This window comes from Miscanthus floridulus, chromosome 9 (genome assembly GCF_019320115.1).
Source record: "Miscanthus floridulus cultivar M001 chromosome 9, ASM1932011v1, whole genome shotgun sequence".
In the NCBI taxonomy this organism is placed as follows: Eukaryota; Viridiplantae; Streptophyta; class Magnoliopsida; order Poales; family Poaceae; genus Miscanthus; species Miscanthus floridulus.
Window position 1 is genome coordinate 18532151 of NC_089588.1, and position 71704 is coordinate 18603854.

Below are 71704 nucleotides of genomic sequence, written 5' to 3' on the forward strand. Positions count from 1 at the left end.
ACAAGAATGGCGTCAAGTTTGATGGCAAGAAGAAGAAATTCTTCACTAGTAGCAGAAGGAAGCCCATCTCCAAAATGGATTGCTTCAATTATGGAGATCTTGGTCATCTAGCTCATCAATGCCCCAAACCTAAGAAAGACAAGTATAAGAAGAAGTACAAGGGCAAGAAAAATGACTCAAGTGATGATGATGTTGAGAAGAAGAAAAACAAGTCATACAAGAAGAAGGATGGCAAGAAGAAGGAATTTCACAAGAAGAAGAAGAATGACAAGGCCTATATTGTTGGTGATTGGCTCACGGACATTGAATCATCAAGCGGCTCATCTGATGATGAAAGTGAAAATAAGAAGGAGAAGATGGCCGCTCTTGTGATTGGGTCTTCACTACCTTCACCAACATCGTCGTCATCATCTTCTACACACATATGCCTCATGGCCAAGGGTGAATGAAAGGTACAAAATGATGATGGTAGTGGTGGTGATGACAATTCTAGTGATGATGAGAATGGTAGTGATAGTGATAAAGAATTTGAATCACCTTCTTATGATGATCTTGTGAAATTGTTAAACCAATACACTAAAATCATTAGAAAGACAAGAGCTAAAAATGAGAAGCTAGAACTTGTGAATGACTCACTCTTAGCAAAGTATGACATAGCCAAAAAAGCTAATGATGGGCTTAGAGAAGAGAACAAAATCGTGTCATCCAAACTCAAGGAACTCAAAACCTCTAAAAGGGAGCTTAGAGAAAAACATGATAAACTTGAGGAGATACACAATGAGCTCACCACTAGCTACAACTTGCTAAAAGAAGAGTACACTAATCTCAAGGTTAATAATGATAATCTTGTTCTTTCTCATGAGTTATTGCCAAATGAGCCACATGATGCTACTAACAATGTTGTTAAGATTGATATAGTCACATCATGTGATGACTTGATTGTTGAGAGCATTGAGCATGGTTCTAGTAGCAAAGGCAAGAAAGTGATTGAATCTGACAACTATGATGATTATGTCAAGCTCAAGAATGAAAATGAAAAGCTCAAGAAGGATCTTGAAAAACTATCAACCATCAACACAATTGTGATAGAGAATCTTGACAATAATCATGATATGGCACTTGAGAATGAGATGCTTAGAGAAGAGAACAAGAAACTCAAGATGGAGAAGAACCATGATGAACTTAGAGAAGAAAACAAGAAACTTAAGTTGGAGAAAGAGCATCTCAAGACCGGTTTGAGCAAGTTTACAAGAGGCTAATATCTCCAAAGTGAGATACTTATAAACACCGTGATGAAGATGGATAGAAGTGGCATTGGATTCTTGGCAAATCAAGAGAAGAAAGCTCAAGTTCAATATCAACAACAATACAAGTCAAAGCCTACGCCAAAGAGATGCTTTGAGTGTAGACAAGAAGGTCACTTTGCTCATGAGTGTGAAACTCCACCACCATAACCTTTGCCCAAGTATGCTAGACCCTTTGCCTTCAATGCTCACTACATGCTTAGAAAAGATTCTAGTGGAAAGATGAAAGTCATGTTCTTGGGTCCATCCAACAAGAATATGCCTAAGCAAATTTGGGTTGCTAAGTCACTAGTTGAGAAAGTCAAGGGCCCTCATCAAGTTTGGGTCCCTAAATAATAAGTTTGATCTCTTGTGTGTGTACATGAACTACAAGACCGATGGAAGTCATTGGGTTATTGATAGTGGTTGTACTCAACATATGACCGGTGATCCTCATATGTTCACCTCACTAGATGAAGAAGTAGATGGTCAAGAAAGGATTACATTTGGTGACAATTCAAAGGGCAAAGTACAAGGTTGGGCAAAGTTGCAATATTAAATGATCACTCAATATCAAATGTGCTATATGTTGCTTCATTGAGCTTCAACTTGCTATCTGTTGGTCAATTGTGTGATCTTGGTTTTCAATGTTTGTTCATCAAGAAGAAAGTGGTTGTGTCAAAGAAAGATAATGATCAAGTTATATTCAAGGGCTTTAGATACAACAACCTATATCTAGTGGATTTCACCTCCAAAGATGCAAACTTGAAGACATGCTTATTCACTAAAAATCACTTGGGTGGCTTTGGCATAGAAGACTTGCACATGTTGGGATGAGCTCACTCAAGACATTAATGAAAAATGAGTTGGTGAGAGGTTTGGAGGATGTGAAATTTGAAAAGGACAAGCTTTGTAGTGCATGTCAAGCTGGCAAGCAAGTTGCAAACACTCATCCAACCAAATCTTACATGTCAACAACAAGAATGCTAGAGCTTCTCCACATGGATCTATTTGGACCAACAACTTACAAGAGTTTGGAAGGCAATCTCTATTATCTTGTGATAGTTGATGATTACTCTAGATACACTTGGATGTTCTTCCTTCATGACAAGACCAAAGTGGTCGTATGTTTCAAGAAGTTTTCCAAGAGAGCACAAAATGAATTTGAAGTGAAGCTCAAGAAGATAAGAAGTGACAACAGGAAAGAGTTTGACAACACAAACATTGAAGCATATTGTGATGAAGTTGGGATTAAGCATGAGGTCTCTGCAACCTACACTCCTCAACAAAATAGTGTAGTAGAGAGAAAGAACCAGACACTAATCACCCTCACAAGAACAATGCTTGATGAGTACAATACACCTCAAGATCTATGGGCAGAAGCTATAAACACCGCATGCTATGCATCCAACCGCCTATTTCTCCAAAAGTTTCTTAGCAAGACCCCTTATGAGTTGCTCAATGGGAAGAATCCGGATGTCTTATTCTTCCAGGTGTTTGGTTGCAAATGCTACATCTACAAGAAGCGGCAACACCTAGGGAAGTTCTAAAGACATTGTGATATTGGTTTTCTTGTTGGTTACTCATCAAAGTCCAAAGCATATTAAGTATTTAATCATGCCACCAGCTTGGTTGAAGAAACATATGATGTGGAATTTGATGAATCTAACGGCTCCCAAGGAGCACATGAGAATCTTGATGATGTAGGTGATGAACCATTGAGGGAGGCTATGAAGAACATTCTGGTTGGAGACATCAAGCCCAAAGATGATGAAGATGATGTACAAGTGATTGATCCACCCTATTCATCAAATGTGCCATAAGATGATGATAAAGATGAGAGAGTAGAAAATGAAGATACTCACATCTCCTATGATCAAATGGTAGCACAAGCTCAAGATGTTGATGCTCCACAACCTCTTCCTCAAGTGGTTGATAGAAGAAATTCACCCCTACTAAAAGCACATTTGGAGGGTGTCATTTGCTTGGTAGATCACTAGTGTCTTGGATCTCTAAGAAGCAAAACAGTGTGGCCTTGTCCACCACATAGGTGGAATACATTACCGCAAGTGCTTGTTGTGCACAAATTCTTTACATGAAGCAAACTCTTCTAGACTATGGTGTAGTTCTAGAAAGAGTACCCCTCTTATGTGACAATGAAAGCATGATAAAACTTGCTAATAACCCGGTTCAACACTCTCACACCAAGCACATAGATATCCATCATCACTTTCTTAGAGATCATGTTACTAAAAATGATATATCACTAGAAGGTGTAAGGACCGAGGATCAATTGGCAGATATCTTTACAAAACCGCTAGATGAGGCTACGTTTTGTCAGTTAAGGAATGAGCTCAATGTGCTTGATCTAAGTAACTTCATAAAAAATTAAGCTTGTGCTGTCCCTTGCATTGCATTATAATATAAAACATGTTTAATTTTTAGTAATGCACTTAGGGTTTGTCTAACATGGTTAAGATAACCACCGAAAAGCATGTGAAGAAGCTTAACTTTGGATCAAAATTGACGAGCAACTTGTTTTTCTTTCAAGCATTGCATTGCATACACGTGTGTGTTGCTTTGTCATTTCTTTTTGGTTATTTTTTGAGCATCTGCTGTGTTCATCCACAAATAGGGAGAGCATTTGAAGCTCCTATTGGTTATAAACCCTATTGGGTGGCCACATGTTGCTCCTCGCCTCTTTTGTTGCTTTTTTCTAAAATGAATTATAGCCAAAGGCAAATTATTTTGAAATTTTTGAGGGTTTGAGAGAGCTCCCCCATATCTGTCCCAATTTCTAGTTATTTTGGTCATATCGAAGTTAGGACTTGATTGGGAGAAAGCATCGCGTAGAAAGGAGAAGAAACTACTGTGGAAGATGGACCGGACGTAGGGACCGGACTCACCCATGGCAGCATCCGGTCAGTACATCAAGAGGAGATGCAAGTGCTGAAGAAGACCAAATGATCAACAGTGTTCCGTCCACGTTTGGTGACAAGTTGAATCCATGTCCAGTCAGGGCAAGTTGGAACACAGAGTGACCGGACTCTAGGTTGTGTCTGGTCCGAGGTAATCGAACATGTTCGGTCATGTTTTAAGGCTCTCTGGACCTCTCTGTACTCAACTGGACTTCGAGGGGCAGCGTTAGGTCATTTTCACCTATGCGTCTGGTCACAACTGTCAAAGCAAAATAGATCTATATTCTCTCTATCTGATGCTAGGGCCTACACATCCTTTTCTTCCTCTCCCTCACGCACCCACATCCTCGCGCCACCATGCCTGTGACCTCACGCCGCATCCACACCGTGCACGCGCCCTCACATCGCCGCGCCCATGCCGCACCACCCCATCCACGTTGTGCTCATGCCCTTGAGACGCCATGCCCATGCCCATGAGATATTGTGCCTGTGCCCTCTCGTGCCGCACCACCGTACCCATGCCACAACATTCGCCTGAACCCTAGTGCCGCTATCGCTTAACTCCTATCGCCCTTCCACATGCCCACGCGTAGCGTAGCCACCGCAGCCACCGCTCTACCCACGCTCGTGCCCCTCCATCGCCGCCATGGTGCCCTAACCTTAGCCGGCATGGGTCATCACCACCACCGTCGTGGTCCTTCCATCGACCTCATCGTTTATTCTCTAGACTCTAGTGAACACGTACGCCCATCCTTAGCGTTCCCTTGGCCGATTGATATAATTCCTTAGGTGAGTTCCCTTGTCACCTGCCAGGTGTTCGTTATAATGCCTGAACCACATCTAGTTCACTGCTTGATCCTTTTAGTTGGCCATATGTCTATGCAGTGACATTGTTGATTCCTATGTGGTGCCCCCCATGCTCGGTGTCTCATCATTTCATAGGTCCCGGACTTGATCTAAGATAGCAAGCCATTCCATCTATTCACTTACCTAATTGCCTACTTCTTCTAAGGACCATCACAACTCTAGTATATAATGTTGCTTATGTATACTTTCTACTCTATCTTGTGCAGCGAGTTTGGGTAGTGAGTTTGCTTGTCAGTGTTTTAGTGGCAGATAAACTCGGGGCCAAGCCCACGAGTATGGAATAGAGGCCAAGCCTCTTGAGTGATAGACGGTAGTGATCTAGGGGGAGTGTCAGTGGTCAGCAGCAGTTGTATCTTTTGGCAGTGAGTTCTCTTAGGTTCAGTGGTTCCTTTCAGTGTTAGATATGGCTCGTCGCAAGAACGTCAGGGGTGGTCCCGGCGATGATGATGAGAGGCATCCTCCTTGCCAGATAGCATAGGAAAAGGGGAAGGGGCCAAAGAAGACCACTACAAAGAAGAAGCGCAAGAGAGGTGATATAGAGACAGATAGAGTAGCAGCAGTGCCATTACCATAGAGCATGCTAAAAGAGGTGGCAGAGGCAGTGGTTTTTGTATTGGCGATTAGTTGTCACCAGCTCAGAGGACCATAGTTGAGTAGCTTGAGGCTAGTCTTGGTAGTCCTCTTGGTACTATCTTGCTTGGAGGTTGACATATTGCTCTAGAGGATGCACCATAGGGCACTCGAGTGGAGGAGGTTGAGCCTCCGAAGGAGACCGAGCAGCAGGTAGAGGAGGCAGAGTGGGCGGAGCAACCATTTCTTTGACGCTCTAGTCACACTCGCACCTAGGTGTCACCAAGGCCTCAGACACAGAGACGTGGCTTTCCTCCACCTCCTAGACCACAAGGTCCACCTCTAGTGGTACACTTGGACCTGAGGGCAGCCATAGCTAGGTAGGTGCAATAGCTCTATTTTATGGAGTTTAAGGAGTGGTTTTTGCTGAGGCAGAATGAGCGTGCTTCATAGTAGTTCTACACAGTGCTGTAGGAGGATTTCTACAATGCCTACCTCAATAGTGGTGTGGCATTCAGATCATAGAGAGTTTGCTCATTAGAGGCTATAGTTGCTGTTGTAGGAGAGCAGATCCATCCCCACCTCAGCTACTTGCTAGGTCTAGCAGATCTTCTAGGATGGACTAGTTGGTATGTTTCGTCAAGGGTTAGAGAGTTTTATCCCTCCTTGTGGATTGACCTAAGGCACATGTTCATTCACTTTGCCTTTAGAGGCCATGACTATAGGCTATAGAGCCAGAGGGCTAGAGAGATATTAAGGATTCTAGAGTCTCCTATTCGGATTCATGAGATCTGTTATGGAGAGATAGAGCCACTGAGACACCCTCATGGTGGACTAGTACCACCTACAGACTTGGTTAGGGCTTGCTTCATTGAGCCGTTTGGAGACAAATCGAGCTAGACACCGCATGACCTTACACCTATAGCTCGTATCCTTGATACAGTCATGAGGAGGTCTTTGCTCCCAAGGAGTGTCTACTAAGAGGGGTTGACCCATATTTAGTTTTGGCTAGTCCACCACTTGGTCTCCGATATAGTGTTTGACATTTGGGATGTGATGCTTTCAGAGATGGACGATACCTTACCAGAGGGTTTTAGAGGCCATTGTCAGTTGCCATATGCTCACTGGATCATATTTCTTATCGAGTTGAGTGGTGCTACTATAGAGTTCCCACAGTATGATATGAGCCAGCTATTATGTCATAGTCATGGGAGGACTCCTAGCTAGCCAAACCATAGACCAGAGGTGCCAAAGACTATAGCTGAGCAGGACAAAGCTGATAGGTACTAAACTATTTTAGTACAGGGATTGGCCCGATCTTCATGACAGTAGGTCACGTTCAAGATAACTTGCAACAAGGCAGCAGGAATAAAAGGGTAACTTGCTGAAGAATAGTGGAGTAACTAGCTTTATACCTAACCAAGGTTGGATGTGACCAAGCGATAGGGAGAGAGACACCAAAACCACGAAGACTTCGACTTGATCTCCGAACGACCGTAGAACCACAACCGGAGCTAATCCACACAAGGCGGGGTAGCCATACTGGAACCCACAGAGCATGATCTAGTGGACTCCAGAGGAATCTCTTCACAAGTCCAGGAAAAACAAGAAAGAACAAGGGTTTGAGTAAACACTCGGTAGCTCGGTTGCAATATCACTGGGATTATCAAATCATCAAAAAGTCCTTTTCTAGTAGCCTAGTGGTGGTATTTATACTATGAGAAGTTTCTAAGATAGATGTGAACTAAAGAAACCACATTGGAAGGTGGAAGGTCAACTGGCTAGAGCTTTTATGAGGTGATCTTTAGTTCCTGCACGTCTTCTGGGCTTCTGTGTAATCTTTAATATTTTGGTCATAACTCCTTCCTTCATAGCTTTGGGAGACAAAAGGTTTGACTGTTTCATCTGGATGGTTCTGTCATGCTGGGTTGACTCAAACGTAGCTCTTCTTTCTGATCCATCCTTGATGTATCCTTGTCTTCCTTCTCGGAGAACCTGAGTAATAACAACATACATGACTTAGGTAGCTCGAAATTACCATCAATGTTTAATTGAAATTCACAAAGTAGCGTGTGCACCTCTTACTGTATCTTTTGGGCGCAGCTACGGGTGATTGGTCTAGTAGGGACTTGGAGTGGTGTATCAGCTAGAGAGGTGGTCGGAGAGGTCATTGAGGTTGGTGAAGTGGTGAAGAGGTCACCGAGGTGGTCTGAGAGCTCACCGAGGTGGTCGGAGAGCTCGCCGAGGTGGTCGGAGAGATCACCAAGGTGGTTGGAGAGATCACCGAGGTGGTTAGGGAGATCACCGAGGTGGTCGGAGGGCTCGCCAAGGTGGTTAGAGAGATCCCCGACGCTGGTGTGGTCACATCAAAAGCCATTAGGGCCATTGCCGAGACAGAGCTCGAGTAGCTAGAGGCACAACAGGAGGACATGGTCGAGAGCGACTCGACTGACAGCTTAGATGAGGACTACCAGCCTATCCCGCATATGCCACCACATGCACATGATAGAGAGGTCGGTGACTCCAGCTCAGCTCCACCATAGCCATAGCCATCGTAGATAGACCCTGCCTTGCTAGCTATACTTGAGCGCATGTGGTAGGACCAGACTCGTCAGGCACAGGAGACAATAGCTGCCATTGCTCAGGTGTAGGCATGCTAGGATTAGTTTCAGCAGCAGCAGCAGGCCATGCAACAGTAGTAGTTAGTCATTTAGCAGTAGCTTCCTGGGTTCATGTAGCATGTCTTTTCTGCCATAGGGATTGCTCCTCACCAGCCCGCATTGCAGCTCGGTCAGCCTGCTACTACTACCCTAGTGACTCTAGTTGTATAGCTCAGTGGGTTTCAGAGTTAGGGACAACCGGCTGCATAGTTTGCCTCACCTACCGAGCAAGTGTCTTAGTGGATTACTTCACCAGGGATAGAGCAGGCTCAGCACTTCACTCCTATAGTCACGGGCTTCACTCCTACTTAGTCCAGGGCAATGCTAGTGATGGACATCCCTGTCTTTAGGAGTTTGGGTGCTACTTTCAGTGAGCTCATAGGACAGCCTACACCGCCTGAGTTTCAAGTCCTTGCTCCTACCATAGCCGCTCTAGTCACAGGGACTACTGAGATGATCCCATCCTCTGTTGCTTCGTCTGAGCTGCCTCTGACAATCACTCCCACCCCTGAGGTTTCAACGCTAGCGCCAGCAGCCGTTGTGGCTCCACTTCCTCTAGTGACACCTTTTGAGCCATAGGGCCAGGCTGCTACCACAGATTTAGCGTTACCATAGGCCACCCCAGCTATCGAGTCCACTGAGCAAACCTATACCGCTTCACCTCCACTTCTAGTGATAGAGGGTCCGATCGCTCCGAGTTAAGGGTCCGAGGATGATGTAGCTCAGTTTTAGATTTCTCACCACACCTCAGTGTCTGACACGTCTGTTGCTACCCCGTCTTCTAACCCTTAGGTTTTGGTGCTTGACGCCAAAGGGAGAGAGGGAGCGAGTATGTTATAATTTAGGGGGAGCGCATGAGATGGACTTGTTCTTTTGTGTGATACTTCATGCATTCACGTTTACTCTCATGCATTATGTTATATGTAAAATATGTGTGATTGTGAGACTTATGTGACATGTGTGCTCTTTACCTTGATATATATGTCATGTCACTTGATTATGCCCAATTGCTTTGTTTTCGTGTTTCACTCCGATACAAATGAGTTTTACTTTGTGTACTTATGCTTATTTCATACCTCGTGAGTACATTGTGTTGGCTTGGATCATATAAGCATGCCTAACCCTCCTTTGTTCTTATTGTCAATTGCTTATATTAGCCAAGCATGTTGAGAACCTCAGATATCTTTTATACATACTCGAGGTTGTGTTGTCATCAATCACCAAAAAAGGGGAGATTGAAAGCATCTAGGGTACTAGTTTGGTTTTAGTGATTAATGACGACACAAGATTACTATGACTAATTTGTGTTTTGCAGAGGACACTTGAGTTAGGTCATGGTAATGGTGATTGATTGGGAAATTATGGTTTACATGCCCCTATCGATGGAAATCATTTTGTTTTCAAAGGATGGATGGCAAGGTTAAGGATGAATTAGTTCTAAGTGTCATTTGACGTTGGAGAGACACTTAGAGTAGTTTAGGACTTTGTTTTTCCTTTGGTTGTACTATTAAGGGGGGTATTAACTAGTAGTTTGACCTAGGTGAAACTAATGTTTAGGTGTGGTGCACACTTGTCAAACTTAGCACTAGGTAGGTCAAGGACAGCCCATAGATCAGTTGAAGTCGATGACGTTCACAAAGTTGGTAGAATTTGAGGTGAATGGAGACTTGGATGATGACCGAACGCTGGACTAGACGCACAGGTGTCGTGTCCAGTTAGCATTAGCTTGCGCAATTAGGGCTTGCTCATCGACCAGACGTAGGCTCCTAGTTAGGATCGGACACACAGGTGTGCGCAACTGTAGAGCAAGCAACACTCACAAAGGACTAGACGCTTTGACCTGACACACTAGAGGTCGCGTCTGGTCAACAACAGTAAGCATCTAGAGAAGGAAATTGCTGACCGGACATGTCAGATGAGTGGTGATCGGATGTTGGTCAAAGTTTGGTCTCTGATTACTGTGCTAGCGCCATGTAGCCATTGGCTACTGACTGGACGCGTCTAGTCACTTTGGGCTGAGCGTCCGATTACCTCGAAATGTGCTGAGTTGGACCCCAACGGGTATGTTTTGAAGTGGGGATTATAAATACTTTCCCCACTCATTCAACTTAGCCCTCTTGCCCATTTGTTCTGTTGAGAAACACCTTTGGATTACAAGGGAGAGCAAGAGCCTAGTGGGGTGATTGAGATTTGATAATCCAAGATTAAGAACCTCATTAGTGCATAGGGAGTCGCAAGTGTGTATCCACCTTTCTCAATAGGCTTGTCTTGGTCAAGTGAGAGTTTGTGCTTGTTACTCTTGGTGATCGCCATCACCTAGATGGCTCGATAGTGATTGAAAACTTGGTGATCATCCGGCAAAGCTTGTGGATGACCCAAATCATGCTGTGAGTGGTTGTGGGTGATTCACCATGATGGAGTATTGAAGAATCAGCCCATAGAGATGTAGGATCTCTGGTATGCCTAGAGGGGGGTGAATAGGCCTATAAAAATTCAACTCAAACCGAATTCAAATTCACCCGTGGCATTGCCGCTCTATGAGCGCAGCACTGCTGCCCCTACAGGAGAGATTAGTTCACAGTTCAAAATCTACTCAATGAAATTTAGATCGGGTATATTTCTTAGCTTCCTGTAGGGTAGTAGATCACAGATCGACAACTGAAAATGATGGGAACACCACACACAAGTAGATTGGCCTCAATCCTAGAAATCACCTCAACAACAACAAAAACACAAGCACAAGCACAAGATGACACAAGGATTTATCCTATGGTTTAGCTCACCACCAAGGCTTGCCTAAGTCCACGTTGTTGAGGTATACCACTAAGGCTTAGGGATTTGCATCCCTACCTCATTCTCAAGTCAAGAGAGTGAACTCTTGAGATGAGGGGTGATTTTACTCGCTGCAAGAGGTGGTTACAAACCTCACGGGTCTGCCACACAAGTTGGCAAGCTCCACAGGCAACGCTCTAGCCGGCTAGGAGCCAAGCTCCAAGAGTAACAAACACAACCGCCGACTAAAATGTGAACTAAGTGCTCTTTAGAGTTTTAGAATCAATGGAGATGCTCTCTAATCAAGTTTTGGATCCTTTTCCCTCAAGGATTGATGGGGAAATCAATAGATTTGCTTGGGGCTTGAGGTCAACAATGGAGTGAGAGAGAGAGAGCTCCTGCTCTATTTTGGGCATGCTAAAGTGAGAAGAAGAGAGTAGGGTTACCATTGGGGTGGAAGGGGAAGGTATATATATATCCCCCAGCACCCAACGGTCACTTAAATTATAAATAGTTGTTGGGGAGGAAATGGAAAGGTATATATACCCCCAGCCCTCAATGGACACCGCACCCAAGGGGTCGAGCGAGACGAAGCCCGTGGCCTCAAGGTCGGGTGAGACAGAGCCCACAACCTTGGGGTTGGGCGAGACGAATCCCATGACCTTAGGGTTGGGTGATATGGAGCCTACGATCAAGGGGTCAATCGAGCTAAAGCCCGTGACCAAGGGGTCGAGCGAGCCAGATCCTACGACCAAGGGGTTGGTAGAGCTAGAGCCCATGACCAAGGGGTCAGTTGAGCCAGAGCCCACGACCAAGGGGTCGAGCGAGATGGATCCTATGACCAAGGGGTCAGGCGAGCCTCTCTTCAAGTGCGGCAGTGCCACACCACGTAAGACAGCAAGGATAATAGTGAAGTGTAGACTATCTTGGTTGTGAATCTGAGGATGCATGTGGTTGTTTGAGCACTAGGTAGCACATATTAGCTTTAAGCATCATGTCCCCTTTATAGTATGGTTTTTCCTATACTCAAATTCAATATATAAAAGAATTTAAACCTCCTTTGAGTTTGAAGTCATCTACATTTATAATTGGGGGCTCCTCCATTTCATGTAGCATCCTCGAATATAGATTCCCTGCTTGTTATCTTGATAAATCTCATTAGTTCTCCAATTGCATGGTCATTATCACCAAAACCCATAATTAAGGCTCGACTGCACTTTCAATCTCCCCCTTTTTGGTGATTGATGACAACCCAATTAGAGCTTAAAAAGATATTGAATAAATACCGAGACTTTTGAGCCATGGGTGTAGAGCCTCCCCCTAAGTATGTGAATAGAGAATTGAATTCTTAAATTAGCATAAGGCCAAGATTCACATTTTAGTGAAAGTGATGGGGCTCCCCCTACATCCATGCTCCTATGGGGTGCTGCATACTGTGTCGGGTATGTAAAACATGATGCAAATGATAGTTTGTTGTTGTAGCTAGGTGCGGTACTGCCGCACCAGAGTGCGGCACTACTGCACTAGCTATAACAACATAGATCAGAATAAACACCACACAACACGTGACACATATAATGAGGCTTTTGTTTCTTGTTCCTTCTTTCTTGCTTCTCTTCTTTTTCTTCTAGCTTCTCTCTTGAGTCTTCTTTCTTCTTTTCTTGCTTTCTTCTCTTCTAACCGTTGTGCTCCTTCTTCTCTCTTGCTACTCTTTTCTCTTTTCTAGCTGCCCTTCTTCTTTTCTTCTTCATTTTGAGCTTTTTCGGCATTGGTTGCCTCTAGCTACGGGAGCATGGAGTTGCTTGTTGGAGAGGCGCTAAGCTCACTGCTGTCGGTGTCATGTAGCCCAATGTCCTCTAGATCGATGTTGATGGGCTTCACAATACCGGATCCTCCCCCAAGCTTCATACCTCACGCGGTGAAGCTCACACAAGGTAACCTAGCTTAGATACCACTTGTAGGATCTCTGGTATGCCAAGAGGGCATGAATAGGCCTATAAAAATTCAACTCAAACTAAAGTCAAATTCACCCATAGTACTGCCGCTCTGTGAGCGTGGCACTGCCACACCTGCAGGAGAGATTAGTTCATAGTTCAAAATCTACCCAACAAAATTTAGATCGGGTATATTTCTTAGCTTCTTGTAGGGTAGTAGATCATAGATCGACAGCTAAAAGCGGTGGGAACACCACACATAAGTAGATTGGCCTCAATCCTAGAAATCACCTCAACAATAACAAGAACACAATCACAAGCACAAGATGACACAAGGATTTATCCCGTGGTTCAGCTCACCACCAAGGCTTGCCTATGTCCATGTTGTTAAGGTATACCACTAAGGCTTAGGGATTTGCAACCCTACCTCGTTCTCAAGTCAAGAGAATGAACTCTTGAGATGAGGGGTGATTTTACTCGCTACAAGAGGTGGTTACAAACCTCTCAGGGCTACCACACAAGTTGACAAGCTCCATAGGCGACGCTCTAACTGGCTAGGAGCCAAGCTCCAAGAGTAACAAACACAACCACTAACTAAAACGTGAACCAAGTGCTCTTTAGAGTTTTGGAATCAATGGAGATGCTCTCTAATCAAGTTTTGGACCCTTTTCCCTCAAAGATTGATGTGGAAATCAATAGATTTGCTTGGGGGCTTGAGATCAACAATGGAGTGAGAAAGAGAGAGCTCCTGCTCTATTTTGGGCATGCTGAAGTGAGAAGAAGAGAGCAGGGTTATCATTGGGGAGGAAAGGGAAAGGTATATATATCCCCCAGCCCCCAACGGTCACTTAAATCATAGATAGCCGTTGGGGAGAAAAGGGAAAGGTATATCTACCCCCAGCCCTCAATGGACACCGTACCCAAGGGATCAGGTGAGACGAAGCCCGTGGCCTTGAGGTCGGGTGAGACGGAGCCCCCAACCTTGGGGTTAGGCGAGACGGATCCCATGACCTTAGGGTCCGGCAGGATGGAGCCCGTGACCAAGGGGTCGGTTGAGCCAAAGCCCATGACCAAGGGGTCAGGCGAGCCGGATCTCGCGACCAAGGGGTCGGTCGAGCCAGATCCTGTGACCAAGGGGTCGGTGGAGCCGGAGCCCACGACCAAGGGGTCGAGCGAGATGAATCCTGTGACCAAGGGGTCAGGCGAGCCTCTCTTCAAGTGCGGCAGTGCCATACCATGCAAGACAACAAGGATAATAGTGAAGTGTAGACTATCCTGGCTATAAATATGAGGATGCATGTGGTTGTTTGAGCACTTGGTAGCACATATTAGCTTTTAAGCATTGTGCCCTGTTTATAGTATGGCTTTTCCTATATTCAAATTCAATATATAAAAGAATTTAAACCTTCTTTGAGTTTGAAGCCATCTACATTTATAATTGGGGGCTCCTCCATTTTGTGTAGCATCCTTGAATATAGATTCCCTTCTTGTTATCTTGATAAATCTCATTAGTTCTCCAATTACGTGGTCATTATCACCAAAACCCATAATTAAGGCTTGATTGCACTTTCAAGAGAGCACTTGATCCTTGCGCAGATCAAGAGGGAGCTACACCCCTGTGCGGGTGCTCCAACGAGGACTAGTGGGGAGTGGCGACTCTTCGATACCTCAGAAAAACATCACCGCGTTCCTCTCCTTCTCTTTACTTTGAGCATTTATATTTGAGCAATTCAATTCATATCTTTACATTCTTAGAATTGCCAAGCTAGAGTAGAATTGGAATCTAGTGTGCAAAACTTTTGTGTGGTAGAACAATAGAAACACTTCTAGACACAAGAGGGTGAAATGGGCTAAGTGTAGGGCTTAATTATTGTAAACAAATTAGAATAAGCCCAATTCACCCCCTCTTGGGCATCTTGATCCTTTCAGCTACTAACCTCAGCGACATCAACTTCATCATCGCCAATATTTTAGCTTTGTATCACCGTCTTTGTCCTAAAAATAGCAGTAGAGCTAAGCCTACGTATACTTTGATAGGGCTTTGCCATCGACTTTGGCGCCATCGACTTGCATACACCAATATTTTGGCGAGGGGCATTGCCATTAGCATTAGCATCAAACCCAGCTTCACCCATGACCTTTGACCCGAGCGACTTGCCCTCAACTTCAACAACCTCTACAAGATCAAAGAACCTCCCCCAAGCCCCATCACTAACATGTTCGTCGACTAGGCACTAGACCTTTGCCTGCTTATAAGCACCAACCAAGAGGGCCTAAGGAGGGTGTGATTGAAGAACAAATGCAACCTGGAGGCATGTCTTGCTCGTCGCTCATGAGCCGAAGGAGGTAAGCCCTATCGACTGTGACAACTACTCCATCTACGTCTGCTCGACAAAAGCGTTTTCATCGACCTTCGGCAACATTGATTTCACATATGCCAATCTACCTTCGATGATTATTTTCGATAAATATTTTCGCTTGCTCTCCAAAGTGCACTAGGCCTAAATGCAATGCATGAAGTTCAACACCTAGTGGCACTAGATGATCGAATTGTCTAGTTAAGAACCACTCTTAATAGTATGGCCATCTATCCTAAATGTGATCACACTCTTTATAGTGTCTTGATCACTAAAACAAAATACCTATTTATACCTTTGCCTTGATCTCCATAGGGTTTTGTTTTTCTCTTTCTTCTTTTCCAAGTTAAGCACTTGACCATCATCACATGTGGTCATCTTCATCATTTCATGTGATCAACATCACCATTTGAGTGCCACCATGCTCCTCACTTGGATTGCACCAACCTAGCTCATATCACAACTCATGACAAAGGTTAGTGCATAGGTTTCATCAATTATCCAAAATCAAACTAGGGCTTTCACTAAGGAGGCTGTAATTGAAGAACCAATGCAACCTAGAGGCATGCCTTGCTCATTGCTCATGAGCGGAGGGAGGTAAGCCCCATCGATTGTGACAACTACTATGTCTACGTCCACCTCAACAAAAAGCATCATCATTGACCTTCGACAACATTGACTTCACCTTTGCCAATCTACCTTCGATGACTATGACAACCTATATGACTACTTCGGCTACAGAGAGCTACACCTAGAGTGGTGAAGACCCACATAGTGGATAGAAACAAGAGGGGAGTGAGATCATTGACATATGCAAACAAAATGTCATCATCATTAGATCGTGGCCTACTGGCCTATGAGCTCCACCACTGAAGCATTTCCACTTCGAGTATGCATAGCGAAGCCCAAGAGAGACATAGAATCTAAGTTTAGGTTTTGTGTGGTTATCTTTGTGTTGTGTGTGTGCTCCTTTCTTGATGCCCTTTTTGTCCCACTGGGTTTTTGGAACGGAGTCCTTAGTGAGGCGCACATGGTGCACACGGTCGTGAGGGGGTCCATCATGGCTAGAGAATTGTATTCTTGGGCCTTTTCCGATGTTGTAGCCACTAGGTTTTGTTGTACCTACTGAGACCTAGTGGCTAAGGGGCTACTATTGGGGGTGTGGGTGGTTGCGCCTACCCATTCTTTGTAATAAAATAGCCCAAGAGGGTCATGGACGTCCATGTAATTTGTAACCTAAAGGGACTAATGAGTAAGATTGCCTCCTCCCACCTCTCCTATAAATATAGACCAAGTGGCAAGAGTGGGGGTGGTTTCCCCACTCATAACAAAAATTTTCTCGTTCCCCACACTCTCTCTTGTTTGGGTATGTCCCAACAGGTACATACCTACCTGCTTTCAAAGGTTCTTACATACCTCATCATGAATTGGTAGTTCAACACCATTTGCGCACTATAATAATCATTTACATATTCAAATGCCAAAGATAGAATTCTATAGGTTATAATACCAGAGTTGACAGTTAATTAGCTCGTCATGAATTGGTAGTTCAACACCATTTGCGCACTATAATAGTCATTTACATATTCAAATGCCAAAGATAGAATTCTATAGGTTATAATATCAGAGTCGATAGTTAATTAGCATACCTTAATGATTCACAACTTGCTTAGTAAAAAACCATACTTGTGAACAATTTCTAGGTTAGTGTCAAAATTTTGGCCTATGCCTTAGAGCAACCGCAATGAAGTCTACCATGATTGGATAGCCCTTGGGTCCAATAAACACATACCTTTAACACGTGTTATTCGCTGAGTAGCTTTGGAATTAGCGAAATGTCTTGCTTTACAATGTGACTTAGTGCTTCCACTTACTCCACTACAATCTGATATCAAGCATATGTGGATAATCCCCTTTCTCATTTTTGAAACCTGCAACTACAAAGATTTAAATTATATAAAACATTTATGCTAGGACATTCAAATAAAGTCCTCTATAGATATAAATATCAATTTTTAAATTAGAATTACCAAGTAGGACTATCAGATGCAACATCAGAATCAGACAAACCTTAGAAAAAAATTAGAGAATGGCAAAAAAGTGAAAACAAGCGTACTCTTGAGTTGATCTCCCAAGTAGACTTCAAATTTCATGTGTGACCTTGAGGAACTAAAACGCCTCAAAACACTTCCATTTTATTCCTCAAACTTCTCTTGCACTTTATCATAGACTATGATAAGAGATTAAAAATATTTTTGCATAAACAAGAAAAGATAGTAGGTAGATAGCATTGAGACACAGCTGTGAGCTATCATCACCCTTTGGATGCTCTGGTGCTCTAGAAACAATGTCAATGCAGGAGAAGATGTGAAACAACCGGGGGTATGTAGCGGGGAGAATACGTCAGCATTATACCCATTTCAGTGACATAGAACATATTCATAAAAGGAAGGAACCACAAGTCGAACCATGGTGCACCATGGTGCTGGTCTGCTCCTGATTTTACGAAGATTAACATCATTGATGTTCTTTTTGGGAGGACAAAGGAGAGGGTGGATGGGGTTTCATTATCAGGAATGAACATGGTCAAGTGCTTGGTTTGAGATCGGGGAAAATTGATCTTTGAATGGATGCCCTCCAAGCCAAGACGACACCAGCTCTTCATGCTTTGTCGTTCGCTGCAGATGCAAGCATGACATGAATAGAAATGGAGACAGATGCAATAAACTTGAAGACGATGCTAACATTGTCATTGTTGGACTTATCATCAAATGGAGTCATGTTTCAAAAAATAAAAATCTTTATGATCATTAAATTTGTGTGTGTGCTGGTTTTGTATAATCCAAGAATATGTAATTCAGTAGCAGACAAACGTGCTAAAATAGGTGTGGAGTTAGGGCCAAGCGGTGTCTTGCTTTGGCCTAATGAAGTTTCTGCTATTGTTTCTGATTTGGTGGCTGCCGATTTGAGCTCAGCCAACCGTTAATAGAATTCATTTTCCTTCTCAAAAAATATAGTGAACACAAAATACAATAAGTGTACAGTAAGTAGATAGTGCCAAATGAAGAGAACACAGAAGACAATAAGTGTACATTGCCAAATATAGAAAACAACATTAGACACCAAAATAGTAGCTAACCGTCCCCACGGAACAGAGCTAGCATTGATAAGCAGAGGGCCTAAATTGTGGCATTATGTTTTTCTCATTGAAAATTCTTGTAGCAGAATACAATTCGTTATAGGTAAAAGATTGACATCATGTCATTTTGAACACAAATGATGATTCTGTGGGCCATCATTGTTGGATCCGCAAGCCCCAATCCAGCGCACCTCTGCTAGAGGTACTGGCCTCACATGTCGCTGCCGGAGGAGGGGGTCGGTCCCTGTGCGCCGGGCCGGAGGAGGGGGCCGCTCCCACTCCCCACGGTCAGATACTTTTTGAAAAATATCTCTACAACTTTTTTCTGAAGTCTAGTTGACCTCCTTGTGAAAGTCCAATTTACCTCCCTCGTGGCTAACGTGGCGCCATGTCAACGAAAATCGCTTTCAAAATGGCTCAAGGGGGTAAATCAATATCAATAGTTTGAGGAGCACAAACATCTGGTTTGTAGTTGAAGGAGGTAAATCGGATTATCCCAATAGTTAAGGGAGGTTAGGAGGACTTTTTCCATAGCCTTGTGACGACCTACATACAGATTTTCAATTTGAAAGGAATTGACCTTTTTCTTAGTCTGGTCCATGAAATACTTGCCTCAATTCCAACTCCCAAGGGGGGCGAGGCACAAGCTTTGTAGCAAATGACACAATTAAGAGCAAGAATATGATTCAAGTAGAGAATCAAACTTTATGCTTGCCATTTATATTTTAAATTTAAGTTATAAAATGCATGGATGGTCCCTGAGCTTTGTCAAGGGATGCCACTTATGTCTACAAGATTTGAAACACAATTCTTGGTCCGTAAACTTGTTATTTAATGCATTGCAGTGGTTGATATGGTCCAATAATGAACCTAGGGTTGACCATTTTACAAGTTTAGAGATGTGTGGTGCACCACTTAACAAGTTTAGGGACCTAGAAATCACTACTATTCTAGGAGACATGCCATTTTTATTTGAAGAGGTGGACAAGAAATTTTTGTGTCTCCCAAAATCTATAATCAATTTCGGAGACACCCAATTCATTTTTGGAGGAAAAAAAGCTCGTCTCTGTGAATTGATTAACACAGGCAAGCCTCTTAAGATGTTTGCCTCTGAAAATAGTGCTCATTTTCAGAGCCCCCCCCCCTCATTGATCTTTTTTGTATCATATATGTGTTGTCCCGCTCTTATTTTATCAATATCTTTATTTTCCATATGGTTTGATCTAGAGGAGTTCGATGACGAACTCTTTTAAGGTGTAGAATGAATGTAACACCAAGCCTCTTAAGATGTTCCTCTGAAAATAGTGCTCATTTTCGGAGGCACCCCCCTTTCATTGATCTTTTTGTATCATATATGTGTTGTCAGGCTCTTATTTTATCAGTATCTTTATTTTCCATATAGTTTGATCTAGAGGAGTTTGATGACGAACTCTTTTAAGGGGTAGACCGAATGTAACACCAAGCCTCTTAAGAAGTTTGCCTCTAAAAATAGTGCTCATTTTCGGAGGCCCTCCCTTTCATTGATCTTTTTGTATCATATATGTGTTGTTAGGCTCTTATTTGATCAGTATCTTTATTTTCCATATGGTTTGATCTAGAGAAGTTCGATGACAAACTCTTTATCGGGTAGAAGGAACGTAACACCTTGCATCTAAAAATGTATATGGCCTAGCTCTTCTCATGGAAATGTCTGCATACGCATAGCACATCTCTTGCACTTTCGTCATCGCTTCGTGTTAAAGGGTAAACCCAGAGATGCTACGTTTAAAACGGCAAGGATTATAAGTTGTCCCTCATCCTCCTAAACTTCCAAGGTGGTACTAAAACCACCAACTACTACAACTACTCATGTACCACATAGGTCAACGACACAACTACTACATGCTTCTAACAGGCTAGGGTGTTACATCCTACTAGGCCCATCTCGGTGTCAGCCTCACAGTATATATCATTAGAAAAAACCATAGTTGCTTTAGAAATCCATCCCGCTCGGTTGTCATTTTAGAAACCCATCCCACCCACCTGCACCTCCCTACCACTGCCCCAACAGACATCGATCCTCCTCTCCCGAGCTCCTCCGACCAGCGCTTCCCTTTGGCTACGGTGGCCCTCCCCAACAGAAGCTACCCCTCCTCTAACTCAGCATCACCTCCGGCTACGGCGGCAACACACGGAGCAAGCTGGAGTCCACCGTGTCCTCGTATCTTCCCTCACCCCCTTTCTCTCTCCCCTCATCTCTCTCTATTCTATTGGCTGCGACGACAACCCAACGGTAGCGGAAGATGAACACACACAACATGGTGGCTCCCCAGCACCCAGCAGTGGCCTAGCCAAGGGCAGATGGAGTGATGGTGGACCGATCGAGGGCTATAGATCTAGGTTACTAAGGCGGAGCCCCAGCGGTGGTGGAGCATGGCGGCGACGGTGGAGCGATTGTGACAAACATCCTATGCGTGGTAGTGGAGCACCGGAGGGCAGCGGTAGGCTGACCGAGGGATGCAAGATCCAGGGTGCAGCGCCGGAGCTACAAATCTAGGGCGCGGCACATGGTGGGCTTAGCGGGCTCGATGACTGTCACATAAATGGGCTCATTGGTGGGTTCATTTTAGTTTGTTTTTTAAACCTATTTTCATAGGCTGGCATTTTGATCGCCTCTAGAAATTGGGATTTCTAGTGAAGTTAAACCAAAGGAAGAAATATCACCCGCCTTTGGAAATCTCATTGACTGACTCCAAAAATGGATTGGTAGTAGTGAATGTGTTTTCAAAGTTCATTGACCCAATTGACACCTCTTGACAAGTTTAGAGGCCGCTAATGCATTTAACTCTTTAAATTTTGTTGTGGTTCACATTTAGTTGTGTGGTACATTCTTGAAATGCTTTTCCTAGTATATTTGTCAAGTTTGTAGAAGAATGTAATCTCCATCCCAAAATTATGAGGTATTTTGATTAAAAAAAGACAAATAAAACAAATTTTGACCCTTAATTTATCTTCCAATATTATTGTCATTTGCTAAAGAACCAATATCACCTCATGGGTGTACTCCACGTACAAATCTATTGATGCAAATTTTATACCCAAAACTTGTGTATAATGTGAATACTTGTTAGTCAAAGTTGATAAAATTTGACTTGCCAAAGGGTGCCTGGCTGAACTGGTTAGGTGGCCTCAACGGCACTCCTCAGGTCTTGAGTTTGACTCCCCGTGGGAGCGAATTTCAGGTTGAGGTTAAAAAATCCCCTCGTTTGTCCCACGGCCAAAGCACAGGTCAAAAGGCCTGGCCCGGTTCTCACAGGGCAATGGTGCCCCTATGTCAAGGTGGTGCAGGGGATTGGGGGTTTTCTCGGCCCGTGTGAGAATGTCTTCTCTCTTACAACAATGCCCAGGGGTGGCTTACCTCCTGCAGGTCAAGTTTTTTTTTTAAATTTGACTTTTCCTCGTATAAGATACGCTTATCAATATGAGATTGAAGGTATATACGAAATTAAACATATTCTCAACTCTCTGTCAAAGAGAATCTTAATTAGTGGCTATGTGCAAACTAAGGCCTAGTTTGGTAAGGATTTTTCAAACCTTCACATAATCCCTACCAAATGACTTAGAGATCCAATGTCAAAACTAAAAATGTTTCCTGGACTCTACCACATCCTATAAACCACAAAAACCTGCTTCCCAAGAGAATTAGAATCGGTTTTCCACCAGAAATGTTTCTTCAATAAATGGGACTGCTTAATAAGGCCTAAATTTCTATTCACTTTAGTTTTTTTGTGTTGTTCAAGTTTCATAGTTTCTTTGATCGTGTGTACCTTTTCCATGCTATTCATGCACCTTGTAAGACAACTATCGACATACTTGAATGGCAATAGCTTCATAGAACTTTGCATGAACTATGACAATTCAAAAAAAAAGTATTCGAAGAATTCCCTTGCTCTAGATAAACATAGTTTTCACCTTTTATCCCCTCATTCTATGCGTCACATGTGCATTGCTCCTCCGCTAAACTGTGCCAGGGACCTTCAGGGGTGAAGCTAGCACTAATATTGCCCTGGTGCAATACTCTCTAACACATCAAAAAACATAAAGGATTACTCCCTCCGTCCCAAATTAATTATAAGTCATTCCAAGAATTTTGCAGAGTCAAAGAATCTCAAGTTTGACTAAATTTATATGATAATGTAATAACATTTATGATACCAACTAAGTATCATTAGGTCTTCATTAATTATATTTCCATAGTATATATATTTGATGTCATAAATCTTTATAATTCTTTCTATAATTTTGATCAAACTTACGATGCTTTAATTTGACTCTCCAGAATTCTTGGAATGACTTATAATTTGGGATGGACGGAGTATATGGTAAAATCTCAGTTTATAGTAGTATAAAAAAGTTCTTCATCATGGTGCATTGGCACCAGCAGGGGAGATCAATGATCCATTTTTACCGTGCAATCTTCTATTTCATCAGTTTTTCGCTCAGGGATTTTTACCAACGTTCGGGTCCTAATAGAAAGGCAAAGCTCATGCCACTTTGGACGAGTCACGAAAAGGCTATATTAAAATGTCCTTATATATACTTCGAAACAGGATACACACACGATAAGAAAAGGCATATACAAGTTGTTGAGAGACAATTATGTGAGACCCAAACCTTTTTATCTAGTTTGGAACACGTAGCCCTTGTTTCTGCATAATATTTGCAGTATGCCTGCATTCCAAATAAATGTATAGATCCATAGTCTCACCTACTCACTCCACCCATGAATATAGGAACTTATGGTGTTCAAATTTTGTTCACACAAACATAAGGATTTCTAAGTACCAAATAAAGAGGTAGCCAACAACCAGGAGCCGGCTCACCCCATCAATTGCGCCAATCATGAGCTGACCCAACTGCTTTAATGGTAGGCCTAAAAGACTTTTGTGTCCCTTCTTAATTAGGTTTAATTTATAGACTAGAAGGTGTTATATTTATAGATGTGTGTAGTAACTACTACCTCCATTTCAAATGCATGTAGTTCTGTATTTTTTTTAGATACATAGCTTTTCTAGTGTAAATGATTGCTGAATCCTTTGAGATGAGAATGAAGATGTTATATATATATCCTACACAACATGTGAACATACCCTACACATATATATACTACATAGGGATCATGATTTGGCACCAGAGTTTCATGTACTAAGATGCAACACATGCGTCGTATTCATTCAACTGCACACTCCCAACTATATATGGATGATGTGCCATCTTAGTTAAAAAAGAAGCACGTGCACAAGCAACTCGACAGAGAGTAAGTCAGCTAGCTTGCTAGCTGTTACATGCAAAGATGGACCTTAGAACTTAACCAATAGAGAGGGTGGACCGTGGACGCACTGACGCACAAGAGCAGAGCGAAGCCCACACACACCGCGGAATTTGTGGCGCTGCGTAGCTCAGCACCGGGCACACGCTACGGCCACCACCAGGAAAGCACCGCGACTTGGCGCGAGCGAGCAAGCAAACCGTTGCCCTGCCCTACTACCTGAGCAGGCGACCCCTCCACCGGTTTTGAATTTGAAAAACTCCCAGCACCCCTCCCTCCGCTTCCCTCCACCACCACCACCTTGATGCGGTTGCGCGCGGCCGTCCACCAGCGACCGGCCGCCGTACGTTTAGGCGGACACGACGAAGGGGCCCGACCTGCACCTGCTGCACGCTCGCTCAACCGCACCGGGTCCGTCCGCACCCGCACCCGCACCCGCCCGCCCGCCCGCCCGCATACGAGCGAACTCTCCCGAACGGACGGTCTGGACCAGCCAGAGCCAGACCACCAACGCCCACCATTCTGCCACGTCTCACCATTTTGCCACGTCCCACCGCCGCGCCGCGCCGCGCCACGACCCGCACACGCAACCCGGGAAGTGCGACGCGAGCCAGGCTGGGGTGCGATGCGACGAGTCGGGGGCGGCGCGCTCGGTGCCCCGTGCACTCGCTGCGCTGGTGTGTCCCAGTGCTTCCCCCCCTCCCCTTCCTTCCTCCATCATCATCTCCACCTCTTCCCTTCCCCCAGCTCCACCCTCCTCCTCGCCGCCGCCACTCGCCGTAGGGTTTGCGAGCGCATCCCATTCCAATCGCCCGCCTCCGCCGCGCCTCCCATCCCAGATTCGTGCCCTCCCACGCGCCTCAGCCCACACCCCAGTCGGAACCCGTACCATTCGCCCTGGACTCGCGAGCGAGGATGCCTCGGTAGGGCGCACGCGCGCGTGCGAGAAAGCTAGGGTTATCGCGCCCGGGGGCCGGCCATGGAAGACGCTGCCGCGGGCACCGGGCCACGGGACGATCCCGATCGGGCGCCGCCGGACCCCGCCGCCTCCCCCGCTGGTGGCGTGAAGACGGAGACCGCCGGTGGGGCGGAAGCGCCTGCTGCGGCAGGCGTGGCCGAGCCGGGTGGAGGCGCGGCGGCGGCGGGGCGTGGGGGTGACGCGGTCGCGGAGGCCTCCGCGAGCGAGCCCACTGCGGAGGCTAACGAAGACGGCGGCGATTCTGCTGCTGCTGCGGGCGAAGAGCGCCCCGCGGCGCGTGAGGCGGGCGGGGACGGCGGCGCGGGCGAAGGGCGGACTGCTGTGCACGCCGCGAGTGAGGTGGCTCAGGGCGGCGTTGTGGGGGGATCGCAAGATGTGGATCCCGCGGTGTCTGAGGCGAAGATGGAAGTGGACGAGGGTGGCGACGCGAGCAAGCAGAAGCAGCGCTCTCCGTCGCCTTGTATGGCCAGCGAGGTGGATGTGGGGAGCGATCCGGGGGCAGCGCAGGATTTGGCACCTGTGGCGTCTGAAGTGGAGATGGAGGTGGATGGCAGCCGTGTTCAGGAACAAGAGTGCGCAGGAGCGGCTGGGGCGTCTGAAGTGAAGATGGAGGTGGATGGTAGCCATGTTCATGAACAAGAGTGCGCGGGAGCGGCTGGGGCATCTGAAGTGAAGGTGGAGGTGGATGGTAGCCTTGTTCAGGAACAAGAATGCGCGGGAGCGGCTGTGGCGGGAGAGGCTAAGGTGGAGGAAACTGATGGAAGGGTGGTGAACCAAGGGCCTGCTGCCACATCTGCTGGGGGCCTTCAGGTGCGCGCCAAGGAGGCGGGGGAGTGCTTAGTCGGCCGTTACATTGGCCGCCACGCGCCAGGGCATGCGAGCCTTCTTATTGGGAAGGTTGCGTCCTATGATAGCACAGCTGGCGTTTACAGCGTGGTGTTTGAGGACGGACATGCTGAGGATTTGGCGTTTCCTCAGCTCCAGGAGTTCCTCATGCCCAACGAGAATGGTGCGTTAGGCATGAAGGTGAGCTGCAGGAAGAGGAAGCTAGACCTGTTGGTTTTGTCGGGGAGTGCCTCGGAGGTGAAAGAGCCAGCAAGTACTAGGCAGAGGGTTGACGGATGCGAGATGCCTGCCAACCCTGATGCGCTGCAGTGTAGTGGGTCTGGCTCGGATATGTCTGAGGATATCGAATCTTCGAGTAATTCATCTGATTTCACTAAAGAAGAACCATCCGAGCCGTGCCCTCCTGTACAGGCTGTGGAGTTGCCCCCGTCATCGGGAGACATTCCTGTGCCAGAAGATTCCATAAGCTATCTCTTTTCGGTTTATAACTTCCTGCGATCCTTCAGCGTGCAGCTGTTCCTGAGTCCGTTTGGGCTGGATGATTTTGTTGCAGCCATTAATTGCGCTGTTCAGAATAACTTGTTGGATGCCGTACATGTCTCGCTACTGCGGGCACTGAAGCGGCATCTTGAATCTAAATCTGCTGAAGGATCTCAGATGGCTTCGAATTGCTTGAAGTACATATACTCTATCAACCCCCTTTTAAATACAGTAACTATTTTGTAGGTATTGCATTTATTTTTTACTTAAAATTCTGACAATATTTCACTTTCCTTGAACCGTGTACAGGTATCTGGATTGGACATTACTAGATGCATTGACTTGGCCAACTTTCTTAGTAGAGTACCTGTATGTGATGAGGTGCATTAAGAATCTAGGGGGGCCGAGTTTTGCTAGAAACCTCCTAGCTGCCGAATACTATAAACTTCCTGTTGCCACGAAGTTGAGGGTGCTGCAAATACTCTGTGACCATGTCCTTGAATCAGAAGAATTCAAAACTGTACTGGATGATCGAGTAGGCTACAATGAGGAGATGGAATATGAGATAGATTCTAGCACCTTTTGGGAGGCTGGTTCAAGAGCAGTCTCGACTAGAGCCTCAAAGGCCTCAACTTACAAAATGATGAATGATTTACAGAACTTTGAAAGTGCTCCAAATGTAACAAATCCAGATGTTGCTGTAGCAGATGTTTCTCAGGATGGCAATAGTGATGATTGCCGAATATGTGGAATGGATGGGACTTTGGTATGCTGTGATGGCTGCCCATGGGCATATCATTCGAGATGTATTGGTCAAAACAAAGCTTTCCTTCCCCATGGAGACTGGTTCTGTCCAGAATGTGTGGTCAGCAAGCTTGGACCAACTTCGTCAAGAATTGAACGTGGTGCAAGAGGAGCTCAAATGTTTGGCGTTGATATGTGCGGGAGGCTATTCATAGGAACCTGCAACTATTTACTGGTGTAAGTTCTTGCTTATTAATCATACAATACATCTACTAAAGATTTGTTTTGCATGACCTGCTATTGTTTGTCCTATACTTCCTTTAATGTTTTGTTCCATCAAATACTGCAGGATCGAAACATCTTCAGATGTAGAGTCTTATGCCAGATATTACAATCATTATGATGTTGTCAAGGTCCTCCAGAGACTTGCTCCCTCAGATGCATATGTGGATATATGCAGCCAAATAATGGAATACTGGAAACATTTACTCGGTACAGTTCAGAGTGAGAGATCAACAATATTGGAAGAAGTTGGTACAAGACATACTCCACAATCCAGTATGTTGAGTTTTACTCCAACAAAGTCAGAAGATGGAAGTGACTGGACAACTTCAAAAGATGGTGGGGACAGTAAAACAGTAGCACTTCCTCAAACAAATACACAACAGAAATTTGTTGCTAATCAGTATACAGTGTGCTCTGCTGAACACCTGGAGAAACAAAAATGCATGTCAAGCTTAGGCGTTGTCACCGAGAAGAATGTTGAAGTTTGCAAGGAAGCTCTGTCAGCTCAGAACAACATACATAATGCACCTAGAAATGGAAATTCTGGACCATTTGTGCCATCCTCCATTTCTCATCAGAATGTATCCGTTGGAATGGTTATGTCTAACGTAGCACAAGCACAGCCAGCTCATAGTATATATCGTCCAGATTTATCCACTGTTTCTGCAAAGGCAGAATCATTTCGACCATCTTTGCAAGATAAACACCACCTTCAGCTGTTTACTGAAAGATCTGGAAACATGAGTTGTGGCAAGGCAGCAAAATCGTCTTCTTTTAAACCACAAGCATACATGAATCTCTACAATCATGGCAACATTGCAGCGTCTGCTGCTGCCAATCTAGCTATTATAACATCCGATGAAGGTAAGGTTTCCGCATCCCAACTGACCTTAAAACCAAAGAGGAAAGTGGCTGCAGACAATGCTCTACAGTTGAAAGCATTTTCCTCAGCAGTCGCACAATTTGTTTGGCCGAGTACTGAAAAGAAGCTTATTGAAGTTCCAAGAGATAGATGTGGTTGGTGCCTTGCTTGCAGAAGTTCAGCAAGTGGAAACAAAAAGGCTTGTTTTCTTAACATGACCACGACAAATGCTGCTAAAAGTTGTGCTCGAGTTCTTAGCACCATGCGTGTAATAAAAAATTCTGACAGTCACTTCCCCAGTATTGCTGCTTATTTAGCCAACATGGAGGAAAGTTTGCGTGCCCTGTTGGTTGGTTCACTACAAGACGTGCAGCAGAGAGAACGGTGGCGTCAACAACTAGAAGAAGCTTCCAACTGCATAACTATAATACCCCTCTTGCTTGAGGTGAGTTACAGGATTTTCTTTTTGGCATCCTTTGATACCTCTCAATATTCTACAACTAAGTTGTGATAAGCATATTGCTGTGAATGCCAGCAGTGTTAAGGTGGCATCAAATAGAATAATATTTTTCAGTTTCTTATGCAGCTTGAGCTAGGTACATAATTTCCTTGCATGCATTTTATCTAATAAATGAAATTAACTCTAATGCTAGAAACCAACAAAAAATTGTTCCTATAAATCATTGATATTTGACTCAAAGAAATAGCTGGAAAGGTGTTTTGTGAAATAGATAATTCAGTAGTGAAAGATATAGTAAATTTTACTTTGCCCCATGTAAAGCTAAACTTGTTTCAGTTTGAACTGGTATATGTATATATTTTCATTTCTTAATAGTGTATGCCACAGTAAGTTTTGCTTTGAGCAAAACCTTGTGAAATAAAACTTTCATGAGACTTGGTGGCTTTCAATCATGTATATGAGGCACCATGAAGGTTTTATTAGATTTGTTATGGTTTCATGATGTTGAAACTTACTTTAACATAATAGGGTGCAAAATAAAATTGTTTGTTAACCCTAGTGCAAAGGGAAACAAAGAATACTGTACCTGGTGTGAAAAGCAACTCACTCGAAAGAAAATTCTCCTAATAGAGCCACTGCGATAAACATACAAGATACAACAGAATAGAAAAGTTGCATGGTAATGCCACCTTGTGCTTCACTAGCACAACTCTGGTATGATTATAAGTACTAGATGATGTCTTTTGTAGGCGAACAAAAGAGTGTGGATATATAGTACTCCCACCGTTTCAATTTGTAAGTTGTTCTGACTTTTTTAGATACATAGCTTTTGCTACGTCTACGTATCTAGATATACATCATGTCTAGATACATAGTAAAAACATTTAATTTAAACAATGTATCTAGAAAAGCCAGATGACTTGCATTTTGGAATGGAGAGAGCAGCATGTTAATGTGATAATATTGTGTATTAATTGCTTTTGAAGAATCAAGTTAGATATGCAATAAATGGTATTGAAAGAAAGATAAGTAGCCTAGCTGAAGAAGGTTATTGCCATAAATAGCAGTGAAAAACGAATTCAATTGTTGTATTAAAAATTGTTACATATTATATGCAGTTGGAAAGCAACATCCGTGGAGTAGCATTTTCTGCAAGCTGGTTGAAGCCAATAGACGATTGGCCTGTGGAATCTCCGGGTCCATCGACGGTAGCATCTCGTCCTGTGCAATACCAAAAGCGTGGGGCTGGTGGAAGGCGTGGCAGAAAACGTTTGTTGGCATCTGAATCTGGTACTGCTACTGACGATGACAACAGCTGGACTTGGTGGACCGGAGGAAATATAACAAAACGTACTTTGCAGAGGGGGGCTCTTCTACATTCAACCATAAGAAAAGCTGCTCGCCAAGGTATTACATGTTTTAATTATTAGAAACCTTACTTGATCCTCTATCAGTGTTCAGGACATGAACAAGTTGCCGTGTTTTTGTCACCTACTAGGTGGTAAAAAAAGGATAGCAGGTTTATCTTACCATGAAGGTTCCAATTTTCCAAGACGATCTCGGCAATTTTTCTGGAGAGCATGTGTTGGACTAAGCCAGACTTCATCTCAACTTGCTCTGCAGGTTTGCACTTCTGTCCTGATGTTGCAAAGAACCTACCTTAGCACAAACCTAATAATCATTTCTCTCAGGTTAGATATCTTGATGCCCACATCAGATGGAAGGAGTTCATCCCTCCAGATCAAATTCCTTCAGATGGAAAAAGCTCTGATGCTGACTTTTCTGCCCTCAGAAATGCTGTACTCTGTGATAAAAAAATAATCGACAATAAGATAAGATATGCACTTAAGTTTCCCAACCAAAAGCATCTTCCTGTCCGTCTGACAAAAAATATCTTGGAAGCAGAAAGTGATCAGGATGAAAGTAGAAAATTGTGGTTTTCTGAAAACCATGTGCCACTGTACATGTTACGAGAATTTGAGCAGCATACTGAGGCTAGCTCCTTGCCTACTCCAGGAATTCCAGACTCTAACTGTTTTACCAATTTATACCCAAGGCGAGTAAAAGCATCTGACGGAGATGTCTTTTCCTATCTCTTTCACAAGGGAGAAGTCTATCCCTGCACCTCATGCAAGAAGGATGTTCTCTACAGGTTTTTCTACGTCGCCTCATATACTGATTAACAATTATACATTTATTCTTCTTGAGATACTGACTTTTTCTATTTTGATTGATCACATGCAGGGATATTGTTAAATGCAGCTCTTGTCAAGGTATGGATATATGCCGTGCTTTTAGATTATCTGTTTTCCAAAAAAAAATTCTTTGTAATATCCAAGAAGATATTTGATCAATTTTTTATATTTCGAATACTTTAGTCACAATGTTGCTATCTAAAAATAACTTTCAGGTAATTGTCATAAAGAGTGTACATCAAGATCTGTTGTTAGCAAAGGAGGCAGTGCTACTTCCAGTTTGATATGCAAGTTATGCCTCCAGAAGCAGAGTCTTATGCTCACTAGTTACAATACAAATACAAATGCAAGTTATATCCAGCATCAACAGAAGAGTAATGGCCAACAGCCAGTGGCCGCTCCCAGAATTGTATTTAAGGTTACTTCTTCCCGTTCTGCTGAACCTGCTCCCAAAGTTGAAGCCGAGCCAGTCACAAAGGTTAAAGCACAACCAGTTGGAAAGGTGGAAGCTACAACCCAGCCAGTTGTGAATGTGAAAGCCGAGCCACTCGTGAAGGTGGAAGCCCAGCCACTCGCTAAAGTGGCAACTCAGAATATCACTAGTGTCCAAAAGAAAAAAGCTAAAAAGTCAAAGTCAGAAAAACCAACGAAGGCTAAAAAAGTTCAACCGATCACATATTTTGGTCTCATATGGAAGAAAAATAAGAATGACAAGGATGATGGAAGTGAGTTCAGGGCGAATAATGTAATCCTTAAAAGCAAGGGTGATATAGGTTCGTCAATAAAACCAAAATGTTGTCTATGTGACAAAGCTTATTCTCCGGATTTCCTGTATGTACGCTGTGAGAAGTGCACAAGTAAGTTTATTTAGCATTGCTGTAGCTTAGAGCATTATCTTTTTTTGTGTTATGTTTCAGTTCTTTTTTTAACATCTCGAAATTGCCTGCTTACAGATTGGTTTCATGGTGATTCCTTGCAACTTGATGAAGATAGGCTTGGTGAGTTGGTTGGATACCGATGTTGTAGGTGCCGAAGGAGAGCCATACCCCCATGTCCTCATTCAGATAATTATGTAAAGCCTGAACCAGAAATTAGTGAGCAAACAGTTGCAACATCATTGCTGTCAACTATGCTATCTAGTGAGGAGACTTTTGCTTTAGCAGATCAGGACCCACTGCTTGCTTCATATGGAATAGTTGAGCCAATTGGGGAAGAAACAAGGGATGTTGATATATCAGCGAACACGGCAAGCATTGCCCCAGGAAGTAACCAGAAGCTGTCTATAAGAAGAGCACAAACTAAAATTTCTGAATACCTTGATCAAGCTGGTAAACCTGTGAATGAGTATTATATCCAGAATACACCTTCAGGCAATGGAAACATCAATTTCAGCCATATGAATGAAATTTCTTTTTCGGAGGCTGACAGTGTGGATGCTTCAGAACTATTGGGGTGGGATTTTTCCAAAGGAACTGCATATGCTGCCCCACCTGATTTCACTTCTAATCACCAGCAGAATGACACTAGCTGTGGCAGCTTTGTGATGGACGAGTATGAGCCCCAAACTTATTTCTCGTTCACTGAGCTGCTTGAAGCTGATGACACACACCTTGACAATGCATTTGGGATGGCTACTGGTCTGCAAGATGATGTTAACGGCACCGGAAGCTTTGCTCAACAAGGAGTTGGTTTTGATGATATGTCTTTCATGGTAGAGGATGGAGCTTCAAATATGAACTTCCCAACAAATGGTCCCACACCTGAAGAGGTAGCATGCCGCAACTGCATGAATACTCAGCCGCCACCCGATCTACGATGCTCTGTCTGTGGCCTGCTCATACACCGGCATTGCTCACCGTGGGACCAAGGTTTAGAGCCTGTTGTGAGCGGCAATTGGAGTTGTGGTGGTTGCCGCGGATGGCAATGATAGACTTCTGAACTTCATTGCCTCTGTTTGGAGTGGCCACTGACAGTTGTGATGGCAGGTAAATCTACCGATATTCCATTTAGATACTTATCGGATTTCTTGTTATCAGTCTCTGGGTTTATAGTTACTGAGCATGCTTTCTGTTTAGGTGGAAGGTACAAGTTTGAAGAGAGCCATCCTCCATGAATCTGGATGAAAATTCTCCAAGCCGTTGTCATGCTGTGCTACTGTTTGTTCGGATCATTTGACTATTTGACCTAATTTTAACCATTATACAGTTAGAGAAAAAAAGAGAGTAGCAATTACTGCTGGGAGGTTACACTGTACATACTAAAAGGATGGGTCGACAGCGACCATTTTCCATTCTTTAGGCTGTTTATTTTTGGGGAGTTTTAGAGCTAGGATGCTGTTAGCACATAGCAACATGGTATATGGGTCATCGGGAAAACCATATTCATGTAACTGTATTATCCTTGGGTTCTCTCTTCTCTCCTTTTGAGATAGAAGTGTCTCTTGGTCAAGAGTGGCCATTTCTATGCCTATGCAGCTATGCTCCATATATTGCCTACAGTTTTTTTAATTGTTTTCTCGGTTTGTGAAAATTGCTTATTATTGCATTTGCCTAGGTCAACTAATTAATCAAATGTCATGCAATTTAGTTCCATTCTTCCTCTAAATTAATTACTCTCAGTCATCAACATAAGGCGTTTTAGAGAACCTAAGTTAGGGCATGTACAACATCTAGGTGGTAGATGTCAATAAGTTTTTGGCAAGCCTCATAAAGAAAACATAGCTTAACCCAAATGGGATAATGGCTGTTAAGTTATGCGTCGATAATTGAAGTACTCTGTCTATCACTACGTATTTTCATATTTTGTCAGCGTCGTCTCTTGACTAGTCTATTAGGCGTTGTATTGTGTGTGGATGTCGCTCTTTATTATGAAGAGAAAACATATCAACTCCACTATTTTTATTGTGGAGCCTATTTTAGAATTTGTATAGTAAAAAATAGGCTCCAACAAATATCCTATTTGACTTTGTAAAATAAAAATTTGTGGTCATATAAAGTCAATCATGGACGCTCGCTATCTGACTTTGTAATAGCAATGTTGTTGTGGACCTTTTCTTTTTTAAGGAGTTTTCTATTTTATAAAATAGCTAAATAAATAATAAATTTTGGCTACTCATTTTAGGCAAGCTGTTAGAGTGACGTATTTGGATTGCTTTCGGGGCTTGTCAAAACTCGTCCGAGGGTAACTTGACGCTAGTTTGGCTTGCCATGCTTTTTCCTTCAGCGTTGGGTAGCTTTTCTCGTTTTCCCGCCGGCTCACGAATGAATTGGTCACTGCGGCTTTGGCTTGCGTCCTCAGGACGTATCCGAACATGCCCGTCAGTCCGTGATTGATTCAAAGACCAGCGATCTGACCTAGGCGTCCGGCGTAGGGATATTGCAGCGGGTCGAGTAAGGTGCGCAAAAAGCATTTATTCGTCCGCAAGGATATTCTTGATTATAATCACCTTCGGCCATACGATATCGTAGCAGGTCGAGTAAGGTGTGGGTTAAGTATTTATCTGTCCGCGAGCATATTCGTGATCTTAGCTTTCTTACCTATGCTTACGTCCAACGGGTATCAGGTATCCGTCAAGTATATTCAAGAAAGATCAAATAATAAAAAATCACTGCGATATGAAATAATAAATTCATAGTTAAATGGCACGTAAATATGTCAATCTCACTTACATAGAGTTTACATGGACAGTGGCCCTGTTCGCTTGTCTTACGAGCCGTACTGTTTCAACAAAGGAATAGTGTTTTTCTCTCACAACAAATCAGCAAACAGTACTTTCAGCCATGGCTTTTCAGCGAAGCGAACACGGCCAATATACAATAGTTTACAAGCCACAATACATTATAGATTCATAATTCAGTCATTCATGCTCATACAAATAACATAAAACAACTTACACAATGACTAAAGTAACAAGTTCATAGCTCACACGATCGCTTTATGCAACCATCTGTAAAAAATATCATATTTATAATTCCACATGTTATGCATATGCTACAAATTACATATTAAATGAGCTAGTCGACATGATATGTATATCACATAGGTCTCCGCCCCGCTAGAACTCTTCTCACTGGCCCCTTCTTCCTGTCTCCGCCTGGCCAGAGCTCCCCGTCGGCCCCTTCTTCCCACCCTTGCCCGACCAGAGCTCGTCGACAGCTGCCTGTGCCTGCGGCCGTCCCCTTCCTCCCTATCCCTGTCGCCCCTCCGCTCGCCTCCAGAAGGGGCCGCAACAGCGTTGCCCTCCGTCTGCCCATCCCCCGCTCTATGCTGCGTCATATGGAAGAAAAAGAGTGGAAAACGCATGTTGTAAATCTATGTTTCAAGTGTTTCAGATGTTTCATTTTTATGTTGCAAATGTTTTATATGGATGTTGTAAAAGTAGATCGGGATGTTGCAATGGTTGTACACGTATGTTGCAAGCTTCTACTCTCAATGTTTCGTCTATTTTTTTCAGACGTACGCTGCAAGTGTATTTATTTAGATGTTGCATATGTTTCACACATATGTTGCCATTGTTTTATCTGGATGTTGCGTATGTTCTTACAATGGTTGTCAAGTGTTTTTGCAAGTGTTTTAGATGCATGTTTCAAATGTTTCATTTATCTTCAAACGTATATTGCAAGTGTTAAATTTGAATATTTCGAAAGTAGATCAAATGTTGTATCTTCCTCCTCGTCTTCTGCTACCTCGTCTCGATGTTTTTTTCTTCTCTTGGCATCGGGTAGGCATCCGAACCAAAAACACAGGTGCACCCCCCCCCCCCCCCCCCCCCCCCCCCTGTGACGTTCCGGGCGGCGCGGTAAACTTTGGTCCAATACTGCCCGATCTACCATTTCCTAAACAGGTTGGCCATTTCCTTCTGCAGATCCTGCTTCATTTACTGGGTTCTTGATCTAACACACGGGCCGGGCTGTATTTCGGAAAAAGACGCGGCCCAGCCGTAGGAGGGTTCTGTTCTCTCCTCCGCTTGCTCCGTGCCGGCAGCCTCCCCCCCTCCGCCGCCGCCGCGATCTTGTTCTCAGTTCTGCGGCGGCGATGGCGCTCTCCTCCTCCCGGGCGCACCACCACCTCCTGCGCCCCCTCCTCCGGGGCTTCCACGCCTCCGCGCGGGCCCTGGCGCGGGCGGAGCCGCACGAGTTCTCCAAGCCCAGCGGGTACCTGGGCAGCTGGGAGCCCGCGGCGGAGCCCCGGGAGGCGTGGGCGCGGCTAGACCGGCTGCGCAAGGGGTACGCGCGCGACGTGCGCCAGCTGCGGCGGCAGTACGCCTACGAGGTGCAGCTGATGGAGGCCGAGCGGCAGCGGAAGGCCGACGCCCGCGCCGAGGCCGCCCGCATCGCCAACCAGGAGCGCAAGGCCGCCAAGCTCGCCGCCGCACAGACGCGCGCCGCCGAGCGCCGCGCGTTCGAGGAGGACTTCCGCCAGACCCTCGTAGGCTTCGATCCTCCTGTCTCCTTCCATCCCTTGCTCCAGTTGCCCGCAGTACTTGCAGGCTTGCACGCTTCCAACTTGTTTGATTAATTGCCTCATCCATTCGGGCTTCTAAAATGCGAGCCTTAACACTGTCTTAGTTGCTATATATTGTTAGTTTCTGATTTGGGTGGCCATCTGATTAGTTTCAGAAGCATGTCTAAGAACAACGTCTCAAGACACCATTTGCGCTCAACTAGTCAACTATGCAGTGAAGTGAAAACGTATATAGCAAATAGATTTGTAACTGAGATGAGATAATGTGTGCAGATGAAAGAAAGAGCTGAGAAGCTGGAGAGCTGGCGGAAAAAGGAGAAGCTCAAAGAGCAGAAGAAGGCAGAACAGAAGGAGCTCCTGCGCAAGAAGAGCAGTATGTGGCTTTCTGAAGATAAAATTGAACAACAAATACTCACTGCTATCATTCAAACCACTCCTCTATGAGGTTGGTTCTGTGAGGTGAGTTGTACTGTCTTTCTTTTTGTGGTGTTGCAATCTTTTCTCACTCCTCTTAATTCCGAAACAGGAAGGACATTCATCTTTAACTTTTATTTAACGTGTTAGGAATAAAAAAAAACTTCACACCTATAACCTATTGAAGTGCAGAACTCAAAATCAAGTCTTTAAATATATTAAATTGCTGCATATATTACATGTCTGTATTTTAGATTGTATCGGTGTTTTTTTGGTCTTCAATCCTACTGGAACATAATTTTCTTTAAGTATTGGAAGTTTGGAACCACAGTGATTCTAAGTCTGATTTTAGTCTGCTTATTGATTTGTAATTTTTATTCAATTAGACATCATATATTACAAACATATGGCTCACTAAGCTTTACATGAAGCTGCATAGATCTTAGAGAAAAGCCAATGCTGAAAAGTCACAGGCTAAAACATTCGCTCGATCAGCTAGATACATCGTATAAGGTGTATTACATTCTGTAGACTTCTTAAATTTAAGGGACAAGTATTATAAGGCAGAAGCAACATCAGATGCCGTTTACCTTGGAGTTCAGTAATTTCAATTAGCTGTAGATCTCAAGGAATATATGTAGCTCCACATTGATAACAACTTCCTATGAATTATGAAATAATACCAGGCTTAGGGTGTTCACAGACCCCACATAAAAATTATTAAACTTTAATTTGCATTACTCACGTTAGATAAACAGAAACTAGTGCTAGTACAATGTCAGTGGACTATTGAATGGGTGCATAACTCCTCTGTATACAATCTTTGGCTCTTTACGAATATTTGCACGAGATTTGAGTTTCATTACTAGGGAGGGACAAGTTGATGCACCAAATAGATGCAATATGACTGTATGAGGCATGTTCCCCGTTAATGGTAAGTTGTTAGCTGGTCAGGCTGCAATACATGGAGCTTTGAAAAGGCTGATAGCTCTGGGACTTCAAAGAGGATATTTGAAGAGACTGCAGAAGAGCAGCACTTGATTTCACTAGGAACTGAGTTTACAAACATCGGTCTAAGATTTTAATTATGACTTTTAACATAAAAAAGATCGTCATGGAAACAAGAAGAACCACATCAAAATATCCATGTGATTGTGATGTGTGAAACGTAGAGCGAACAATCAAGCAAATTTTGGTACTAAACTCTAGGAAAACTCGGTGTGAGGTATCCTTGCTCTGAGCCCTGCAAAATGGTCCAAAATAATATCCATTCTGCCAAAAATGCAGTATGTGCTATAAAATATTACACTGAACTGATGGTGCTTTCTGAGTATAGGTGTTGTAACTCTCACAACTTCCAATCATTTTGAGCATAGCGGACATGTGATTTTCAGATTGCATCAGTTGTGTTCATGTAGACATACAGAATACGGAGTGGGTTTTGCTATTAAATTAGGAGTATTATTATTTTTGTAATACAGATTTAATACATAGCTAAACTCTGTTTAATAAGTACTATAATGTACACGGTTTGGTTTGAGATTTGGAAGATATGCCACTGGCGATTGGTGTTAGTTTGCATACTTGCATCCCCTGGGAATGGCATCTTTTGGATTTGTGGTTGTCACCTTATTGACAGACTTTATAGTCAGTAAAACATCACTACGGCCTTGTTTAGATTGAGGTTAGGAATCAGTATTTGTCACTGTAGCACTTTCGTTTGTATTTGACAATTATTGTCCAATCATGGCCTAACTAGGCTCAAAAGATTCGTCTCGTAATTTACAATCAAACTGTGTAATTAGTTATTTTTTTTATCTACATTTAATACTCCATGCATGTATCCAAAGATTTGATGTGATGGAGAGAGAGTGAAAAAACTTGCAATCTAAACAAGGCCTACATTATCCACTTCTGTCCTATAGTCGAAAATGCAGCAGGAAAAACCCTGTAGTGTCCTATATGGCTTCTTATGACTATAAGTTTGATGCTGAAGATGGTTGTGCCTTTATCTAGAACTCAAACTCAGGCCTGTTCGCTTGAACTTATCAGCTAGTATTTTTCTCTCACGACAAAACAGCTTCAGCCGGCTTTAATACCAGCCATGGTCTTCGAGATACTGATGTGCATCGATTTTTTTCCCTTTTTGGCAGGAAAGCTAATAGTAGCATGCGAATCATGAGGGATGGACATCACATGGACGTATCCATCGCTCCCTGTGTTAACTAGTTCGCTGCTAGCATGCAGCCCTATGTATGAGCAATAAGAATGAACTCGGTATTTAATTAACGTGGAAAAGGTCATGCGTTTATTAGTTAGACTATCGCACCAAGCTGTGCTTGGAGAGATGGCTCTTGGCTAAGCAGAAATGATTTAGCTGGGTGGTGCACAACGGCCCGAGTCTGAATTTGCTGCCATCCTTTTCATGTCACGGATTACGATCCGTTTGTTCTCATTTGCGTAAACTTTTGGCATGATCTAGACGAAACATATATCCTTCCTTTTCCGTTTGGCAATTAGTGATTTTCCCTGTTACTTGGATGAAGAATAGTCACCATCATCATCCAGTTATGCTAATGATTTTGTTCTACGTACGTTGATGGTCGAGGCAGCTGGCTGCTGGCCCTCTCTCTACAGTGCTGCCGATCTGTCCAAGTAGAGTGCAAATCTGCAATCAGCTCGCCGCTGGAGAAGGGGGATATGATCGACGAGAAGGGCGAGCATGAAAAGAAGAGGCAAAGGCCAAAGCAAAAATGGAGGAGCGAAAGTGGCACATGATGCTTCGTTGAATCTTTCTTGTCACGCCGGAGGGGGATAATGATTTGGCCCACTGTACAGCCTTGTGTCCCAGCAAGGTAAAGATAAGCACGGCTAATAACTCGAGCGTGTGGTGTGTTACACTTGCACCTTGTTGTTGGTAACCATGACAGCATTCTAGAGTAGACCATGTAAAGAATGAAAATGGAATCATGAAAGTAGAACGCTGGTACGCGACCTGTTCGCTTGTTGGTTTCAGCCAGCCCAAACCAGCCAGCCAACAGTGTTTTTCTCTCACAATAAACCAGCACCAACCAGCGAACAGGCCGATGGTCGAATGGAATGTATGGGAATTTTCAGTTTCCTTTGGAATGTAGGTTCCCTATTTCTTGTGTTTTTGTCTGAAAATAAACTGATTTGGAGTTAGGCCATTGCGTGGACTGTGGAACATGGGTACTTGTACTGAGGCTGTGTTTAGTTGGGTGAAATTTGAGAATCTGGCTACTGTAGCACTTTCGTTTTTATTTGACAATTAGTATTCAAACATGGACTAATTAGGCTCAAAACGTTCGTCTCGCGATTTCTAATCAAACTGTGCAATTAGTTTTTTTTTATTTATATTTAATGCTCTATGCATGTATCGCAAGATTCGATGTGATGGCTACTGTAGCATTTTTGGGGAAAAATTTTTAGAACTAAACAAGGCGTGATTCATGCAGAGATCACAGCCATTTCTGGTTAAAATTCAGCTGAATCATTGCGTTCCAATTAGGCACTGTGACTCCGTAAAATTAGGTAGCCCTTTGCTTCCTTTCATTGCTTGGCGTTGACCTTTACCTCTTTCCCTGTTCGCTGCTGCGTTGCACTTGCACAGTGCTGGTAGGCTCTTGCCTCTGGTAGTGTGATGGACAATGCTCCCCTCCGGCCTAGTACACCTAGGGCTAGGGGGCCCCACGGGCAGACAAACAGAGCAAAAGCGAAAAGTGGAAGCCTCCAGTACTGACAACTTGACACTGGTCTACGGATGAGGACCGCCCAAACAGAGCAGTGGAGCAGTCAAGACTCAAGAGGTCCCAGTGGCCAGTGCCCCAGTCCAAGCTCAGCTCCAAGCTCCAGCCTCCAAGCACCAGCTCGATTCAAAAATCAAAAGTTGCATGGAGCAGCCAAGATCACCAATGGCTTTCGCTGAGTGATTCCTCCTCTCCTTTCCTCCCTCCCATGCCGATCTTGCTTCACTCGCCGCCCCGTCGCCATCCACGACCGCAGCTGCCATCGTCGGCAATGTCCGTACGGTTCTTGCTGCATTCCGCGGCATTCCTGGCGATCCTGGCGGCAGCGACACCGGCCGCCTTGCCGGAGCCGGAGCCGGTTCCAGAGCCAGAGGTGAAGCCGAGCGACACGGACGCGCTGACCATCTTCCGGCACGGCGCGGACGCGCACGGCATCCTGTCCGCCAACTGGAGCACGGGCGACGCGTGCGCGGGGCGGTGGCTCGGTGTGGGCTGCTCGCCGGACGGCCGCCGCGTCACCTCGCTGACGCTGCCGTCACTTGACCTGCGCGGCCCGCTCGACCCGCTCTCCCACCTCGGCGAGCTCCGCGCGCTCGACCTCCGCGGGAACCGCCTCCACGGCACCCTCGACTCGCTCCTCCGCGGCACGCCGGGGCTCGTCCTCCTCTACCTCTCCCGCAACGACGTGTCCGGGCCCGTCCCCGCAGACGCGCTCGCGTGCCTCACCCGCCTCGTCCGCCTCGACCTCGCCGACAACAGCCTAAGCGGGGGTATCCCGTCGGCGGCGGTGTTCGCCGGGCTCACGGCGCTCGTCACGCTCAGGCTCCAGGATAACCTCCTCACGGGCCTGCTCCCCGACGTGGCCGCCGCGCTGCCTCGCCTCGCGGAGTTCAATGTCTCTAACAACCAGCTTTCGGGGCGGGTGCCCGACGCCATGCACGCCAGGTTCGGCGTTGCCGCTTTCGCCGGCAACGCTGGCCTCTGTGGACCCGCGCTGCCGCTGCCGCCCTGCTCGTTCCTGCCGCGGGAGCCCGCCCCGATGCCGCCGTCTTCGTCTGTGGTGCCGTCCAACCCGGCCGCGTCCTCCTCCGTCGCCACGTCCTCGCCGGCGCTGGCCACGCCGGAGTCGCTTGGCGGGGCCCGCAACCGTAATAAGGGGGGATTGAGCCCCGGCGCGGTCGCCGGGATCGCCGTCGGCAACGCCCTCTTCTTCCTCGCCCTGGCGTCGCTGCTCGTCGCGTGCTGCTGCTGCGGCCGAGGCAACGGCGGCGAGCCCGCGGCGGCCAAGAAGAGGAAGAAGCGCGGCCGCGTCGGCCTGGAGGACGGAGGCGGCGCGCTGTTCGGCCACCTCAAGGGGGAGCAGCAGCAGCCGGGTCGTCCGTGCAGCGACGGCGGCGACAGCGACGGGGCGCGCAGCAAGCTGGTGTTCTTCGGCACGGACGGCGGCGAGGCCGGGGAGGACGAGGACGACGACAGCGACGGCAGCGCTGCCGGCGCGCCGCTAACCTCGCACCTGCAGCAGCAGGGGCGGCGCGGGAGCAGGTTCCAGCTGGAGGAGCTGCTGCGCGCGTCCGCGGAGATGGTGGGCAGGGGCAGCCTGGGCACCGTGTACCGCGCCGTGCTGGGCGACGGCCGCATGGTCGCCGTGAAGCGGCTGCGCGACGCCAACCCCTGCGCGCGCGACGAGTTCCACCGCTACATGGACCTCATCGGCCGCCTCCGCCACCCGCACCTCGTCCCGCTCAGAGCTTTCTACTACGCCAGGCAGGAGAAGCTCCTCATCTACGACTACCTCCCCAACGGCAACCTCCACGACCGCGTCCACGGTACGGTACCGTCTTCGTCTCCGGCGACCTTGTTGCCAGTGAGTTACTTACAACCATTGCCGTTGCGTACGTGATCGACCTGGACCTGACACGAATCAATCGCGAATGCTCTTTGCCGCCATTGGCTGCTTGAATGACGATGATCCACAGGTCACAAGATGTCGGGCGAGTCGGCGCTGGACTGGACGACGCGGGTGATGTTAGACCTCAGCCGGTGTTCTTGACTCCCGGCGAGGCTGCAATCACGAACGTGAAAGCGAGCACAACACAGAAACTCAATGTAATCACTTGGACTCAGAGTTTGGTGCTGCGAACTACTTAGCAGCGTTTTCTGTTCTTCTTCTTCACCTTTATTCTGTGAATACAATGCAAGGAGTTCCGGGGTGGACAGCCGCACACCGTGCTCGAACGTGTCCATCCCCACGTCCACGATGTGGCGCCCAAACCGGTCTCTCCAGGGTCGTGCTGAGCTATTCTCGGCATGCCCTTCCTAAGCGCACGGCAAGCACAGACCGGTGCTCGTGCGCATGCAAACTGAAACTGAAAACATGCAAAGCTAACTGAACTATGCGCGAGGATTACTAACAAATCTCCTCCTAAGCCTTGCGCACAGTCTGTACATCAATGACGCCGATCCTGGAACGCAATCCACAGAACTGATCCCGCCCCAAGGCCTTCGTCAGAATGTCTGCAAGTTCATCAGCCGTCCTGACAGACTCGAGCTTCACCCTGTTCTCTTCAACACACTCCCGTATGTAGTGGTATCTGACATCGATATGCTTACTACGGTCATGGAAAACTGGGTTCTTACTCAGCTGAAGTGCAGATTCGCTATCAATCTTCAATGTGATGGCCCTGGTCTGCTCTCCTCTGAGTTCAGCAAGGAGCCGGGCCAACCAAACACCCTGGCAAGCAGCAGTAGTAGCAGCTATGTACTCTGCCTCACAGGACGACAATGCCACTACCTTCTGCTTTTGTGATTGCCAAGTGGACCGAGGAAGAAGAGAACGCCAGTGGTGCTTTTCCTTGTATCAATGTCACCGGCTAAGTCACTGTCACTATAGCCGATGAGTTGAGCCTCCTTCCTCTGATAGAAGCATCCGAAGTGAAGAGTTCCAGCAATGTATCTCAACACCCTTTTCACGGCCACCATATGCTCAGTAGTCGGGCTCTCCATGAAACGACTGACATATCCCACAGAATAAGCCAAATCTGGCCTGGAGTTCACCAGGTACCGAAGAGAACCAACAATGCTCCTGTACTTTGTGCAGTCCACAGCAGGAGCATCACTGGACTTACTGAGTTTGAGACGGGGTTCCATGGGAGTGTGACTCGGGTTACATCCAGTCAGCCCAGCACTCTGAAGTATTTTTGCAGCATAGGCACTCTGACTGACTGTAATGCCATCCTCCATCTGTGTCACTTCTAGCCCCAGGTAATAGCGCAGGAGTCCAAGATCACTCATCTTGAATGTTGCCTTCATCTCCTCCTTGAAAGCACTCATGTCTTGTGGGTTTCCTCCAGTAATCACCAGATCATCCACATAAACCCCCACGATAAGGCAACGTGCACCAATACCGCGGAGGTAGACTGCATGTTCCGAAGTGCTTCGCTGGAACCCAAGCTTGATCAGAGAATCATCCAGCTTTGAGTACCATGCACGAGGTGCTTGTCGAAGTCCATAGAGAGCCTTGATCAAGTGGAGCACCTTCCCTTCTTGGCCCTTTAGAACAAATCCCGGCGGCTGCTCGACATACACGTCTTCCAGGAGCTCTCCATTAAGAAAGGCAGACTTCACATCCATGTGATGGACAGTCCACCCCTCACTTGCAGCGAGGGCCAGCAGCAGTCTCACGGACTCTAGCCGGGCCACGGGAGCAAATACCTCATCGAAGTCGATTCCCTGGCGCTGGACGTAGCCTTTGGCGACGAGCCGGGCTTTAAACTTGGTGACGAGCCCGGCTTCATCCCTCTTTGTCTTGTAGACCCACTTGAGGCCTATTGGACGTGCGCCAGGTACAGGGTCGACGAGCTCCCAGCTGTCGTTGGCTTCAGTTGAGGTAAACTCATCAAGCATGGCGTCACGCCAGTTCTCCTGCTCCATGGCTTCCTTGAACGATGTCGGCTCCGCCTCGCTTGCAAGAAGTAGCTGCTCCTCCAACTCCCGTGCAGCCAATCCAGGGCTGGTGGCAGGCCCTAGGACGTTGTCCACTGCACGATAGCGCAGTGGAGCATCGGTGTCGTGGTCAGCGTCCAGCTGCTCCGACACCCCAGCGCCTGGTGGTGAGACGAAGATGGGCGATGTCGCGCCAGGCGTCGCACTCCCGGTGCCGTGCACGGGCGAGGCGAGCGTCGGGGTTGCAGGCGCTGGTGAGGGGTCGGCCGCTGGTGTGGAGCTCCCCGATGTCGATGCAGCAGTACTTGTGGTCGTCATGGTCGAGGTGGAGATGACCCCTGGGGAGGACCAGGATTATTCCTCCACAGTGAAGTCCAGAAGCTCACCGTCGTGTTCACCCGACCAGTTCCAGCGCGCGGCTTCATCGAAGACAATGTCCCTGCTGATGTGGATGCGCCGCGTCACTGGATCGTAGGCTCGGTACGCCTTGGACCCGGGCTCATAGCCGACGAAGATCATCCGGCGGCTGCGGTCGTCCAGCTTCTTCAAGTTCGGCGAGGTCACCTTGACGTGGGCGACACAGCCGAAAGTGCGGAGGTGTTGGACGTTTGGTAGGCACCCGGTCCACAGCTCATACGGAGTCTTGCCGCCGGTGCTCTTTGTTGTAGATCGGTTCAGGAGGTATGCCGCCGTCGTCACGGCCTCACCCCAGAACACGCCCGGGAGGCACTTGGCCTTCATCATGCTGCGCGTGGTCCCGACGACGGTCTGGTTCCGTCGTTCCACGACGCCATTTTGCTGCGGCGTGTATGGCGCCGTGAGCTGGCGTTGAACTCCGATCTCGACGCAGTACTCCATGAAGTCGGCTGCTGCGAATTCTCCCCCGCGATCGGTACGTAGGGAGATGAGCTTCTTCCCGCTCTTGCGCTCGGCCGCCGCCTGGACGCGCTTGATGGCCGAAGCAGCAGCATCCTTGGACGGTAGCAGACAGAGCCACATGTAGCGTGAATAATCGTCAACGAGCAGCAGGAAGTACCGATTTCCGCTTGGAGTTGGAGGCGAGATGGGCCCGCAGATGTCGCCGTGTAGCAGCTGGAGTGGCTCGGTGGACCGCCCGACGGCATGCTGAGGGAACGGCGCTCGTCGGTGCTTGCCAGCAAGGCAGGCGTCGCACACCTGCTCCACCTGGGACAGCAGGGGCATGCCCCGGACGAGTCCGTCTCGCGCCATCTTCCTCAGCGCGGCGAAGTGGAGATGCCCGTACCTGGCGTGCCACACCCAGGCTTCTTCTTCTCCGCGTGCAGCCAGACACACCGGTTGTGCAATGTTGACGTCGAGCACATACAGGCGTCCTGGGCTGCGGTGGATCTTGGCCAGCAGCCGGCGCTCCTCGTCTCGCACCCGCATGGCTCCGCTCTCCACCAGGACCAGGTAGCCGGACTCGTCCAGCTGCCCGACGGAGATAATGTTCGCGGTGAGACGGGGAAGGTAATAGACGTTGTCGATGGCACGATGTTCCCCGTTCTTGCAGGAGAAGAGCACGGTGCCGATCCCTTCGATGCGCGCCACGGAGCCGTCGTCGAATCTGACGGAGCCGGCGACGCCGGTGTCGATGCTGGAGAAGGCCGCTCGCGCCCCGGACATGTGGTTCGAGGCGCCGGTGTCCAGGACCCATCGCTTCGGGTCCCGGTCTCCGGATTCGTCAAAAGCGGCGAAGACTTTGTTCTCGATGAAGTGGAGTTGACCGTCGGCGTGGATTGGTGGCGGATTCGCCCGCGGCATCGCCGGCTTCGACTCCTGCGGCGGTGGCGGCTGCTCGATTTGGGGATGAATCCCCTCCTCTTGTTCGCACCCCACAGCCAGGAGTAGAGTGGGCTCATCGTCTTGGGCCACATGGGCCTGGTCCACTTTCTTCTTACCACGACAGTCTTTGGCCAAATGGCCCTTCTTGCCGCAGTTGCCGCAAGGGTCGTGGCAGGGGGCGCGGCCGTGGTTCCGGCGGCGGAGGAGAAGCGTTTTCTGTTCTTCTTCTTCACCTTTATTCTGTGAATACAATGCAAGGAGTTCCCGGGTGGACAGCCGCACACCGTGCTCGAACGTGTCCATCCCCACGTCCACGATGTGGCGCCCAAACCGGTCTCTCCAGGGTCGTGCTGAGCTATTCTCGGCATGCCCTTCCTAAGCGCACGGCAAGCACAGACCGGTGCTCGTGCGCATGCAAACTGAAACTGAAAACATGCAAAGCTAACTGAACTATGCGCGAGGATTACTAACAGGTGAGGCTGCTGCTGGGCGCGGCGCGCGGGCTGGCGTGCATCCACCGTGAGTACCGCACGTCGGGGGTGCCCCACGGCAACGTCAAGTCCACCAACGTGCTGATCGACAAGGACGGCGCGGCACGCGTGGCGGACTTCGGGCTGGCGCTCCTGCTCAGCCCGGCGCACGCCATCGCCCGCCTCGGAGGCTACATGGCGCCGGAGCAGGCGGACAACAAGCGGCTGTCGCAGGAGGCCGACGTGTACAGCTTCGGCGTGCTGGTCCTGGAGGCGCTGACGGGCAAGGCGCCGGCGCAGCACCTGCAGCCGGCGGCGCCGGCACCGCCCGACGCGCACAAGGAGGGCGCGGCGGCGGGGGTCACGGCGATGAGCCTCCCGGAGTGGGTGCGGTCTGTGGTGCGGGAGGAGTGGACGGCGGAGGTGTTCGACGTGGAGCTGCTGCGGTACAGGGACATCGAGGAGGAGATGGTGGCGCTGCTGCACGTGGCGCTGGCGTGCGTGGCGCCGCGGCCCGATCAGCGGCCCTCCATGGGCGACGTGGTGAGGATGATCGAGAGCGTGCCCGTGGAGCAGTCCCCGGCCCCCGAGGAGGAGGATAGGGACGTCTCCGTCACGTCGCCGTCTGTCGGCGTCACCACGGACGACGGGGACGGTCGCCTCAGCATCCGCTGTCCTGCCCAGATTCTGTGTTCTTGTGTGTGATCTTGACATCTTCCTTGGCCCAGTTTAGTTGCCGAAAATTTTAGTAAAACGACGTTATAGCATTTTCGTTGTTATTTGACAATTAGTATTTAATCATACTCTAATTAGGCGTTGTTATTTGACAATTAGTGTTCAATCATAGTCTAATTAGGCTTAAAAGATTCGTCTCGTAGATTTTATCTAAACTGTGTAATTAGTTTTATTTTTTATTTATATTTAATGCTTCATGCATGCGTCCAAAGATTCAATGTGATGGAGAATCTTGAAAAATTTGGCGTTTTAAAGGGAACTCAACAGGCCCTTGTATGGCTTTGGGACATATTCGTCTCATCCGACTGTTGCAGCAGCAGCTGCAGTTTCCCTGCTTGTGAGACGATTTATGGATCTTGACTGACTGATATGCAGGTTTCTCTACTTCTCTTCGCATTGTTCAGCTAGGGGCGTGTTCGAAGCGTTGGCTCGTCGGCCTGGCTGCGCAGCTGCAGTGCGCGTGTTTGATGTCTATGGGCCGTCTCCCAGCCTGGGTCCTTGATGCATTTCGGTCCTCTCGGTCTAGACCCAGGAAACGCTCCCCCCCCCCCCCCTCTTTGTTTTTCTAGGGCATGGCCGCACGCAACTCCTCTCTAGGGATTTCGGGACGATATCGCGCGGGAAGTGTGAAACCTCCGCGCGTGCTTCCGCTACCGGTGAAATATGCCGCCTTTATAAGAGGCCCCTCCCTCGGTGAGCTCCCTCCTTCGTCTCCATTGCTTGTCCACCAAATCTCATGAGAGGCCGGCTGTGTGTTGAGGTGTGGTGTCCAGCAAGGCGGCGTTCTTCCCCGGCGGGCTTCCTCTCCGTTCCCTTGTTCCTAGCTGAGACTCCGGGAGGCGGTCGTCTTCTTCCTTCGTCTTTCTCGGTTCCGGTGGTGCGCGTGGTGGTGCTGTGTACCGGATATGCTTCCTCTCCATTGGGATCTGCTTCTTCTTTGTCGCCTCGTCTTCTTCTCCGTTGTTCGCTTCGCGTTTGCTCTGTCCACCACCTCGAGGTGAAATCCACCCCCAATGGACCTACTCTTTGATTTGGATGATGCTAGGGTTTCGTTGTACTTGTACAAGGTGCTATCTTTGCGGCTTATCTGAGCTTTTGGTGCCGGTTGCTTTGTTATGCGACATTGGATTTAGGGTTTGCCTTCAATTGTTGTCTCCCTCCACTCAAGCTCGCGCAGAGAGCGCACCATGGTCGACCTCTTCCTCACCTCGTAAACCATCAGTGTCTCCCATCCATGTCGCCTCCACTCCCGGTGCGCAACTTTAACTTTTGGAAAATAAATATTGTTAACTAGTGTTTTGGGAGCTAAAAAATCGAATCCGAAATTTAAATAGAACTTTTCGTTGAATCAACAAGAAATCAAAATTGTAGTTAAAGTGTCATTTTTGGCGAATTATATTGAGCAAAATAATTAAAGAGTGCTTAAATATTTTGCTCCTATGGGTTAGTGTAAGATATGGACTATTGCATGAAATATTTGTTGGTTGAAGTTAACAAGGTTTAGACCTATTAAAAATTGCGACAAAAGCGTTAATGGTTACTTAGCCCAACTGAAATCCTTAACTTTTCTAAGTATGGAAAAGTAGTAAGACAAGACTATTTTGACATTTAATTTATAACAAAAATGTTTAAACACTAGCTGCATGTTTTGGTATTATTGATTGCATCAAAGAGAGTGCTTGAGCATGGCATAGGTCGAAGTTGTGTTGGATGTCACGTTGCTCTCATAAAAATTGCTCAAACTTCGTTGGAACACGTTGTAAACCATGTTGTGGGTGCTCTGATCGTGAATCGGCACTCCAGCGACGAACCTAAGTTGGCATCCTTTTATCTCCCTCGCTGGTTGCTCTCGGGTCATGATGATTGCTCCACTAGCTAGCTGGTAGTGTTGACTTTAGGTTAGCAGGATTGGTTGAACTTCGGTTGAGATGATCGGCATCCTTTGCTTCGCTTTAAAACGCGTGCACGTCACCATTTGTAGTTGTTCAGCCTGGGTTTGCAGTCACCACGTGAGTATGCTGCTGCTGCCTGGCCGTTCCTGGCCGTGGCCGTTGCCCTGCCTCGTCGGTTGCCGGCCACCGGCCACACGCGGGCTATGCCAGCCACAGTCGCCTTTCGTAGGGCCGGGCTAAGCGACAGTGCTGCGACGTGGATGTTTTGTGCGCGCTGCCAGCTAGGCCGTGCGCGGGGCCAAGCCAACGCCGCGGCAGTCGCCGTCTGGCTGTCGTGGTGCTCATCTCGCCGCACAACTCACCTACCCGTCTAGTCGCTGTCGGCATCCGCTTTTCCGTCGCGTTACTGTTCTTTTGTCGCGGTGTCAATGTTTTTCCCACGCGACCGCTATTCCACTGTCACCGTTCGTGCCCTGCCAAGACCGAGCGGTCCCATCTCGGCACCCCATGGCATGCTCCCTCTGAGCCTCATCGTGCGAATGCTTCCGCTCATTTAACATAGCCTTGGTCGAGGTTGTCCGAGCCTAGAAGCCATTGCCCCGTCTACCTTGCTGCCAATGGAGCCGCGCCGCTTCGCAAGCTTATACGCACGGTTTGTGATACCCCACCTCGATTTAGTGCTCCAGCAGCTAGGATTGGAGGCTCGCTAGCAGACGAGCCTTGTTGTTGACTAATTCGGCGTTTTGTCGTCGCCGGTCATCTCACCGTCGTAGTATGGCACATTTTGGGGGTAAGTCTATACGCTCGGTCTTAGTTCAATTCAAGTCAGTTGTAGACTCATCTTAACCCCCTGGTGCCGGTGCTCGCCCTAGCTTCGCTGAAGGTCCCACCGAAGGTGAGCTGACGCAACCATGTCCATCTCGGTATGCAGTCGCCTCCACCGCTTGCACGTGGCAAGCGCCACATAGGGCCTCTCCATCCTCATCAACGCATTAGCTGCTCTAGTGGTATGACACTGGTGCTTGCGCACCACTTCTTTTCTCTCTTCGCCCTCCTCGTTCATCGAAACGGCTGCGTCGCCGCCATGCACCATTGCCCACCGCTGCAACATGCGCTAGAGCGCCTCCTAGCTCTCCACCGCCACCCAGCGTAGCCGCTTAGGTTGGGGATTGCGATCGACCCTCTAGGTAAGTCCACGTGAACCCTAGATGGCCGGCGTGATATTTCGGTGCCCGTGCTCGCCGCGCCGCCATGCGTCCTACTTCGGGGACGTGTGTTGGGAAATTAGGAAGAAGCCAGGTGGTGAATGAATTAGTCAGAGAGAGGGAAATAGTAAGCAAACGACGACGTAGTTTTAGAAAAGATCAAGGTCTCTTTTGCAAAAGGGCCACACATGCGGGGACTCCCTGCTTGGGGTCGTTGCTGGGCCGGCCTGCTACGCGTGCTCATGTTTTTTTGTTGGACCAAGCCAGGCTGCTGGGCCGAATGCTTGCCACCGGCCCTTTTTATTTTCTAAAGCATTTTTTTAATTTAGTTTCTAAGGTAAACTTGTAAATTCAATATAAATATGTGTAGTTGGCCAAAAATTGTGAAATTAATTGTGTTAGGTTCCTAAAATCATGATCTATTTGCCCGTATATCTTGTTCATATAGTTTCGTAGTATTTTCAGGAGTTATCTAATTAAATTGATATGCTTAATATTGTTAAGGTATAAACTTGTAGGAATTTTTATGATTAATCAGTGCTAGTGTTAATTCTAGAAATTTCACAGTAGCTTCCTAATATTATGAGGTGCTCACTGTAATTTTTGTAGCTCCATAATAATTAATTTGCTAAGGTAGCTAAATGAGCCCTAGTTCTAATATATAAATTAATCAATAAGAAGCCAAAACACCTTGGGATTGTAGAACCAAAATATTTTTCCAGAGACAAAGCCTTACTTGACAACGTGAATATATAGCCTAATATGTTAGTCATTAGAGCTAGCTCGTTAGTTTACGGAGCATAATCGTATTTTAGAGTTCCAGTTGTCGTTGGTTAATTACGTTTTCTGTGTTGGATCCACGTATATTATAATAGGAACAACAATGGATCATGGAGTCGACCAGAGAAACAGAAAAAATGGTGCCTCGATGATCGTGTCACTATAATGGAGTGCTAACCTTTGGTTATATCTTACCCAGCCAAGCCCCGGCGCATAACCCTTATTATTCTGCACTTTATTTTATGCTTGTGCATTAAGTTTTAAGGAGTTGAATAAAAACCACTTGCATATATATCCTTATCCTATGAGTCATACTAGTATGTCTGGATCGTGTAGATTGCTATGCTATAGGATTCGGTAGAAGTCAAGTGATTACATGTTACTCGCGAGAGATATGAAAGATATTATTGTTGTTATTATCATATTACTATCACATGGAATATATATATCAGGATGATAATTAGAGATCGAGCGGAATGGTACTTTGGATCTGGACCTAGTTAGGCATTCGAGCGAGGCTCAGATTGCACTTGTTCCGCCTATATCGATTGTGGACCGTCCGTTGCTGTGGATGGTAGTCAGGTCACAAACTTATTATCCTAAGCACGTACTTGCTTATGGGAGCAGGAAGGCCCGTTATGCTCTTGTTGTGGGTTTTGACTCTTTCCGAACTAACTGATTGGAGGCGGGGAAAGGTGGAGGTCTAAGCACCACACTAAGACCGGGTCTCAAGTGTGGGAGCTTGGAGTCCAAGTTTGGACGGGCACCTGGTACCCCTCGACAAGAGTGGAATGGGTTGGTCTTGTTTGTGCCTGGGGTACAAGTGAGGCGTGTGTTTCAGGATACCCAACTAGGATACATTGATTCACGAATCATCGTTTTTGTGAGACGATACCGATTTGGCTATGGTCTAGCACCGTAGTAAGAACTAGAATATGAAAGATGGTAAAATGGTTCTGATTGCTTACCACCTGCTTGAAAGTAGCATAGGTGCTTACATAGAATGATTATTTAATGAACTAATGATGACTGCTAATAAAACTTGGAACATAAGGATGCACTATTAGTAATGCTTCCACAGATACAATAACCCACAACCCAAATAAGCCTTGCATATCCTTGGAGTCTTTTATTTTTCTCCTATCGGGTAAGTCTTGCTGAGTACAATCAAGTACTCAGGGTTTTATTCCCCCTATTGCAAGTGATCGAAGGATACATAGAGCTAACTCTTGTGTGTGGAAACCTCCTAATGGGCTCAGAGAGGATTCCTTTCATGCTATGACCGTAGTGTTTATTTATAACCCTCACTAAAGGTTTTTATAAGAAAAGATGTAAAATCTGCTAGCATCTCTCATATATAAATGTCTATTATGTTAATACTCCATCATACCATTAAATTAATCTTTGTTCCCTCTATAATTCTAGTAACATTATTATATTCCGCTGTTATAATCAATTGAGGTAATATTCTGTTACTATAATCAAGTGATGTAAGAAATGGCTTAAGAATGTTGTAAGCTTTATTCTCTCATTTATGATCCTGATGAAAAAATATGGATTTTCGAGTTCTCCCTTGGGGTGTGCTCGACAGAACTACATAGTTTAGTGTCCTCTCTTTAGTACTTAGTGTGGCAGAACCACCCAAAATAGCACACTTATGGAGGCGCTCGTCTTCCACCAGACACTAAGCAGCCCGAAAGCAAGCTACAACGGGCGGTATCCGTTGGGCACACCCTAAGGGAGAACCCGAAAGATCCACATTTTTTCAAGGATCCAATAATGAGAATGAGTTACAATACTTGTCCATTTTATATATCAGAAGTTCTTAAAAATTACATTATTACATTACCAAATGTCAGAGTGCGGAATAATAAACAGCGGAATTTAGAAATAAATGTTTAGCGATAAGAAACGAGAATCCGTCTAAGCCCACCAGAAGAATCCTCCACACAAGGGTACTTCTCATGCATCACCTGCAACAGAGGTAAATAAACCCTGAGTACACAATGTACTCGCAAGACTTATCTGACTAGTAGGAATAATTTTCCGACTCCAAGGAATATGAGAAGTTTTATGGTTTGCTGGTTTTATTTTAGCAGAAAACAATACTAATAGTGAGTCCGTATTTATGTCATGAATATCAGTCATATTAAGTTATTATCTATCCCGTATATATAAGCACTTGTTCTACTTTTAAGCAAGAGTTGAGCAATCAGTTCCATTTCATCACATTTCATCTTCCGATTCTTACTACGGTGCTAGACATGAAACAAACCGTACCGGATCGCCCGGTGATTTACGAATCAATGCCTCCAGCTGGGTATCCCAAAAACACATACCCCGCTTGCACCCTAGGCACAAGCAGGACTAACCCATCACCCTCCTGTCCTGGGTGTCTAGGTCCCTGTCCCAATTTGGACCCTAAGCCCCCACTCCTAAGTCCCGGACTCAGTGCGGTGCAAGGACCTCCACCATCCCTACCTCCAATCAGTCGGTCCGAAAAGAGCTAGATCCACGACAAGAGAGCAATGAGTCTTCCCTGCGCCTATACCCAAGTATGTGCTCAGGATAATAAATCTGTGACTTGCCCACGATGCCTTATGCAACGACCGGTCCTTAATTGACACAGACAGGGACAAAGGTAACCGAGCTATACCCTATTGGCCGCAGGATATACACAACCCTTTGCACCCACCAGTACCCAAACCATATCCCTGCTCGATCACCATTTTCCTTTCCACTATTTTATCATGAGTGATCATATTTATCACCTATTTGCGAGTAACGGCAGGTTACTCACGCTACCGAATTTCTGAGCATAGCAACTACTCGACCTATACTAATAGGACTCATGGGTAGATATATTTATGCATGTAGTTTCTATAAAATGCCTATAACTTAAATGCACATCATATACATATATTCAGTGATCATAAAATAGGGGTTATGCACCAGGGCTTGCCTTAGGCAGGCGACGGGTCAGCAAAGTCAGCACCAAAAGGCTCTGGGGCTCCCTCCTGCATGAGGATCTCCTCCTCATACTCCTCAATGACTTCCTCATACTCCTGTTCATCCACTGGCATTAACTCTACCAACTCGTGATCTACATGCATGAAATAATGATGTAACACTTAGTAATATGACAACAGCAACTCTTAAAATAAAAGTACATCTGTCTAACTACTAGCTAGTGCTACTGGCTAAGGTAATAAGTTACCTATTGTTACCACTAATAAGTACAAAGCATGACATACATTATCACAACGACTAAAGGTATTCTTACTCCTAATACCGACTTAACCAATATATGATAACACAAGTGAAGGGACCGTGACGCCTAAGAGGGGGGGTGAATTAGGCAACTTAAAATTCTAACTCTAAACTATGGCCTCATTTTCTAACCCTAGCAAAACCTATGCAATAGATAAGCTATCTAGATATGCAACTATGGTTTTGCTAGTGTGTTGCTATCTCTACCGCAAACGTAGTAAAGTAATCAATGTAAGTGCGGAAGCTAAAGAGCAAGGTAGAGATATGCAAACTCCCGTCGACGACTCCGGTATTTTTACCGAGGTATCGAGAAGCGCACAAGCTTCCCCCTAGTCCTCGTTGGAGCCCCTCGCAAGGAATCCCTCGCAAGGGCCAAGCTCCCGGTCGGGTGACTCCGTGGATAGCCTCGGGCCTTCCCCACGCGCAAGTGGGTCTCCGATGTGCCTCACGGCAAGCCTCTCCCGGATGCTCCCCGCCGTCTTCACTATCAAGCTTCCGGCCGAAATGCCGCAGGCCTTGTTCCCTCTGGTACACGGTGGCGGCCACACCACAACCGCGGTTGGTGTGATCTCGCAAGACTTCAAGCCCCTCCGATGTACAACACTTGTGCTCGCAAGCACGGGGTGGCAAGAGGTATGCAAACCTCACTAAACACTAGGCAAACACCTAGAGCAAGCGCATAAGCGGTGGTCTAATCAACCTAAGCACTTCGCAAAGCACTTATGCTAATCACCTAATAAAACACTAAGCACTATGCATGTGGAGATCACTAAAATGGTGTATCAACACCCTTGGTATGTTTCCTCAGCTCCACACACTCAAATGGCCGGTTGGGGGTTGTATTTATAAGCCCCACTGAGAAAGTAGCCGTTGGGGTCGAACTCCCACAATTCTGCTACTGACCGGACGCAGAATCGTCCTGACCGGACGCGTCCGGTCGTCCCGACCGTTGCAGCCGCGAACCACCGATCGGACGCTGCCAGCGTCCGGGCGCCTGCCACCGGACGCGTCCGGTCGCAGTTTCGCGCGCCTGGAACCTCTCTGTACTCGATCGGACGCTGATGCCATGCATCCGGTCGGTTGCCGCCAGCGTCCGGTCCTTGTGTCTGGTCGCCTGTTTGCCGAGCCACCGGTCTAGCGTCCGGTCGCGCTTCCAGCGTCCGGTCCTTGCGTCCGGTCGCGTCTACGAGCTCGTTTCTTCGTGATCTTGCGTATGGCTTGGTTCCTATCTTCATGCTTGGACTTTGCTTGATCTCTTGGGTCTTTTCTTGTGCTCCTAAGGTCTTGCTTAAGGTGTTGATCATCGGATCATCACGTCGCCTTCGTCCAAGTCACGTCTTGCACCCTGTTGGACTACAACACAAACACTTGCAAATTCATTAGTCCAATTTGGTTGTGTTGGTCATCAAACACCAAAATCCAAAGTAAATGGGCCAAGGGTCCATTTTCCTTACAATCTCCCCCTTTTTGGTGATTGATGCCAACACGACCAAAGCAAGCAAATAATAAGAATTTGGAAGTTTAAAAACTACCTACTTGCTAGGATACAATGCAAAGGGCAAGGTTATATGATATTAATTGATAGATACCAATTAAAACTTTACTTAAAAGCTTGTCTTGCCCTTGTAAATGTCCCCATATGATATTATGGATTTAAAGCCTAGCTTTCTAAAAAAAATTCTCCCACTACTTAGACTAATCCATAAGTCACGTTCCTCCCTTTCTCGGACCATTACCACTTGTAGACATCAACTTGATGCTTGCCTTTGGTCCTTCAAATTCTCCCCCTTTGCCATCAAACACCGAAAAGGAAGACATTAGTAGCACAAGGGAGGGTCAAATTTCATGATCCTTTGTATGTAGAGTGAAATGGATCACAAAAATTTGACTCTCATATTATATACAATAAGCTCCCCCTAAATATATGCATACATATGATAGAAAACAAAGCATATGCATAGTTAGCAATTTATTGTTCAAGAGAGTTTAATCTATATAATGCATAGAGAAAGCATGTAAATATGAAATGAAATCAACATGATGAATCCAATTAAAGAATGATGCTTAACTCCGGGGACTCCAATTTCCTTACAATGAGACTACTACAAATGTGATAGTTTAAAAAAAATTTGATATCATTTGAACAAGTGTTAGTCTCAAGGCATCCAACTTGTAGATTAAGCTCCCCCTAAATTTGTGCACACAAGTGTTGAATACTTGTGACATTTGTGCATATTGATTTAAGTATCAAAATACCATTTGAAAGATGATATTTGGGAGAGATTATCTACAATTTGGACTTTGGCACATATTAGATAATTAATTGTAAAACAAGCTATGTGCCGTGCTCCTAAACAATTTTAAACCATGTAGGTTTGCTCCAAGGGTTGATAATGTAACCGAGCAAGCCTACCACATGATATACCTATTGAATGCATAACAAAAGATGTGAGCATGTAAATGCAAACATTAGGCATGAAAGATAACTAGATGCTTTAAGAGTATACCAATTGAAAGACAAAGCCATTTGAAATGAATACTAATTGGAAGTAATGACATCTAGTTACCTAACATGGGAAGGGGAATTTGGGTCCATAGTATTCACTAACCTACTTGGCAATGACTTTGTCCATCATGATGCACCCCATTAAATGCACCCATACTTTGCCAAGTCTCCAAATTCCCCGAATTCCAACGGACTTCTCACTTCCCTTTCGGGATCCAAACTTTCTTGGTGCTCTTCATGTTTGAAATGATTTCTTTTGGCACCCAAAAGCGTTTGACCCCATTGTTGGCTTGCTTGTTCACCTTGATGGCCACCACCTTGTCATTTTTCTTCTTCTTCAAGAGATAAGGTGTGGAGGCCTTCTTGTCCACCTTGTTGGTGTAGGTGTTGAAGAGCTTGCTTGTTTGCTTTTTCTCCTTCTTCTTTGCTCCTCCCCCATTCTTCACCTTGCACTCATAGGACTTGTGACCTTCCTTGTGGCACACGTAACAAACCACGGTTTGTCCTTCATCAAGCTTCTTCACTCCCTTGACGGTGTTATCTTGATGAAGTTGGGTTTGCTTTGCCTTGCCTTTCACTTGAGTCAAGTCCTTGGTGAGGCGAGCTACTTCTTGCTTGAGTTGCTCATTCTCCTTTGCAACCTCTTGTGTGCATGTGTCTACAATAACTTTCTCAACACAAACTTGGTTGCACAAAGGTGAGTCTAAACATAAATCATTGCAAGAAGTAGAGGCATCCTTTTTAATGATCGAACTTTTCTTTTTAGATGCCTTGGTGGGGGTATTTTTGACGGCCTCAAGATTAGCAACTTTATTTGTTAGCTCATCACAATGCTTGCACATGATTTCCATTTTAGCAAGCAAACTTTGATAATCATTTTGTGAGCTAGCTAACTTTTCTTTTAATTTTTCATTTTTCTTTAAAAGTTGCTCATCCTTGATTGTGCATGCATTTGTTGTTGCACTAGCCTCAAGTTGCTCAATTTTAGTAGATAGTTCAACATTGAGATTTGCAAAGTTTTCATATTGTTCAAGCAAATTTTTGTATGCTTCTTGTGAACTACCTAGCTCTTCTTTTAAATTTTTGAGCTTCTTTTGTTGACTAGTGCAAACTTTAGCATATTTAAGATTTTGTTGCACAATTGTATTATAAGAAGGCAAATCATCATCACTATCGCTCTCACTAAAGGATGAGCTTTCATTACCTCGTGCCATAAGGCACACACGGGAAGAGCTTGATGATGAGTGCTTGTGCCCTCGCCTCTTGTGATGGTTTTCTTCTTCACTTGAAGAATCATCCCATGACCTTATTGTTGTGAGGACTTTGTTCTTGCACGCCTTCTTCTTTGTCTTGGGTGTGGGCTTGTTTGGACAAACTTCCACAAAGTGCCCCAACTCGCCGCATCCATAACATCCCCTCTTTCTTTGCTCGTTTCTTTGATTAGTGAAAACGAGGTCTTGAATTTGGATGGGCACACCCTTGACATTGAGCCTAACGATCATCTTCTCCACCTTTTTGATAAGTTTGATTGATTCTTCATCAAGGTCGGAGGTGGAGGAGGAAGATTGATCATCATCACTTGAATCTTCATCATCATCATCATCCTCATCTTCTTCTTCTTCACTTGAGGAGCTTGAGCTTGAGCTTGACTCAACTTTCTTGCCCTTCATCTTTTTCTTCTTGCTACAAGCGAGAGCTTTGCCTTTGCTTGATGAAGAAGCTTCTTCTTGCCCCATCTTACGTGACATTTCAAATGCCACTAGCTTGCCAATGACAATGCCCGGGGTCATGGTGCTCAAGTTCTCCATGTTGTGAAGGATGGTGATGATGCTTGCATATTTCTTTTGAGGTAGGACGGAAATGATCTTCCTCACGATGTCCGCATCATCTAGCTTTAATAATCCGATTGAATGGATCTCATTGATGATTAGATTCAATCGAGAATACATATCACGAACAAGCTCATCATCATTCATAGCAAAGGAATCATAATTTTGCTTGGCTAGACAATGTTTTTGCTCACGGACATTACTTGTGCCGTCATGGAATTCTTGGAGTTTTAACCAAATTTCATGTGCTGTATTTAAGGTGAACACTTGGTTAAACACATCCATGCTAAAAGATTCAAACAAGCAATTCTTAGCTCTAGCATTGAAATGCATTTCTTTTTCGTCACTCTTTGTGGGCTTTTTGGGATTCTTTATGGGTTTCATCCCGTCACGAGTGACTCTCCATACACCTAAATCAACCGCCTCAAGGTGGCAAGCCATTCTTGCTTTATAGTAAAGGAAGTTAGTTCCATCAAATTGTGGAGGCCTAGCGGTATCCATCCCAACCACTCTACAATAGCGTCGGCTCAACGGCGGTTAAGCCAAAGGTCTAAATATGAGCCAACCGGCTCTGATACCAATTGAAGGGACCGTGACGCCTAAGAGGGGGGGTGAATTAGGCAACTTAAAATTCTAACTCTAAACTATGGCCTCATTTTCTAACCCTAGCAAAACCTATGCAATAGATAAGCTATCTAGATGTGCAACTATGGTTTTGCTAGTGTGTTGCTATCTCTACCGCAAACGTAGTAAAGTAATCAATGTAAGTGCGGAAGCTAAAGAGCAAGGTAGAGATATGCAAACTCCCGTCGATGACTCCGGTATTTTTACCGAGGTATCGAGAAGCGCGCAAGCTTCCCCCTAGTCCTCGTTGGAGCCCCTCGCAAGGAATCCCTCGCAAGGGCCAAGCTCCCGGTCGAGTGACTCCGTGGATAGCCTCGGGCCTTCCCCACACGCAAGTGGGTCTCCGATGTGCCTCACGGCAAGCCTCTCCCGGATGCTCCCCGCCGTCTTCACTATCAAGCTTCCGGCCGAAATGCCGCGGGCCTTGTTCCCTCTGGTACACGGTGGCGGCCACACCACAACCGCGGTTGGTGTGATCTCGCAAGACTTCAAGCCCCTCCGATGTACAACACTTGTGCTCGCAAGCACGGGGTGGCAAGAGGTATGCAAACCTCACTAAACACTAGGCAAACACCTAGAGCAAGCGCATAAGCGGTGGTCTAATCAACCTAAGCACTTCGCAAAGCACTTATGCTAATCACCTAATAAAACACTAAGCACTATGCATGTGGAGATCACTAAAATGGTGTATCAACACCCTTGGTATGTTTCCTCAGCTCCACACACTCAAATGGCCGGTTGGGGGTTGTATTTATAAGCCCCACTGAGAAAGTAGCCGTTGGGGTCGAACTCCCGCAATTCTGCTACTGACCGGACGCAGAATCGTCCTGACCGGATGCGTCCGGTCGTCCCGACCGTTGCAGCCGCGAACCACCGATCGGACGCTGCCAGCGTCCGGTCGCCTGCCACCGGACGCGTCCGGTCGTAGTTTCGCGCGCCTGGAACCTCTCTGTACTCGATCAGACGCTGATGCCATGCGTCCGGTCGGTTGCCGCCAGCGTCTGGTCCTTGCATCCGGTCGCCTGTTTGCCGAGCCACCGGTCCAGCGTCCGATCGCGCTTCCAGCGTCCGGTCCTTGCGTCCGGTCGCGTCTACGAGCTCGTTTCTTCGTGATCTTGCGTATGGCTTGGTTTCTATCTTCATGCTTGGACTTTGCTTGATCTCTTGGGTCTTTTCTTGTGCTCCTAAGGTCTTGCTTAAGGTGTTGATCATTGGATCATCACGTCTCCTTCGTCCAAGTCACGTCTTGCACCCTGTTGGACTACAACACAAACACTTGCAAATTCATTAGTCCAATTTGGTTGTGTTGGTCATCAAACACCAAAATCCAAAGTAAATGGGCCAAGGGTCCATTTTCCTTACAACAAGGATAATAGCTACTCTATTTATCAACTTACTCTAGGGCTACAAAATTTACAACAAGTACATAATAATTTAGTGAGCCTACTATAAAATTTTCATAGCTATAGCTATCACTAATTTACCACAAAAATTCCTACAATTATTAATCTACATAATACTAAGCTCTTTGGTTTAAATTTATGAACCTACAATGTCACAGCTAACTGTATCTAACTACACTAATAGGTAGATGGCATTTTTGTGAACCTAGCAAACTTGGTTTCACTATTTTTGGACATCTACAAGATTTACTACAATTTATCAAAGTCCAGCGCGAATATGCAAAAGAGACCCCGGCTTTCCACTAAATGACTCCGCCGTCCCTCCTACTATTCTGCTCTCTCACTGACGCTCGCATTTATTCCCCCATCTCATCTCGAATTTACGTTTTGACACCCCTGGCCGGATTTAACAGAGGCCGCGGCGTCTCCGACCAACGCCGACGAGCACCGACCCTCTCAGCAGCAATACTCGCCACCGAGACACTCCTCAACGCAAACATAGTTGAATGAGGTACCCATCATCACGATTGATGGCGTGCAGAGGCACGACCATGCACCACAGTGGGGTTTGGCCGCGGTGATGCTGACGCCGGCTAAACGTCCAGCCTAGCGCTACCACTATTCCTAGCCTCCATCCCTAGAGTACCGATAACCCCCTAGAGGTTCTAGATATAGCCATCCTTCTCCCAATCTAACCGACCACGGACATAGTGATGACACGACGTCCGCCGGCGGTGGCCACACACTCCATCGAGCCTCGGCCCTAATTGACTCACCTAGCTATCCTAGGAGTAGGAGGGCCTTACTAACAACGCGTAGGACGGCTTGGATGAGGTCACAGGGCACGGCAAGGTGACTGACCATGTATGTGGGGTCGCTCTGGTTCTCGACAATCGCAGCGACGATGTTCCCAACGACCTGCTGCTCCACCGGTGAAACCGCTACACGAGCGAGGTCACCAAGTCAATTACTATGCAATGCACAGCCTAATTGAAACAGCGGAGCACCATGTGATGCCCTGGCTGTGCACCTACTTCGACGGCTGTGGTGGACCACCATGAGGGGAACGCCCTGCATTACCATACAGTAGGCTGAACGAACGTCAGGATGACCCCAATCGGAAGCTCACTACCCGAGCTCATAGTGCGTACGGTTAATTGGAAAGATGTGGAGTATGCGAGGCCAATTGCAGGGGCGACACCTATGGACTTATGGTGGCCGGTGACGGTAAAAACTTAAATTGACCCCCCTCCCATGTACCACTACAACAGTGGCAGGTTAGGCATGAAGCTGTCCTCCCACTCGACCACTAAACATGCTCAGTAACATAGATGGGGCCAGCTCATTGGTTTGGCTTTGGTGAGGCTCAGCCAGCCAGCGACCATCCAGGCAACGTGATGGGAACCTTTGGCGTGGCCTCGCACGCAAACGAGAGAATGAGGGCAAGCAGGGCAAGCCCACGCACGCACAGCCGAACGTCAACGGGAGCAGTAGCTAGGCGGCAGCGCTCGACGGCGCATAGTGCGAGTGACACGATAGCGAGCAGTAGACTCAGTCGAACGCGATGGGGAGGGGCAGAGCAGCCAGGCTTGCCAGGCCCAGCGCATGCACGTGCCGTGTGCCAGAGCGTGGCGGTAGGAGGCCATGACCGGCATCACAGAGCCAAACACGTGGGTGCACGTGCGTAGGCTTGACGAGCGGCTGGTGCGGCAACGCTGAGAGCCTGGCGGTGACCGTGAACAGGCAATGGCATTGCTCAACACGTGACTTGAAAGCTTTTTAAAGCCGTTCAAAAACTCAAACCCGATGATTCAAAAGTCAAACCAGTTATTCTACACTCAAGAGGGTACCTAGGGCTATTGAACTAAGCCAAAGCATCTTGCCACTTCTTAACCCAATCATCCTACAAAAATTTTCGAACATGGCTTCATCGACCCATTTTTAGACTTACGCAAAATGACTAAACTTCAAACGGTTTCGCGTCGAATTCCTTTTCCAAGCTACTCGATACACTAGCTAGCGAACCCCATCCTCGACCGTATGTATTTCATCATCGCCTATGAAGTTTGTACTATGAACTTTATCAAAGTCTCGTATAAGCATTCTATAGCATTTTGATTCGATAAAAATTCACTTAGAACCCTAAACGATATAAAGCGACATGAAATGTAGCATTTGTTTCGTGTTGTCGATGAACGTTTCAAGTTATGTACATTACTTTATACCCTATATTACACACATTCACACACAAGTATGATGCTCATGCAGTGTTTTAGCAAAAATTATACAATGTAACGCCGAGGGTATTACAAATCTACCCCCCCTAAAATAAAATCTCGACCCGAGATTTTATGTGCCTAGTGTGAGAAGGAGATAGAAAATACATTTTGACGCAACAACTAACTATCAGGACCAGCGATGAGGTGGGGGTAATGCTTCAATAGGTAACTCTCTTGTTCCCATGTGGCCTCATCCTCTAAATAATTTTTCCACTGCACCTTGTAGGACTTTACCACACTGTTCCTCGTCACTCTTTCTTTCTCATCCAGGATTTTAACAGGGTGCTCAACATAAGTCAAATCTAGCTGGAGGGTAAGCCCTTCAATTTCCACAGCTTCATCCAGAACCCATAAACATCTCTTCAATTGCGATATATGAAATACATTGTGTACCATAGATAAAATATTGGGGAGCTAGAGACGATAAGCAACTGGGCCACACTGCTCCAAGACCTGATAAGGACCCACATATCGAGGGGCTAGCTTGCCATGGATACCAAACTGATGCACCCCTCATAGGAGACACCTTGAGGTACAAATAATCTCCAACTTCAAACTCTAAGGGACTTCTTCGCTTATTTGCATAAGCTTTCTATCGGCTTTGAGCTGCCTTCAAGTGACTCCGAATAATGCCTACTTGCTCTCGAGCCTCTTTAATGAATTCAGGCCCAAAGTACCCATGGTCTCCCACTTCAACCTAGTTGAGTGGTGTCCTACACTTTCTTCCATATAGAGCTTCAAAAGGTGCCATGTGAATGCTTTCTTGGTAGCTATTATTGTAAGAGAATTCAGCTAACTTTAGGTATTCATCCCTCTTCTCAGGAAAAGAAATGGCACAAGCTCTCAACATGTCCTCGAGCACCTGGTTCACCCTTTCTGTTTGGCCATCAGTTTGGGGGTGATAGGCTGAACTATGGAGGAGACTAGTCCCAAGACACTCCTGGAGTTGCTCCCAGATGCGAGAGACAAAAACTGATCCCCTATCAGAGATGATAGTAAGGGGAACTTTGTGTAGGGTCACAATCCGATCAAAGTATATCTCAGCATACTTCCTGGCTGTATATGAAATCTTCACTAGGATAAAATGAGCAAACTTAGTGAGACAGTCCACAATGACCCAGATAGAGTTATAGCCCTTGGTTGTGTGGGGTAAACCCATAATAAAATCCATAGAAATATCTTCTCATTTCCACATAGGAAGGGGCAAGGGCTGCAAATATCCTGGTGTACGCATATAATCTGCCTTAACTCTACCACAAGTGTCGCACTCTGTGACGTGCCGGATGATGTCCTGCTTCATGTTGGGTCACCAGTACAAGTGGCGCAAATCATGGTACATCTTGTTGCTGCCCAGATGAATAGACAACTTTGAATGATGGGCTTCACTTAAAATCTTCCTCATCAGCTCCTCACTGAATAGAACCACTAAAAGGTCCTTGATTGGTTTTGGTAATTGAGTGACAACTTAGGTGGACTAATTGTGTTTATGTGAGATACACAGGTGATTAGTCCACAGGTACATGTGTGTGAGCAACATATGCCATGGAGGTGAAAATGGCTTGGAGATGTTGCAAAGCTCACACATGTGATGATGAAGGAGCTTAAATGCACATGAGACATGACATTGAGTCATGTGATCAAGGTGGAGAAGATCAAGACAAGACTTGGCTTGATGGACCGATTGCAAGCGTGAAGGGCAAGTCGAAGGCTTTGGAGTGATGGACCGCGTGGCGGTGAAGCTTGAGCAAGACTTGGCGCCGATGGACGATGGCAACGGTGAAGAGCAAGTAGAGTCAAGATCGATGAACCAATATGATCATGTGATGATATGAAGTGGATCATATCATTGTTGATCGTGTTGGTGCATGTGTTGCATCAATATTGGAGGAGATGGAATGGAATGCGTAAGGCAAAGGTATAACCTAGGGCATTTCATTTCACCGGTCATAGGTGTGTAGAGAAGTTTATGACTAGGTTTAGGATAGATGGCCGTACTATCAAGAGGGGCAAACTTGTTTGCATATCGGTCATCTAGTGCCACTCGAGTGATCTAACTTTGCATTGTCGCTAGGATCGAGTGGCGTGGCAAGTTGAGTGGCTAACATCCTTTGGGAAATGATTGTGAAAAGCTAACACACACACACATGGTGATGTACACTTGGTGGTGTTGGCACATTTACAAAGGAGGTGGTGTTTGCAGGGGTGAGATGGGTTTTGGGTCCCTCTCTCCCTCCCGCCTCGCAACCTCGGCGGGATTCGGCGCTTTCGGGAAAATGGAATGCCTATTTTCTATTGCGCCGGATGCAAGTTCTTGGTGGTTAGCACATTGGAGCAAGGGTGAAGAGAATGGAGAAGATGCTGGCGTCGGTCAACTGACCGGACGCTGGATCTGAATGCACCGGATGCTGGCAGGCTGCGTCCGGTCGCACTGACGTGGAGTGTAGTAGTCGCTAGAGAGTGACCGGACGCTGGCTGCGTCCGATCGCGTTCGACCGGACGCGTCCGGTCATGCTCGGGAGCTTACTGGAAACGACCGGACGCTGAGGGTCCAGCGTCCGGTCAGTTGAAGCTGGAGCATCCGGTCAGGTCAAGTGACCGTTGGAACCAGGACACGTGGTCGTCTGCGGGCGACCGGACGCTGAGGTCCAGCGTCCGGTCAACACGACTAGAGCGTCCGGTCGGCCCGACCGTTGCCCAGTGAAGGGGTAACGGCTAGTTTAGCCCTTGGGGCTATAAATAGAAGTGGCCTTCGGCCATGGTTGGTGTAGAGCACCTCAAGGGACTTAGTGTCCATGCTTGTGAGTGCTTGGGAGCCCTCCATCACACACATACTTGATAGTGATCATTCGATTGTGTGAGTGAGCGATTCTAGTGCGATTGCATCGTGAGGTTGCATCGAGTGGCACTAGGTGGTCGAGTTGCAAGCCGGTGGTGCTTGTTACTCTTGGAGGTTGCCACCTCCTAGACGGCTTGGTGGTGGTCTCCATCGAAGCGCGCAAGAAGCTTGTGCGGCGCTCCGGAGAAGTGCTTGTGAGGGGCATTGTGCTCGCCCCGCGGGAGCCGCGAAGAGCAACTCTAGTAAAGCGTGTCATTGAGCTACCCTCACTCAAGGGGTAGGTTCTTGCGGTGCCCGACGTGCGGGCTTAGCGGGTGATGCTAATTAGCCGCCGAACCACCAAGTGAGCGGTCGACACAACGGGGACTAGCGTGTTGGCAAACACGTGAACCTCGGGAGAAAAATCATCGTGTCAACCTTGTTCTTCCCGTTGGTTTGCATCCCCATTACACAAGCTTGCACTTACTTTTATACATATTAAGCTTGTGTAGTTGCTCTTGTAATTAGATAGCTTGTGTAGCTTGCTAATTACCTTCTTGCTTGTGTAGCATAGAAGTAGCTCCCTTGCGTGGCTAATTTGGTTTTAGTAACCTTGTTGGTCACATTGCTTAGTTTGTGTAGCTAAGTATTTGCGCTCTCTAATTAGGCATTGGTTGCCTTGTTATTGAGCATTGCTAGTGAGCTTAGTTAGCTTTGTGCTTTTGCTTACTAGCATGTGTAGGAGCTCCCTTGTCGCTTAAAGTACTAGTAGCATAGGTTTGTGTGACCTTGCTTCTAGAATTGTTTAGGAGAGCTCTTGCTAGCCCGGCACCTTTGTTGCATAATTGTTATCTTTGCAAGGTGCTAGTGAACATATATAGTGGGGTATAGTCTTGGCTAGACCGATAGTTTTAATTCCGCACTTGTATTGGTTAGCCGACGCGATTAAGTTTTAGAAAAGACTATTCACCCCCCCCCCCCCCTCTAGTCGCCATCTCGACCCTTCAACCACTAGCCTATCCTTGTATCTCACTACACCATGCTCATCAACACTAAAGTGAGGGCCACGCCCTTCGGAGATCAATTTTCTGATGTGGAGAATTTCTTTAGGGTCTTGCCTTTGCTCTAGAATAATCTGCTCAAGCAATTCTGAGGTTAAGGCAATGTGAGCCAACACCTTTGCATGGTTGAGAGACAAAGGTATTTCTTTAATCTGATGTGACTTTCAGCTCAAAGCATCAGCCACTACATTGGCCTTCCCTGGGTGATAATAGACTTCCAAGTTATAATCCTTTATCAATTCTAACCATCTCCTTTGCCTCATATTCAGCTCAGACTGAGTGAAAATATACTTGAGGCTCTTGTGATCCATAAAGATATGCACTTTGTTGCCCAACAGATAGTGCCTCCAAATCTTCAGAGCGTGGACCACAGTAGCCAGCTCTAAGTCATGAGTGGGGTAATTCACCTCTTGCTTTTTTAGTTGGCGTGAAGCATAAGCTATCACACGCCTATCTTGCATAAGCACACACCCCAACCCCATCTTCGAAGCATCACAATATACATCAAAGGGTATGTCAATGTCCGTTTGGGCCAACACAGGAGCAGTGGTCAGAAATGTCTTTAGAGCTTGGAAGGCTTCTCCACAGGCTGGGCTCCAATCAAACTTAGCTTCTTTTTGGAGTAGCTTGGTCATTGTCTAGGCTATCTTGGAGAAATCCGAGATAAAATGATGATAGTACCTAGCTAGACCAAGGAACTAACAAATCTGGTGCACAGACTTGAGAGGCTTCTAATCCAACACATCTTGCACCTTGCTGGGATCTACTGAAACGCCGTTAGGTGTCAACACATGCCCCAAAAACTGTACTTGATCTAACCAAAATTCACACTTCCTGAATTTAGCATACAACTTGTGCTCCCTTAGTCTAGCTAGTACTATCCAAAGGTGTTGGGCATGCTCTTCATTATTCTTGGAATATATCAGGATATCATCAATAAATACTACCACAAACTTGTCCAGCTCCGGCATAAAGACTGAATTCATCAGGTACATGAAGAATGTGGGAGCATTGGTGAGACTAAAAGATATCACTAGGTACTCATACAACCCATACCTAGTAGAAAAAGTTGTCTTTGGTATATCATGTGGTCTGATCTTGATTTGATGATAGCCTGATCGGAGGTCAATCTTCGAGAACACCTTGGCACCAGCTAGTTGATTGAACAAAGTATCTATGCGAGGCAAAGGATACTTGTTCTTAACTGTTACCACATTAAGAGGGTGGTAATCCACACACATCCACATAGTACCATCCTTCTTCTTCATAAAAATGGCTGGACAACCCCATGGTGAAGAACTAGGATGGATGAAACCTTTTTCCATCAACTCTTCTAGCTACTTCTTCATCTCAGCCAATTCCTTTGGAGCCATGTAGTACGGGCATTGGGAGATAGGAGCAGTACCAGGCTCTAGCTCAATGGAGAATTCCACCTCTCTATCCGGTGGCAATCCCGGAAGATCTTCAGGAAAAATATCCAGAAACTCACATACCACAGGGATGGGGGTAAGATCAGGAGACGCTTCAACATGGGTAGCAACAGGTAAGACTAGATCTGAGGGTACAAGAAGAGACATCCTATCCTTAGAAGAAGGAAGCTGTAACTCGACACTTCTCCGCTTCAAATCCAAGACTACCCCATACACTTGCAACTAGTTCATTCCAATAATAGCATTAATGCCTTGCCCAAGCATCACCATGAACTGTAGGCGGTAAGTGTGGGTGGCTAATACCAAGCTTACTGTGTCTGTTTGGGTATTGATGAACATTTGCAAACCCACCGTATGGATTCTATAGGCATACAGTATAGCCATAAGTGATATGTTGTGACGGTCTACAAATACCAAGCTCATAAAGGAATGTGATGCACCAGAATCGAACAACACATAAGTTGTATGGGAATCGATGGTAAACATACCAGCCATCACCAGTTCCTGCTGCAATATCTGCTCAGCATCTGTGAAATTCACCTATCCAGATCGACTAGCTAGAACCTTCCTCTTGATCATGGTCCGCTTGACTAGCCTGAAGTTCATCGATGGTTGAGCAGACCGAGTTGGCTAGTTCTGGGGACATGCTCGTGCATAGTGGCCATCTTTGCCACATTTGAAGCAAGCGCCCGACTTGTTTCCAAACCCTTGGCGAGGTGGTACCTGCTGTCCCTGAGGTTGCTAGGGCTACACCTACTACGTGGGTGCACGGTATTGTGTGGAAGAAGTCTGAGAAGTTTGCTGGGGCTACCGAAATGAAGGCCTGCCTGATGATTGATAGGGCCCCCGCCAGACAACATGTACCTTCTGAATATGAGGGTGGCTAGAAGACCCTACAGCCACCCACTTCCTCTTTCACTCTGCCTGGGAATCCTGCTGCAAGCCCTCCATGGCGATGGCAGCGTTCATCATTGCCCTAAAAGTCTGATAGTTCGCAGTGTATAGCTTCTCCTGAAGGATATAAGAGAGGCCATGAAAGAAGCGGTCCTTCTTCTTCTTGTCGGTGTCCACATGAATGCCAGCATACTAGGACAAGTGATTGAACTTATTAACATAGTCCATCACTGTCATACTCCCCTATCGTGGCTACAGGAACTCAGTCAGCTTCCAGTTGATGACACCAGTAGGAATATAGAACTCTCTGAATGCTGTGGTGAATTCCTGCCAGGTTGCCAAATGATCTGGCTGCTGCATGGCATGGAAGGTATCCCACCATGCACTTGCGGACCCCAATAGTTACTGTGCTGCAAAGCGCATTTCTGCTCGTTGGCCATGTTGAGCAACAGAAACTTCTGCTCTAGAATGTGAAGCCAGTGCTCCACATCTAGGGGCTCATCTGTCGGTGTGAAGGTGGGTGGGTCTTGAGGAAATCCTGGTAAGAGGAGGGTCCCTCAGGACGGCGGGCACCACCCCTTTTCCCACCATTGCCCCGTGGCTTCCGCGGGCGAAGCCAACGACAGCTTGTGCCATTAGCTCCATGGCACGGGCTGACTTGCGGCAAGCAGCCATCAGTTCCACCATCATCTCTGTGTGAGTCATCGGAGGTGGCGGTGGTGGAGGAGAAGGATCTAGAAGTGGAGCCTCATGGCTCTCCCCGTTGTGCTCATTGGCATGGCCACTCTCGCCTTGGCCCTCGCCAAGACCATGAGCCACCCCAGCACTGGTGCTCCCGCGTTCGGACCTTAGATTCATCTATAAGAGATAGGAACCATCCATTTAGAACAACGTTCTCGATCGGACGCAAGGGATTAAAGAAATTATAGCACATTTAATTAAAGCATTCTTTTAATTAATCCTATCACTTTACTAATCCATTTATACATGTAGGGGGGATTTTAGTTTAAGCAAAATGCTATTATCATGATGCATGTATCGTCCTATATGTTCACTCAAGCCAGAATATAGCGGCATTCGCAAAAAATTTTAGCACATCGCACACTCACTTTCCGTATGCTAGATGATTTCTTACGCAACGTAAGTCAGTGCACCTGCAGAAAATTGATTAGATAAAACCAGTGCCGCTATCCTAGATAGACCATATTGCTAGGGCTTATACTTATTTAACCAACTTAATCGCATCCTATTTTTCACAAAACTTTTGTTGGTCAAATTTTTAAGTTTTGAAAAAAAAAGAGTGATGAAACTCGTAACCATTATTGGCTCTGGTACCAATTGTGGCAGAACCGCCCGAAATAGCACACTTACGGAGGCGCTCGTCTTCCACCAGACACTAAGCACCCCAAAAGCGAGCTATCGCGAGCGGCATCCGTCGGGCACACCCCAAGGGAGAACCCAAAAGATCCACATTTTTCCAAGGATCTAATAATGAAAACGAGTTACAATACTTGTCCATTTCATACATCATAAGTTCTTAAAAATTACATTATTACATTACCAAATGTCAGAGTGTGGAATAATAAACAGCGGAATTTAGAAATAAACGTCTAGCGATAAGAAATGAGGATCCATCTAAGTCCACTAGAAGAATCTTCCACACAAGGGTACTTCTCATGCATCACCTACAACAGGGGTAAATAAACCCTGAGTACACAATGTACTCGCAAGACTTATCCGGCTAGTGAGAATAATTTTCTGACTCTAAGGAATATGAGAAGCTTTATGGTTTGCTGGTTTTCTTTTAGCAGAAAGAAATACTAATAGTGAGTCCTTATTTATGTCATTAATATCAACCGTATTAAGTTATTATCTATCCTGTCTATATAAGCACCTATTCTACTTTCAAGTAAGAGTTGAGCAATCAGTTCTATTTCATCACCTTTCATCTTCCAGTTCTTACTACGGTGCTAGACACGAAACAAGCCATATCGGATCACCCAGCGATTCATGAATCAATACCCCTAGCTAGGTACCCCAAAAACACATGCCCCACTTGCACCCCAAGCACAAGCAAGACTAACCCATCACCCTCCTATTCTGGGTGTCTAGGTCCTCGTCCAAACTTGGACCCTAAGCCTCCACTCCTGAGTCATGGACTCAGTGCAGTGCAAGGACCTCTACCATCCCCGCCTCCAATCAGTCGGTCCGGAAAGAGCCGAATCCACGACAAGAGAGCAATGAGTCTTCCCTACGCCCATACCCAAGTATGTGCTCGGGATAATAAATCTGTGACTTGCCCATGATGCCTTATGCAATGACCGGTCCTTAATTGACATAGATTGGGACAAAGTGTAACCGAGCTATACCCTATTGGTCAAAGGACACAACCCTTTACACCCACTAGTACCCAAACCATATCCCTGCCCGGTCACCATCTTCCTTTCCACCATTTTATCATGA

At 46.4% G+C, this 71704-nt stretch overlaps 3 protein-coding genes across 4 annotated transcripts; all 3 read left to right on the top strand.

The window, feature by feature from the left end:
* Window positions 1–24480: 24480 nt before the first annotated feature.
* Window positions 24481–33143, top strand: LOC136483497 (DDT domain-containing protein PTM-like). Its single transcript, XM_066480577.1, has 10 exons — window positions 24481–26310; window positions 26423–27094; window positions 27207–28449; window positions 29583–29871; window positions 29963–30087; window positions 30156–30616; window positions 30709–30737; window positions 30875–31516; window positions 31613–32644; window positions 32735–33143. The coding sequence occupies exons 1-9, from the start codon at window positions 24788–24790 to the stop codon at window positions 32584–32586; spliced, it is 5958 nt and encodes a 1985-aa protein (XP_066336674.1). The 5' UTR covers window positions 24481–24787; the 3' UTR covers window positions 32587–32644; window positions 32735–33143.
* A 2431-nt stretch (window positions 33144–35574) lies between these two features.
* On the top strand, window positions 35575–39789 carry LOC136481481 (uncharacterized). Of its 2 annotated transcripts, none has more exons than XM_066478823.1 (3): window positions 35575–36086; window positions 36396–36581; window positions 39149–39789. In XM_066478823.1, the coding sequence occupies exons 1-2, from the start codon at window positions 35694–35696 to the stop codon at window positions 36564–36566; spliced, it is 564 nt and encodes a 187-aa protein (XP_066334920.1). In that variant the 5' UTR covers window positions 35575–35693; the 3' UTR covers window positions 36567–36581; window positions 39149–39789. The 2 variants fall into 2 exon arrangements, with proteins under 2 accessions (XP_066334920.1, XP_066334919.1); XM_066478822.1 differs by lacking the exon at window positions 39149–39789 and adding an exon at window positions 38690–38850.
* Window positions 39790–40175: 386 nt separating this feature from the next.
* On the top strand, window positions 40176–47281 carry LOC136481482 (leucine-rich repeat receptor-like protein kinase PXC1). Its single transcript, XM_066478825.1, has 3 exons — window positions 40176–42129; window positions 42280–42323; window positions 46522–47281. Exons 1-3 carry the CDS (start codon window positions 40512–40514, stop codon window positions 47221–47223), a joined length of 2364 nt encoding a protein of 787 aa, XP_066334922.1. The 5' UTR covers window positions 40176–40511; the 3' UTR covers window positions 47224–47281.
* Window positions 47282–71704: the final 24423 nt, after the last annotated feature.

Bases quoted from the DNA above. Each gene is read 5' to 3' on its own strand.
- LOC136483497 (XM_066480577.1), top strand. From the start codon at position 24,788: ATGGAAGACGCTGCCGCGGGCACCGGGCCACGGGACGATCCCGATCGG. The intron at 28,450-29,582 runs GTGAGTTACAGG...TATTATATGCAG, and splicing joins TAATACCCCTCTTGCTTGAG to TTGGAAAGCAACATCCGTGG. The intron at 29,872-29,962 runs GTATTACATGTT...GTCACCTACTAG, and splicing joins AAGAAAAGCTGCTCGCCAAG to GTGGTAAAAAAAGGATAGCA.
- LOC136481482 (XM_066478825.1), top strand. From the start codon at position 40,512: ATGCCGATCTTGCTTCACTCGCCGCCCCGTCGCCATCCACGACCGCAG. The intron at 42,130-42,279 runs GTACGGTACCGT...GATGATCCACAG, and splicing joins CCTCCACGACCGCGTCCACG to GTCACAAGATGTCGGGCGAG. The intron at 42,324-46,521 runs GTGATGTTAGAC...GATTACTAACAG, and splicing joins CGCTGGACTGGACGACGCGG to GTGAGGCTGCTGCTGGGCGC.
- LOC136481481 (XM_066478823.1), top strand. From the start codon at position 35,694: ATGGCGCTCTCCTCCTCCCGGGCGCACCACCACCTCCTGCGCCCCCTC. The intron at 36,087-36,395 runs GTAGGCTTCGAT...TAATGTGTGCAG, and splicing joins AGGACTTCCGCCAGACCCTC to ATGAAAGAAAGAGCTGAGAA.